This window comes from Bidens hawaiensis, unplaced genomic scaffold (genome assembly GCF_021521415.1).
Source record: "Bidens hawaiensis isolate Kalapana, Puna unplaced genomic scaffold, B.hawaiensis_p1.1 tig00031487_1, whole genome shotgun sequence".
Classification (NCBI taxonomy): Eukaryota; Viridiplantae; Streptophyta; class Magnoliopsida; order Asterales; family Asteraceae; genus Bidens; species Bidens hawaiensis.
Window position 1 is genome coordinate 90,528 of NW_027505214.1, and position 72,089 is coordinate 162,616.

General features: G+C 34.8%; 5 protein-coding genes, 1 long non-coding RNA gene and 1 pseudogene across 7 annotated transcripts; 4 read left to right on the forward strand and 3 right to left on the reverse strand.

Annotated features, from left to right (window-relative positions):
• Positions 1-3,799: 3,799 nt before the first annotated feature.
• LOC143611532 (uncharacterized) lies at positions 3,800-4,452 on the forward strand. Its single transcript, XR_013149786.1, has 3 exons — positions 3,800-4,011; positions 4,087-4,261; positions 4,349-4,452. It is a non-coding gene; the product is annotated as an uncharacterized LOC143611532 (long non-coding RNA).
• Positions 4,453-7,268: 2,816 nt separating this feature from the next.
• On the forward strand, positions 7,269-12,476 carry LOC143611537 (ethanolamine-phosphate cytidylyltransferase-like). The gene is made up of 9 exons (XM_077085738.1): positions 7,269-7,633; positions 8,720-8,955; positions 9,041-9,222; positions 9,709-9,780; positions 9,871-9,938; positions 10,960-11,080; positions 11,260-11,325; positions 11,421-11,543; positions 12,208-12,476. The coding sequence occupies exons 1-9, from the start codon at positions 7,299-7,301 to the stop codon at positions 12,277-12,279; spliced, it is 1,275 nt and encodes a 424-aa protein (XP_076941853.1). The 5' UTR covers positions 7,269-7,298; the 3' UTR covers positions 12,280-12,476.
• Positions 12,477-13,529: 1,053 nt separating this feature from the next.
• On the reverse strand, positions 13,530-19,738 carry LOC143611544 (putative serine/threonine-protein kinase PBL8). The gene is made up of 6 exons (XM_077085743.1): positions 19,515-19,738; positions 17,927-18,270; positions 17,660-17,795; positions 16,519-16,655; positions 15,662-15,785; positions 13,530-14,088 (listed from the first exon to the last, which is right to left on the reverse strand). The coding sequence occupies exons 1-6, from the start codon at positions 19,570-19,572 to the stop codon at positions 13,589-13,591; spliced, it is 1,299 nt and encodes a 432-aa protein (XP_076941858.1). The 5' UTR covers positions 19,573-19,738; the 3' UTR covers positions 13,530-13,588.
• An 8,449-nt stretch (positions 19,739-28,187) lies between these two features.
• LOC143611539 (protein LURP-one-related 8-like) lies at positions 28,188-29,970 on the forward strand. The gene is made up of 2 exons (XM_077085740.1): positions 28,188-28,590; positions 29,329-29,970. The coding sequence occupies exons 1-2, from the start codon at positions 28,309-28,311 to the stop codon at positions 29,710-29,712; spliced, it is 666 nt and encodes a 221-aa protein (XP_076941855.1). The 5' UTR covers positions 28,188-28,308; the 3' UTR covers positions 29,713-29,970.
• Positions 29,971-33,267: 3,297 nt separating this feature from the next.
• LOC143611554 (uncharacterized) lies at positions 33,268-34,200 on the reverse strand. Its single transcript, XM_077085753.1, has 2 exons — positions 33,963-34,200; positions 33,268-33,525 (listed from the first exon to the last, which is right to left on the reverse strand). The coding sequence occupies exons 1-2, from the start codon at positions 34,198-34,200 to the stop codon at positions 33,296-33,298; spliced, it is 468 nt and encodes a 155-aa protein (XP_076941868.1). The 3' UTR covers positions 33,268-33,295.
• Positions 34,201-34,598: 398 nt separating this feature from the next.
• On the reverse strand, positions 34,599-36,093 carry LOC143611555 (unknown protein 1 pseudogene; annotated as a pseudogene). The gene is made up of 2 exons (XR_013149789.1): positions 36,011-36,093; positions 34,599-35,196 (listed from the first exon to the last, which is right to left on the reverse strand). The product of XR_013149789.1 is annotated as an unknown protein 1 pseudogene (transcript).
• A 13,248-nt stretch (positions 36,094-49,341) lies between these two features.
• Positions 49,342-51,014, forward strand: LOC143611546 (calcium-binding protein CML42-like). Its single transcript, XM_077085745.1, has 2 exons — positions 49,342-49,896; positions 50,616-51,014. Exons 1-2 carry the CDS (start codon positions 49,584-49,586, stop codon positions 50,888-50,890), a joined length of 588 nt encoding a protein of 195 aa, XP_076941860.1. The 5' UTR covers positions 49,342-49,583; the 3' UTR covers positions 50,891-51,014.
• Positions 51,015-72,089: the final 21,075 nt, after the last annotated feature.

A 72,089-nucleotide genomic window follows, 5' to 3' on the forward strand; every position in this document is an offset into this window, starting at 1 on the left:
TAACACATTTATAAAAAAAGCTAACATTATTTAAAACAAAAAACAAAACTAGCGCTGAACCAAAAAAAGCTCCGTGCTTTGAGGCGGTGAACCCTTGCGAAGATTAAAAAAATGACGTTACGTCACGCGGACAAGTAAGATTCTTGTGGCATACCCATGGCTATTTATCTTGTATATAATGTTGTAGAAACAGAGACGGTTGAAAAATCCTTAAAATGGTCACTTCTAAACCGTCCATTTATTGTCTCTCATCAAAACAAAACTTAAAACCAATAGAATTTAACTATCTGTTTTTATTTGTAATGCCGACCAAACTATTTGCGAGTAACTAAATTGATCAAGTTACATGTATTCTTCCAAAATATATTTAGATGTCATGCTCACTATTTAATAAAAAAAAATAAGTAACATTATAGAGGCTGTATAGACGTTCATTCCAACTACAACTACAATTAAGTTGGATACAATTCTTCTTTATTGTCTTTATCGCTCCTCACAAATCGGCCACTACAGATAGCCTAATAGTACATGTTGGGAAAGATGGCAAATGTCATTGTGTTGTCTCTATCTGCTTTAGATAATAGGCTCCCATCACTCCACTAGACCCTTTTTTTTGACTCTTTTGTTTTATATACTTGTACCGTCACCTTTTAAATTATATTCACTTAGAAGTTAGAACTACTTTTATAAAAATATTAAAAATTTATAAAGGATAAATAGTGTTTCTTTAAATTTATTTATCAACATTAACTATTTTCATCTTCTCCACTCACAAAGACTTATAACTTCTCTAAACAATATAGAAAACTAACTCACAACATTATTGTAAATGCTCTAAGTGTTTTTATTTTTCTTTAAAGAAAGAGATGGAAAGTTAAAAATCAGGGTTTTCTCCGTGTGCACCGCCCCCTTTTGGGGAAATACCGGTCTATATACCACTTATGAACCAGTGTTTCTCCAAAAGGTGTTTTTTTTGTCTTATTATGTATGTTTTCGCTTTCTTTGTATTTTATTTTTGTTTTTGTATTTTTTTTAGTTAAAATGTCGTTAGCAATACTTGGCTCGATTTCAAAATTTTAACAAAAGAAATATATATAAAACAAGTTCTTACAAATATAACAACACTTAAAATTATTATAAATATTAGATTATGTGAACCCGGTTAAGAAAATTGGGTAGATTGAGGATGGTTAACTTTGGAGTGGGTGGCAACTGGCAAAGCCAACAATGGTTGGTTACATGTTAGTTTATGATACAATAAATGTAATTATATATTATTAAATGCACTTATAATCTAGAAGATTAAAGTTTCAATCAATTTTTACAAAATTAAAACTAAAATAGAGTAAAAAAACCAAAATTAAAGTTGAGTTCTGGACTAATCTAATAGTGTGGTATACAATACAAGTAGTAGGATATACAAAATCGCTACCGGTACTGATTGGTATCAAAATCGATATCAAATTTTTGAGTTTCAGTACCGATACTAGTACGGTACGAGACTTATATTTTCCAAATTCCTGTCTTCAATACCAGTACCGAACCTAATATTGTACCAATAATTTCCTAACAAGTAGTACACATCAGTATGGGTGTTCAAAAAAATCTGAATCCGTATTCGTATCCGAATTATCCGAAAATCTAGATATCCGAATCCCAGATATCCGGATTTTCATATTCGGATTCGGATAATGGTTTTAAAAATTTTCGGATAGTTCAGATCTGAACTATCCGAAATAGTGTTTTTTTTTATATATAAAAATATATATACATGTCAAACTCTAAAACCCTAATCTCTAATTATCTTTCACTGCTTCTCCTTCAGCTCCTCACCATCTCCCCGCCGCTCACCATCTCCAGCCACCTCCGTCGTATTCTCGTCGGAGTTTTGAACACCCCTACACACCAGTTAGGTAGAAGCTTTCAATTCACAACCACACAACAAATTGCACAATATACATTTCTCTATCTTTACCTCCTCCTCCATCTCTCTCTCTCTCTCTATATATATATATATATAGATATAGATGATGGTACGATTATAAGTAGAAGGTTGTTTTTTTCCGGTTCTGATAACTTACAACCACATGGGTATCTTAGAAACTGGAAACCCCTAACTCTCTCAGTTGTTTTAGTGGTTGGATCTTCTTATCCCATCAAGTATGAAGTTGTGTTTGTGTGGAAGGCTCTTTTGTTACAAGATCGCTATTATTTTTCTTCATCTCTTTGTTGGAATTGGTGGTCTCGGAAATCGGAAAATATATCCTTCATGATTTTTTTGGCATATGGTATGCAAGCTTATTTGTTTCTTTCAATATTAGTTACTTTGTATGCATATATTTTGTATGTGTGTATGAAATCTGGCTTTTTTCCAACTACTTTTTTAAAAAACTTGTCCCGACGAACGTGTTCGAGTAAGACAAATATAGTCGAAGTACCTAATCTATGTTCACGTATCACCGAAAATGTCTTGATGTTTAATGAAAACCCCATGTTTTACCTTCTTTATGTACATAAGTGTTTCTTTTTTACTACTTTATTTTCATAAAATGAGACAATACCGAAACAAGCCGCTCGTTCGATTAAAACCGAGTCGAAATTGACTAGAGCCATAAACCACTCACTATTTTTTTGTATATAAAGATTTATTTGAAAGTGCATGGTGGCTATTAGATGAATAATTTGGATGTGATACTTGAATGGTGGAATTGTTAAGGTTAGATAGAGTAGAAGATGAATAATTGTGTATTAAATAAGGAAAAAGAAATTAGCATAGGTGTATACAATTATTTTAGCTCTTTAAGTGCATTTATAAAACCTATATAGCCAGCAACTAAAATCATTTGACCGACACATAACAAAATTAAACCTTTTACAATAGTTAGTTAGTTAGTTGCTTATATATCGGTTGCCTAAATTCTGCTTGTAAAGGCTGGATATGACTTATCTGGGACCATGATTGAAGCCACTGACTTTATGCACGTTTTGAAACAAAAACATCGGCTTTGAAGCTACAAGTCAATGGTAGCCACTGTATTTTACACACACACTCACACTCACACTCACACTCACTATCCCTATCTCTAAGTATTAATAAATGTCTTTTCTTTTTTCATGGTGTAGGTGATTTTTGTCAAAGCCTGCCACTCTGGAAGCATGTTTCATTCTTTGCTCCCAAATGACATCAATGTATATGCACTCACCGCTGCAAATCCGTACGAGCTAAGCTATGCCATGTTCTGCCCCGAAATGGAAAACACGACTGAAATAAGGGTTGGAGTATGCTTGAGCAACGAGTTTAGCTACCACTGGATGGCGTTTGTAGAGAATTTGGATCCGAGGGTCAAGACGTTTAGATACCTCTATGCTACGGTTGTGGAAACCCCTTTTATATCTTTTATACAATTTCATTTTCTATCTTTTATTCTTAACTGATTTATAAGAATCTTTCGGCCCAACCATGTATAGGTGAAGCATTTGACCAACAGCTCCCACGTGAAAGAGTATGGGGATTTAAAGATGAAAAGTCAAACATTGGCCAAGATTTTAAGGTAAGATTTTCAGGTTCAAGACGTCTGGGAGATACAAAGCCACCGTAAACAGCAAAGTTAGCATGGACGGGTTAAAGCTCACACAATCTGATGCATATTTATCATATCTGTGGGCCAAAGTAAGTTTGTTTTTTTGGATAATTTGAAAAAAGAAAAGAAAAAAGAGAGGTTGTGTAACTTTTGTTTGTTTGTTTTTTGGATGATGAAAAAAAAGAGAGAAAAGAGGAAAGGTTGTGTAACTTTTGTTTGTTTGTATTCATAGTACCACAGGTCTAATGGACTTAAGAAGACCGAGAGTGCCAAAGATGTGAGAGACTTTTTGTTTTATAAAGAAGAATTACAGGCGGCATTTAAGATGGTGGGTCTTCTGCCCGTTGGACCAAATTATGGTGAGATCATACAAGCCCTAAGAGGATCGGAGCAGCCGTATGCAGACGACCGGCATTGTTTCGAAAGCACGGTAAGCATGACCAATTGATAGTTTGATAAGTATGTGTTTTTATATGATTCAACAGTTGTTTCTTCTTGTTTGAAGGCTGCTGCGTTTGAGCAAATATGCGAGGATCTGACCATTGAGGCACTCAATCACGTGTCCGACTATGCTGCTGTGGTTTGCGGTCTCATGGTGAAAGATGCTTTGATGATGCAACAAGTCCGGGATGCATTGGTGATCTTGTGTCCGACACGGATTTATCTGCCCCCGCCCATAGGTAAGTTACATAAATAAACTGGTACTTAAGATAGATATAGTTAAATTTGCTACTGAGTGAGTTTGGTGTTTTATGCTATGTTTTGAGGACTTTATGCTTGAACATTGAAGAGGGATTAAGAGTGACTTTAGAAGTTTTTTGGTTGGGCTCGGTGATTTTTTGTATGTAAATTGATGGACAAACATGTGGTCAAACGTAGTGGTGGATGGGTGTAGGTGGATTGTAAGGCTATGCATGGTGGAGGGGCTACAAATTGGGGCGGTTTGCGTCGTTTGGCGCCCAGTGAGCAAGGGGTGAGAATTTGTTTTTGGGGTGTAATGGTGTAGGGGCTCCAACAGTCATATAAATAAAACCTATCATGATTTCACATTATATTATATTATATCAAAAGGCTGAGTTTTGGTTTTGATAATATGTACTTGTTAAAGACACATCCTCATGTTGTTCATCAAAGAATATCTAGTGTCACTAACATGTGGACCTGAACATGCCGGTTGCAACCTATATGGAAATCACTAACATGTGGACAGTAACTCAATAATAGGAGAAAATATGTCATCCTATCACTTTTAAAATCATTTTCTTGTTTTAAAACTAATTCCCAAATAATAATACACATGTATATATATATATATATATATAATTAAACACATAACTAATCTAACACTAACATAAGATTGGCCTGATAGTCCAATACTCTTTGACCGTGAGAAGAATGTGAAGCCCAATACTGTTTGATGATTTAAGATTACGTTCGATGGGATTAATGTGGAGCTTGGCCCGACAGCTTAATACCGCCGAATTGACTGCAAGAAGAATCTGTTCGGGTATCAACTAATTTTTTTATCCCATCTCATTGCCCTTATATAACTGTTTTTAACATTCATTATAACGTCTACATCGTCACACACTATAACCTCGCCTCCAATCCATTTCTAAAATTACATATGCATTTTTTTACTTTCAGTTAATGGTATTGAACGAGTGGATCAACGGGTTTTGAAAATGAGTCATAGATAAATCAAACCGATAGATATGACATATTGGCAATGCTTCTTATGTCTATAAATTATATCCTCTAGTATCATATCTTCATCATACACAAATGACAAATGTAATGTGTAAGAATTAACTTATTCAAGATTCTAAAAACTATTATGGCAAGCTTAAAAATTCTAACCAACTCTAGTAACACACATAGATGTAGCACCCTCATTAGAACGGGTATGAGATTTCTAATATGTCCAATTATCCAATAACATAAGCCCGTTTACCCGATTAGCCCAACGTATTCTTTTACTGTTTATATATACATGTTTTTTGAAATAGTATATACACATAATTAACTAACTTTCTCTAAAACCTTGTTTCTGAATTTGTAAAATCTATATGAGAGCTTTGGTTATAAATAGGCTTCCTATGCATTCAAAAGTATTAAGTTTGCATTAAAATGTAGTAAATTTGTGAGTAATGACTTTTTAAACCTTCATTAGTTCCTACTTTCTATTACTATTTGATTGTTGATTAGTTTTTCGATCGATGCAGTTGATTAGTTAAGATTTATGAAGACCCGATAGATACCTGACGGGTTTAGGTTAGATATACCTGATGAGTATTTTTAATAAACTAACAGGTATATCCCAAACCCATGGATACTCTATGGGTAATTACCTGATAAAAACCCGATGAATTTGAGACATGACTTTGTAATCGGGTATGGGTCTGACATTACCTAAACCCGTCTCATTAGTCATTACCATCCCAATAATATACTCTACAAACACATCAAAATACTATGAAGACCAGCCCTCAAAAGGCAGAAGTCAAATGATACATAATTATTCTATAAATAATGAATAGTAGTCACCTAAGTAAACACATGTTTAAATAACCAGATTTGACTCCTTAACTCCAATAACTTTCATAGATTCACAATAAAGCTTCATGACAAGATTAATAATCATTCTTTCTATGTAGATTCAAAATTTAAACCAGACCCATCCTAGTAAATTTGTCTTGTATCACACTCCACATAAAAGAGTTTTGCCATAAAAATAACAAAAACATTTCCAAACAAAAAACATCATTTTAGGCATATTAAAAAGTTGTAGAGAATTAATATAAAATAGTAAAAGAATAAAAAGAAAAGCCAAACCACTGACCAATGATAAGCATTGTCCTTTCGTGTGTAGCGGTAGGAGGCCTGAGTTTCTTAGTGAATGTCCAAGTTCGACCACTATAGATAACACCTTAGAGAGGACATGGACGGCTTAATGAATGAAGACCGAGATCTTCGTGATCTCTGGTTCAATCCTGATGCCCCCCGGAATTTACGACCAGTGGCATTCGGCGGGTGGGTTTTCCCAGAACTGTAGCTAATTTGGAGGCACTTAAGAGCTCTGTAAAACTGAGTTGAACCAGCTAGCGATAGTCTTTTACCATTAGATCACCCCGTACGTAATAAACCGGATAACCAAACCCGACCCAAGAATCGAACTGAAACCGAGCCGGTTTTGAAACTGATTGAACCGTATGTTCAGAACCGGTTCGTAATTTTCTTCACCAAAACCGATCAAAACCCAAACTGAAATCAATCTTAACCTGGTCAAAACCGAGCAAAAACCGAAACCGAAACCAGCCAAAACCGATCAACGCCTGAATTGAAATCGATCGTAATTTGGTCTGGAAATCGATTTCAACCCTAACCGAAACCGATCAGAAATCGGTTTTGAGTTTTGTTAACCAACCCAAACTGGTATCAACCCAAACATATTTTAAGTTTTAAACCGATTTGTACACCTTCACATGTACAGAGTACTTATACAATTTTTTGTTGGTTTGCTATAAATTAATAAGAGAAAATAATATACACAAGAAAAGAATAAAACCAAAAGCCAAACCACAAACCAATAAAAAAGCAATTTAAAGAATAAATAAAGTAGTAAAAAAAAAAAAACACAATATTTGAAACAAATTCTTCCAACAATAAATTAATAATAATAATATTATTATTATTATTATTACTAACCGTACAACGATGGTTTCAGATACCGGTCTAGAAACCTCCTCCACCTCACGGCGGTTGCTGACGTCATGGTTAATCGGCGGTTTAATCGCCGGCATATCTGTGATGGCGGTAACGACGGTCGCTTGGCCGGAATACTCGCCGTTAAATATAATTGTTTCTAAGAAGAAGAAGAAGAAGAGGCCGGTACGTGTGTACATGGACGGATGCTTTGACATGATGCATTACGGACACTGTAATGCACTCCGGCAAGCACGTGCGCTTGGAGATCAATTGATTGTTGGCGTTGTTAGCGATGTGGAGATTACGGCCAATAAAGGACCTCCTGTTACACCTCTTCATGAAAGGTTGTTATTATTATTATTATTATTATTATTATTATTATTATTATGAAATTAGGTGTGGATTGGAATGATTAGGTGAAATGAAATGTTATGGTTATGAAATGATGTGTTGATTTAGAGATTGATTGATGCAAATGCAAACAGTGTTTATTACTAAATTAGGTTACATTTAGAGGTGAAAACGAGACGAGCTGCAAGAGCTCGAGGCTCGTTTCGAACTCAGTTTTTAAAGCTCGAGCTTGAGGCTCATTTTGAACTTGTTTTTTAAAGATCGAGCTTGAGGCTTGTTTTCTAAAGCTCGAGCTTGGGCTGGACTTGTTTATTGTTTTTAAATTGATTTAAATACATTTTTTAGTTATTTTTATATATTTTGAGAAAACCTTAAATGAGCGTAAACCCTAAGCTCAGCTCAAGCTTGTGTGTAGTACCTTAAATGAGCCAAAGCTCGGCTTCATCTTAGCTGTGTGGTGTGAAATTAATACATATGTCCAAAAATGTTTAAACTTATTTGAGGCTCGGGCTTAATAACTTAATGAACTTTATTTGAGGCTTGAGTTCGGCTCGAGATCGATAAGGATTGACTCATTTTGAGCTTTTTATCGATCCGATCTTGGGTAGCTCGTGAGCGGCTCGGCTTGTTTGCGCCCCTAGTTACATACCATGTTTGAAGTCAGTATCTAGTTTGTTGTAATGTAATGATGTATTTGATGCATTTGGTTTAATTGTCATTTAATCTTATAAGGCCTACTGTTTCTCTGCATAAAATCTTTCATGGAAGTTCTCATTTTTGGTGGATATGTCAAATGATGTGTTGTCATTTTAGTTCTTTCCAGCTCGAACAATGGTAGGCAGGGGTGTTACTGGTCTAAACTATGATTGGAATTTATTTATTTGGCATCAATACTTCCAATTTTGGGGCTTCATGATTTGGCAAGTACATTACTCTATATCTATACAGTTGTGATGTTTTAAAAGGGGGAAATTATGATTTGGAAGGAAAGAATATTACATACATTAATGCATAGTAAGATAAAACATTCAATTTTTATTTATCTTATATGGTTCTCATTTTGTAATGTTTAACCTTAGGATGCTTATGGTTAGTGCTGTGAAATGGGTTGATGAAGTCATTCCCGATGCACCATATGCTATAACTGAAGACTTTATGAGGAAACTGTTTGACGAGTACAATATAGATTATATCATTCATGGAGATGATCCATGCATTCTTCCGGATGGAACTGACGCATATGCCCTTGCAAAGAAAGCCGGTCGCTATAAACAAATAAAGCGAACCGAAGGAGTATCAAGCACAGACATTGTTGGTATGCACTATCCTTCATCACATATAAGAAATGGGTCCCATCGTAGACTGCAATTTTGAATTGTTTGTGAATGTGATAAATGCAGGGCGGATGCTTCTTTGTGTACGGGAGAGGACTAGTAGTGGGAGCCCTAGTCATGCTTCCTTGCAGAGACAGTTTAGTCATGGTCATAGCCAGAAACATGATGATGGTGGCTCTGGCAGTGGGACCCGTGTTTCTCATTTTCTTCCTACATCTCGTAGGATTGTCCAGTTTTCTAATGGAAAGGTTAATGTTTTTTTTAAAAAAAAAAATTCAGAAAAACTGATAATAGCGTTTTAAAAAGGCAACATTCTGATGTAAAGAAAATTAGGCTGCTTTTTTGTCATTTTATAATATTCTGGCATGTTTTGTGTGAACAAGATCGGAAACATAAATACATTTATGGGTGGTCTGTAAAGTAGTTTCAATATATGCTTGCTTAGATAAAAAAAAGTTGAATTCTTTGTTGGTTGATGCATACATACTGGATGCTTATAGGTTTATTTATGCTCTCCTTAGTTAAACGTTATAAGAAACATTTATGGTATTATATTATGCAAACTGCATTTGACATTTATTCAGTAACTATGGGGAGATTTAACTGGGATGGAGGGAGTATGTAATCCTTTTGTTAGCATTGCACAAACCTAGCCTTTGCTTTCACCGGATAATTTATATGTAAATGCTTAATATAACTCAGGTTTGTTGGTCATACTGCTGCTGTTTTTGCAGGCAGCTGATCCTAATGCCCGCATAGTTTATATAGATGGTGCGTTTGATCTGTTCCATGCTGGACATGTGGAGGTAGGATCTTAACTTCAGCTAATATTACCTTATGTCCTAATCTCATTTAATGTTTGAATTCCTGAAATCAAACACCTTGTGATTTCACAGATTTTGAGACTTGCTCGTGGGCTTGGAGATTTTTTACTTGTTGGGATTCACACAGATCAAACTGTGACGTATGACACTATGATCTCTCTCTCTATACACACACACACACAGAGTCACACACGAACGTATATATTATGTGGATCAAAGGAGAAGCTAAGTACTTGTGAGACGCATTAGTAGACTTTGATTCACTAAATTTATAACCCTGTTACAGTTTTAATATGTGAAGATCTATTCTGATCCTATTGAAATATAAAATCGTGAATCAAAGTTACAAATTTAGTGAATCAAAGTCTCCTCGTGCTACTTATGGATATTTAGATTCTCAGAGGATCTTAAGCCTATTTAACTTCTCTGTTTTATGAAGTTAACTTTTTGGGTGGGTTCACAGTATCATTATAAATGAGAAAGTCATTAGATAGCGAACAATATTTGTCAATTAGCATGATGTGTACTCTAAACTTATCAAGAAGGGAATTCAACAAGGATGTAGACAGGTTGAATATTTATGGTTTTAGGATGATATCCACATATATGTATAACTCTAGTAGGATCAATGCAATTAGTATGGAGATCGTTACCTGGCTGAAAAACAAAAAAAAAGGGCATTTGTTAAGGTGTTGCTATATTATGATTTAATGCAAAACATATATTTTCTAATTCACAAGTTGATAGCTTTTATTCAATCATATACCAACTAGAAGAAAGTAACACTTGTAGGTAGTTATAATTTTCACTAATACATTTTGTTATGATTATTACAAAATTAAATTTGAAAAGGAAATTCAAAATTTTATTCAAGATAAAATTTGCATTAAAGGAAGTAATGTCCTAGATAATATTGTTTGTGTAATCATATTCAACATTTATAACTTCCTTTTTTAAAAATGAACCAAAAGTGTGTGTTGGTCCTGTTTCGATTCGTACTAAAATTTGATTGTATCAACCTTCAACATGAGCTCTTTCACATCTTACTTCCACCGGTATTCTACCTTTAGTATCTTGTATGATATTTGGCTTGCATAAATTGTTTCATATTTTATTAGTGATCACTTCGTATATTGTTTTGTTTTTTATTTATCCATTCAGTGCCAATAGAGGAGTACACCGTCCGATCATGAATCTCCATGAACGAAGCCTAAGCGTTTTGGCTTGTCGGTATGTTGATGAAGTTATTATTGGTGCTCCATGGGAGATTTCAAAAGATATGGTGAGTTACATACATACTTTTATTTAATATCTTTTTTGTTGAATCAGCTTGTATTTGCATTTACGTATTCGTTCTTTAGCAGCAGTCTTACTAGATATGCAAAATCGATTCTTGCATACTTCAAGTCTTTAATAAGAAAATTGCAAATATAAAGTTTTCTCAATCACATAATAATGCAGATCACGACCTTTAATATCTCTTTGGTTGTCCACGGGACAGTAGCGGAAGATGATGATTTTGAAAAGGTATGCTATATATTATAGCTTGTGTAACCTTTTTAAAATATTATGTACACTCGTAGCTGTTCTGACATTATCATATTTGGTTGATGACCTCACAGGATGATCGGGATCCATACGAGGTTCCAAAAAGTATGGAGATATTTAAAGTGCTAGAAAGTCCTCTGGATATTACTACAAGCACAATTATAAAAAGGATTGTATCAAATCATGAGGCTTATCAGGTTCTAACTCAATTTTCTTTATAACTAAAAGCACTTACCCTTCTTTTTTACCTTATTTTAAAACAATCATCTACATTTCTGATTGCTAAATACTAATAAAACAAGATAATTGTTGAAAGTAAGTATGATATATATAATTTTAATATTTTGAATAAAGAATTTATGAAAAAAAATATTATAGTTTTTTTTTGAACGGAAAGCAATTTATGAAAAAAATATTATAGTTGATAAAATTATAAGATATATTTTAAACTTTTCCGTTTTGTACAAAAATGTCCCTTAACCCAGTTTTAGTACTTTAAAATCTTTGAACTTGTTTAAATTGTTTAAAGTAGGCAAACATGTGAAATTAGTTATACGTCGGTTACTAGCACAATCATCGTTTTTTGTTAACATGGATGCCATGTATACTTTTCTGTAAACATGGAATGCCTTTTCTTAAAACTTGACCGCTCTAAATTAAAATTTAAAACATCTTACAGAATAAAAAATATCCATGTTAGCATTTTCACTCAAAACACAACTTCATAAAATTTTTGGTCGATTTAAAGGGTAACAAGTTGTTTAATAGATTCAAAACACGCATCCATACAGTAAGATATAAAAGCTTAAACATATTTCTGCTAGCTATGGAAGTTTTATATTCTCTCTGTTTTTGTTTCAGAAACGCAACGAGCGGAAGGGAGAAAGTGAGAAAAGGTATTACGAGGGTAAGAGTTACATATCCGGCGATTGATTCATACGAACGCACGGGATCATATCTTATAGGGTATGCATGTAGCTGAGTAGCTAAAACTTCATCTTCACCAATACAATTTTGTATTCTTGACTTTGACCGCGTGTAGATTTATGGGGCTAAAGATTGTTTCTTTTAGACCCCAAATGTTATTGTGTTGTCTCTGTAATAATGCTAAAAGAATGAATCTATTTCTAGTTGGTTTGCTCATTTATTTTACAGATTTTTACTTGATGCAGATAAGATAAAGAGTGTTAATGGTCCGGTTCATAAAGACTGAACGGTTTGTCTTTGGATTAATTAACGGGCATTTACATATTTCTCCTTTTTAACATCATTAATATCATTAAGTACGTATTTACCCAAACCAAAAAATTCCCGTTCAACCAGACCTGATCAGTGATAATTACTTACACTACAGTTTTTTTTATGGAAATCAGTACTTGTGATTATATTATTTATACGTAGTAATGTTGTATAGTTCCTACATTTTTTTAAAAAACTCAAGTCGCATCAAAATTGGTGCTGTAAACGAACCGAACCGAACAATGTGTTGTTCATGTTTGTCCGTTGACCTTTTATATTATCGGACAAACGAATGGTTCATGAAAATCTAACCAAACGAAAAGTCGTGTTCATGTTCGTTTATGAAGGAAATGAATCATCATCATCATAATCGTAATCTCACAAATAGCAAAGCTATTATAGGGTCTGAGTAGGGTAACATGTAGACAATTTTACCTCTACCCCGTAGGAATAGAGAGGCTGCTTCCAGTGAGACCCCCCGTTCGATGGTAGTTTTGCATCAAACCTTGGACATAAGGCACATAGCACTCAATCATCGGGGCACCGCCTGATTGGTGCATGTACCCTTGTCTTTCGGCTATCTGTTTTTTAGTGTCAACATTTACATAGCTCAAATCAAACTAAGTTCGATAGGGTTGAGCAGGATTCGAGTTAAACCGAGTAACCCGAATACCCAACGTGTGAAACCGGACTGTAAGCATATTCAGGCCTTGGTCTTAATTTCTGGGGTGAATTACAGGTTCGGTCTAGTTTTAACCGGACCTACACCCCTAAAAACGATTGCGAAATTATATACAAACATCAAGTACAAAATAAAGCTAAAATATATGTAAAAATGTTAAATGCATCTCTTTTCCTAAACCATTCAACAAAACAAGACAATTTGTATTTCATGTTACTTCAGTAACCACCACCTATTGTTGTTCTAGAAATTTATGACCACCTGTCAGTTAATCTTAATCCGAGCATCCACCACCGCTACTGCCGCATGTACTCGATGTTCTTATCTAACCCGACACGCTGCCGTAGTTGCGGGAGCACAATTCATGTTTCGAGACCGACACCCACCAGCACCTCCTACTGTCCTAACAAACCGCTGACCCATTCGATACTCCGAGTAACCATCACCACCACTGCTGCCGCCACCACTGCCCGCTAGGGGAGACATTGAAGAAGACAAGGAACCATCATTTGAACCGCCATGTTGTAAAGGCTCTAAAGTCTCAACTACATCACTCATTAGTGGTCTTGCTTTCGGGTTTTGGCTTAAACAGTAATATGCCAAACTACAAGCCTTTTGAGCTGCCTTAAGTGAGTACCGGTCTTGTAGCCTCGGGTCGATAATTAGCAACATTTTTTTCTTGTCTTTGAGTTTGGGTCGGGCCCAGTCCACTAAGCTTTGTTCTTTGTTTGGTCTTGTTTTGTCAACCGCTTTTCTTCCTGTTAATAGTTCCAAAAGAACGACCCCAAAACTGTAAACGTCACTCCTTACTGTAAGATGTCCTGTTTACCATACAAGGATGTCATGTCTATGATTATAAAAATTATGTTATTTAGATATTAATCAAACTTTTTGAATAAAATGATATAGAAGGGTCAAAGGTGGTTCGGGCGTATTGAATTCTTGATTAGCGTAATCAAACTTTTTTGTTAAATCAATCTAGGAGGTTCTTAATACTTGATTACGTTATCGAAATTTTTAAACAGTTTGACATGTTTCCTTATTTAGGTTAAGTTTTTTATTTTGTTTCATTTTACAAGTTCGAATTGTTAGTGATAAAATACTAAACCGTCCCGATTCCACATGATTTTTTTTAATAGCTAATTTTTTTTCCTACTATTTTACCCTGTGTCTCAAGTGAGACTAGAAGTCTAGAACCCACAACCTTTTAGTTGAAGGTAGGTATGAGCATTTTGTCCCAAATACCAAATACCCGTACTCGTATCCGTACCGATATAGCATATTCGGTACGGGTATTGGTGCTCATTTTTGTTGAATTTCGGTACATGTACAATCGGGTACGAGTACAAGTAACGGTACTGGTACGTTTGGTATTTCGTACCTATTTGGAATATGTAGGGGTTAATTAGGATTCTTCATATTTAATATATAAAATAAATTCTCCAACCATATTATTATTGAACAAGTATCATAGGCTTCTTCAATATTAAATATTATAATAACATCGTCTAAGAGTCGAACAAATAAACATTTCACTTAAATTGGCGACCGGATTAAGGTTCTTCAATATTATCTGATCATTAAATTGGCGATCAGTTTGGTACTTGTACTAGTTTGGTACCCGTCAAGTACCTGTACTCATACTGGTACCCGGACTAATTCAGGTTGTCTGTTACCCGAACCGGTACCGGTTTCAAGATCGTCAGATATTTGGAAATAAAAAAGCAAAACGGTACAAAAACGGGTACCGTACCAAAATACCCGTACCCAGTGTTGCAAAAATCCCGACTAGGCACCGATTAATCCCTGATTAATCGCTAGTCCCCCCTTCACTGATTAATTTTGGGCTAGTCGGCCAATTAATCAGTCAACGGTCAAATTCGGCCAAAATCGACGGTTTTCGACGATATTCCGGCCAAAATCAGTGATTTCCGGCGAGATTCCAACCAAATCAACTATTTTCGGCGATATTGTAGCAAAAACTAGAGGTTTCCAGCGAGATTCCAACCAATTTCCGGTCAAAATATGTTTGTGTATGTATAAAACTGAAAATTAAAGATAAAAATGTGCGTGTGATGTATGAAATTGAAAAATATACATTAAAGTCCGATCCGATTAATCCCGATTAATCTCGACTAATCCCGATTAATCGCCAGACCCCACACCACCGCCCGACTACCGACTAGCGATTTTTGCAACACTGCCCGTACCATACCGAAAAATTCACAGAGAAGGCTATTTTATTAAGGAAAACTATTTAAATAACTGTTTTGGCATGCCTATTTTGTGTTTAGAATTACAAATTGTACAATGATGCCCACTCAAATTCTAGTTATTTGATTGATGTATTGTTTTACCGAATAAAATTCTTAATATTAATGTTGAAATACATACCAGTCATAACATATTCAGGAGCAGCATAACCATAGGTACCCATAACTCTAGTTGATACATGGGTCTCATCGCCTCGAGGTCCAGCTTTCGCGAGCCCGAAATCTGATAACTTAGCTGTATAATCCTGTATATTTGAAACACCATTAAGTTCATAAATTTTAAAAACTAATGGTTGTTGATTATTACTTGAGAAATGATATATGATTTGAGTTAACAATTAAGTTTGCGGAATCAGGTATTAATGTTATTACTTACTAGATTGTGATTTAACTAAATCCACATGTACGGGTGGAAAGGGTCAATTATGGAAGTTTACACGGGTAGAAATAAAAAGGTTTTATGTCGTTAAAAGACGACTTGTCCTGTTAAGATCATTTTGTATGCAAAAAAACCAACTTTTAAGAATGATAAATACTATATGAAATCAATAAATTTATGTATAGACTATTCTTCAGTGTTAGTGTTTACATAAAATTGGTAACTAAATCGTTTACAATAAGACCCGAACGGTAAACAAAACCATTATGTACAAAAGAGTACGACTAATTGATACTTTCCACTCCATACATGTCAATTTATTTAGAATACAACCTAATAATATAAATACACATATCCGCGTATTTAATTATTAAGATATGTGCAACTAATGCAGATTTGATATAGCAGGAATACCAGTTTTACCCTTGGTAAGTTACCGTTTGACTTGAAAAACTTAAAAGATTTTATGATAAAGGTCACTAAAAGTAAAATGAGAAAATTAGTAAATTATAACCATCCAATTATGAAAGTGTTACAATAATTGATATAAGACAGAAGAACTAAAGTAAAGGAAAACATAAACGATCATGTAAACGTACCGAATCCAGCAAAATGTTTGAAGTTTTGAAATCCCTATAAATTACGGGCCATTCAGAGTTGTGTAGAAAGGCAAGACCTTTTGCCGCTCCATGGGCAATCATCATTCTTTTTGACCATGACAATGGTACAGATGCTTCTGAAAACCCCAAAGAAAAAGCATGTTAAAGTAAAATAGATAATATTTGCCAAACAGTGTCGATAAGTACAATTAAAGCATTCAATAATAGTAACTTATCAGTACAAAACGCTAATTATGCAAGAGACATTTCATAACTCTGGAGATGAATGCTTCATGAAGATCAATGCGAGTGTTTGGTAGATACACCAAATATTCAGGATATTCAATATTTTAGTTACGTAATTTATAATGCATTAGTTTCAGCCTTCAGGCAACCCTCGATACTTCATAACTTGGAGTCTATCAATTATTGTTATTACAAGTTTTGGTGCACAAGTTTTTCCTATTTTATCTCGTAAAGTAGTTAAGAGTATACAACTAATAATTAACAGTTAGCTGCATTATGTTCAAAATCAAATGTTGAAATAGTAGAGCCTACAAGAATTGGAAACATACTTAAATAAAAGGAAGGATTAGATGACGATTAACATGTTTAACGACAAAAGGAGATTAACATGCTTAATGACAAAAGGAGATTAACATGCTAAACGACAAAAGGATTAGATGAAAAATAACACGCTTAACAACAAAAGGTTTAAATGCAGTAAATGTGCTCGGAAAAGTGACTGCTGTAGCATTTATATAAATAATATAATGTAGACAAACCTATTAGCCTATTAGGTTTTTGTTTGTCAATAAAATCATTCCAGTCATTGTCTTAAAGATTATCACTATGCATTGGAATATTTGATGTGTTGTATTATATGTATAGTAACAACTAACAAGGGCATTAGGTCAAATTTAACTAAAATATTAGTCTTAAATCATGGAATAATGAGAACCGATGCAGGTCAGACGTAACTCTCTCTCACTCATGTTATTACCATCTTTGTCACTACCACAAAAGGCACAATCACGATACTATTGTATCAAAATTACTACCGATTACCATATATTAAGTCGATTGAAAGAAAAAACAAGAACACCATTAATAGTTAGCAAGTCTAATGAAAGGCACGTACTTCTGAACAAGTGATTCTCGAGGCTTCCTCTGAACATGAACTCATAGACAAGCAGCCTATTATCATCCTCACAACAATAACCTATCAACCTCACCAAATTGGGATGCCTGAGTTGACCAAGTAAACTGACTTCCGTCTGCCATATGATCATAAACCAAGCAAAATCATTCATACATATCATCAAGCAATATAACAAAAAAGGCACAATAAGTTAGCAAAAAAGGTAAAGATTAATGTAACCGAATATAGGTGTAAACAGTAACTCACAAGCCATTCTCGGTGGCCTTGACGGCCCTCCTTATTGAGGACCTTAACAGCAACAGGCAGAGATTTGATACCAACCCTAACATTATCATCTATATAACCTTTGTAAACAGTCCCGAAACCACCTCCCCCAAGAATGTAATCAGACCTAAAGCTTCTGGTAATGGTTTCAAGCTCAAACATAGTGAAGGAACTGATAGTATTATTTAACATAGAATTCGTTCTCGATACTTCACTAATGTTCATGTCGTTACGAGGCGTAGAAGGCTCGCTCAGTCCCGAAAGTGACCCGCTACGCTTCTTCTCCAAAGCCTGACTTTTACCAGATGTCACTTGTAACTGATTAACTGCACACCAATTTCAATTCAACATACTTTAGTCTAGGGCTGTAAAAAAACCAAACGTTCGGTGAACTGTTCGGGGGTAAGTTTGTTTATGCTCGTTTGTTTAATAAATGAACGAACATGAACAAGAAATTCTGTTCAATTTACGAATTAAACGAACACAAACAGATACTATGTTTGTTCAATTGTGTTCGTGAACGTTGATAAGGTGTTTGTTTACGCACACTAGATGAATAAAAATGTCATAAAAACACACACACACAGACAACACAAATTTGGTAACCGGATCGAACTGTTGACACCGACTATAAACACCGTCAGTATTCAATCGTATCCATTCATTCATGTCCGTAATTCATTTCCTTAATTAACAATTAACCGCACACCGATTGAAATTCGAAAGTATATAATCGTATTATGTGATTAATTTATACGTAAATTAACATATGAATAATAATGTTAAAACACACACACACAACACTAATTTGGTAACCGGACCAAACCGTGGACACTGACCATAAACACCTTCAGTGTTCATTCGTATCCATTCATTCATGTCCGTAAACCGTTCACAAACAAGTTCATTTCCTTAATTAACAATTAACCACACACCGATTGCAATTCAAAAGTATATATGAGTATTATGTGTATTAATTTATACATAAATTACCATATGAATAAAAATGTTAAAACACAAAACACACAAACACACACACAACACAAATTTGGTAACCGGACCGAACCGTTGACACTGACCACAAACACCGTCAGTGTTCATTCGTATACAGTCATTCATGTCCGTAAACCGTTCACAAACAAGTTCATTTCCTAAATTAACAATTAACCACACACCGATTACAATTCAAAAGTATATATAGTATTATGTGATTAATTTATACGTAAATTACCATATGAATAAACATATTAAAAACACACACACACACAAACACCATCAGTGTTCATTCGTATCCATTCATTCGTGCTCGTAAACCGTTCACAAACAAATTCATTTCCTTAATTAACGAACACGAACCAGATGTCACAAATGCCACCTGTAACCGATTATCCGCACACCGATTGCAATTCAACTCAATTTATCCATCAATTCATCAAACACAACACAAATGTAGGTCAATAACGACCGTTCAAACTCAATTTATCATCTACAAACCCTAAGACCATTCAAAACCGATTAAAACACCAATTCACAAGCCCTAGATCTAAAATTAAACCAAAAACATCAATACCTTGTCCGTTAGCATCAGAATTAGTTGCCGATTCCTCTCGCGTGCCGCAATTGCCCATCGATATCAACTGCAGTCTAATTACACATATAAATATAATAAATAATAATTGATGTACGGATTATTATCGCATTATACGAACAGAGGTTATGAGATTCGATCGGTGAAGTGAATTTGACGGTTGACGAATATTCCGTCCGGTGAGATTAACGCCGGCCGGTCAGTTAGTGTGTGTTTAGTCCACACTTGACTTGACTCTTATCTCAGAAGCTTTTTATACTAGAAGAAGAAAGAGAGTAGACTTTGTTGGACTAAAAATTTTAGTGACGTCATTATGACCACTTTAATATGCTGAAAATAAAATGGTTGTTAGATAAAAACAAATAATTAAATAGTGGTGAAAATATTTATCAAACTTTAAGTTTTATTTTCGGAGGTGAAGTGATGCGAATATTGACGGTATCGGTTATGTCTGTTGTACTGGCATCAAGTTGAGCTTTGTTACGTTAATGATATTAAGGGGTGTTTGGGTGAGCTTTTGAAAAATGTTAATTTATTTGTTTTTCTAAAAGCAAAAGCCGTTTGATGAATAGGATTTATTCAAAATAAAGCTTTGTCAAACTGCTTTTGTTTTTCAGAAAATAATAAGTATTTTTTTAGAAGCTCACCCAAACACTCCTAAGTTTAAAATATAAATTAGTAAATGCGAGAATATTATTAGCATATGTACAGCTTATAGGTTTGTTATTGTACTGACGCTAAACCCAAAAATTAAATATGTAAATGTCTAGAATAGTAATGACATTCGTATAACGTATGATACAACGGGCGTTGCATCGATGTGTGGACGTGTATTCAGTTGATATTGAGTATGTTCGTTATGCTTTCGGAACTAAACCTAAAAAATGATTTTGTCAAATGAACATTTTTTAAAAAATACAATAAAAAAAGTATATTAAAGTAATGACAAAATCAGTCACGCCATAATGACAACCTAAGATCACATGAAAAATTGTTAAAAATAAAACAAGTGATAACGTATAAAGCCATAAAGGGTAAGATATTATTAATCCTTTATAAATTGTGTAATGAATAAAGTAGGGATATGCTTAGTTAGAAAAATTAGTGAATATTATTAGTTTATAACAATAGATGTACATATAGTAATTTTAGAGTTATGACTAATAATTTTGGTATATAGAGTAATAGGTAGGGGTGTGCACGGTTCGGTTCGGTTATTAGCATTAACCCAACCTAACCGATCGGTTATCGGTTCGGTTCCGTTAATTTCGGTTAATAACCAATATCAAACTTGTGCTAAAATTTTGCTTAAAAATACATGAAATGAATGTTTAAATGCATGAAATGAATGCATAACTACATGAAATGAAGGTATAAATATATGAAATTGAGATATTAGTATATAAAATGGAGATATAAACACATAAAAATGATAGTATTAAATTATTAATACATATAATACATGAAATAGAGGGAAAAAGGCTAGAAAATATTAAAAAATGAAGAGTTCGGTTCGGTTCGGTTAATTTCGGTTAATTCGGTTTTCAGTTATATCGCTTCGGTTTCGTCGGTTTTCGGTTCGATTTCGGTTAACGATTCGGTTATTGCTCACCCCTAGTAATAGGTATAAGATTATTCAGGTTTTAACAAAATGCATAGATTAGTAAAAGAATCATTGTTGAATCGTAATTTGTGGATTTATTTAATTGATTTTGGTTGAATTTTAAATTATTTGAATAAATATTTGGATAATTACTAAATATGTTACAAATGTATAATATGTTATGATGTAAAATGATACATTACAATATAATATGATTTAATATGCTATATTGTGATATAATATAATGTGATATAATATAATATATGTATAATACAATATTAAATTATATGTAAGTTGTTTTATGTGAAATCATTAATAGAATCAAAGTATTTTTTTCTTCTTTTTTCCCTTTTAATCAAACTACAATTAAGAAATTTGAATTTTAACATTAAAGCATAATTTTGCATACACCATTTATATAACCAAACTCGAGTGTCATCATTTATATTAAACTTGTAACTCTCAAGAAATATAATCTAATATTTACTAATTATGAAACCGGTGCATGTAAAAAGTAAAATTATATCATTGCTTATATCAAAACTTGTAACGCTCTTAAAATAAAAGTTAATATGTACTAATTATGAAACTGGTGTATCTAATATTATGATCCTCGTTTATATTAAAACTTGTAACGCTCTTAAAATGTATATATTTAAATCGTTTTTTTAATTTCGTTAATATAACCCAATTACAATTTAATAAATTACACTAATAATGGTCTTTGAGGCTAACAGCCTAAGAGGCTGTTTGTTTACATCTGAATAGAACCATTCAGATGTAATATCTGATTCATTCAGACTTCAGACTGTTTGGTTGCAAACAGAAAAACATCTGAATGGTTAAAATTAGGTCTGAATCATTCATACTTACTGTTATTGTTGAATGGGACAGGTGCTCATTCATATCTGACTCATTCAGATCTGAATGAACCAAACAGCCCCTAACATTGTTCGTTTAAAAGACTTCAAAATAAATTGTTGGTCACTTCACTTGGTCACGTTAGAACTGATGGCCTTGTTCAAGCCCATATAAAGGTAAACATAAGACACCTACGGCCTAAAGCCCTAAATTATATAACATTAATCTAAAAGCCCAAATTATAAAAATAATATAAGAAAGCCCACTTTTCAGGCCATCTTCATTTTGCGTAAGCCCATAACTACAAGTCTACAAGACTACAACTACATCTTCATATCTTTTTCATGGTCGTTTGACCATCTCATTATTCACCTTTGACTTTTATCCAACCGTTCAATTATATGGTGTCGTCTTTGTATCTATGTTATTATGTCTCTCGATTTCGGGTTGATTTGTCAAGCCACATAGCTCAAGCTGTATAGGATCCGACTCCAGGCTCACGATTATATACGACTCTTATACTATAACTTTTCTTACACATTTGTTTTTCTGATCAAGCCAATTAAGGGTATTATATTTTTAACAACCTAGCAACTTATTTAAATGGTCCGGGCTCACGACAATGTTGTATTCTTCAGTATTAGGTTAGGCGTTTGTTATATCAATTATGTCCATGATAAATATTTCGTTTAACTATGTCTTTGTAAGCCTTTAATGAAAAGGAGGCATGCAGTTTATGTTTGACAGATCACAAAAATTGCCTAAAACGTTACCTATGTTTTTCTCTTGTTTCTTAGGAGATTAGTCATCTCGAATCATTTCCTATTAGAAACCTAAAATGAAAATTATAGGTTTGGTCATTTTATAAATATTTACTATCAATTAAAATAAACCAACATAAATATATATTTTTTAGAAATTTGTAACGTTTTTAAATTTGATCTTATAACAAAATCTGAAATTGTAAAACTAGGCTATTATCCATAACCATTTAACTTTCTTTCACTAATATTAGGTATTGGTGCAAGTCGACTCGATATTTTTTTATTAAAATTAAATGAAAAGTGAGTAACCACTTACTCGAAGCTGACATTTTCTTTTATTTTTTTAGTATTTGATTTGGTTAATTGGTTTGGTGGGAAAAGCACTCAGGGTAGACTTTTTACAAAGTCAAGCAAACAATGTATTTTAAAAGCAATCATAAACAGATTCTTATTAACAATACGTTAACAATAATGTAATGCAGATTTTATATCTATAGTTACAAAACTATATATAAATTTCAGTAGACTATTTTAATTTCATGAACCGTTAGAACCAAGTTATGCTTCATAACTCATTTTTATGAGGGCACACGATTCAAGGGCTTAACCATAATTTTAAAGGAACAGTCGGGACTTTTGTGTATAAATAACACTATTTTTCTAAGGGGAGTGAATGCCCTCATACATTACATATTGATACAAAATATATTTTCTTTTTGTAAATATATACTTAAAAATTAAAATCATAAAAGTTAAATGGAATCAAATATGCTTTTTAGCTTTTTTAAACAGCAAACATACAATGTAATTATGTCATGAAATAAATCTTGTAATATTCCAACATCATTTCGTATTTAACTAAAAGAGATACAGTTTGATTGATATTTTATATTATCATTCATTTCTTCTTTATTAAGGGTATCAATACTTGATGAATAATAAAAAAGATTTTTCCAATATTGCATCAAGTCTATTAACAGTGATGGATTCATAGTTTTCATGAATATAATCTGTGAATTAGATAAAAACAATTTGGTTGAATTGAAGTTTTTTCTAAACTATACTAATAAAATTACATAAACCTATAACTATAATCATTTGACAAAATCAACATTTTTTTGTTCCCAACCAAGGTTGAGTGAAGCCTTCCCAAACACGCCCCTCTTACATGGCTTTAGGTATGCCGTCCACTCCAAATAGGGGTGTAAACTAGTCGAGACGAGACACCGGTCGGCACATTTAACTTACAAAAGCTCAAGCCCAGCTGTTCCATACTTTATTGAAAACCTCATGTACAAACTATGAAAAAAATTTCAAGCACGGACTCGACTTGTTCCTAGTTTTTTTTTATTTAATTATTAGTTAAATATATAAATATATTAGCTTAAAAGTGTGCCTATGCGCAAGGTTCACTCAAAACGAGAGAGGCGTCGCTTCTGACGGGTCAGGTGACACAAGTATAGAGGTGTGCCTCTTGTACACTGGGAAATGTTGTGCATTAATATATCAAATGAAATATCTTATAAATTAGTAACTAATGTTTAAAAATGTTTTAATTATGTCACTCATGCATGTTTTTTTCAAATCAGGCTACTAAATCTTCAATTAAACTCTTACAGATTTTTTTGTGCGTCAAGAAAGAATTGGAGGATAAGATGTGAGGGTCGGAATTTGCAATATATGTAGTTAAATTTAACAGACTTTAAAAAAACGTTAATTATATTAAAATTCACGTCGCCACTCAACTTTAGCATAAAAAAATAGAAAGAAAGATTTCCTATGTGAAACAAAAAAAAAAGCTAAAACATGTTAAAATATTTAATTTAATAAAATATGAAAGTTGAGTGACTTAATTGAAATACTTTTTAAAATTGAGTGACCTAATTGAAATAATTTTAAAACTTAATCACTATATTAAATTGTATATAGATGTTATAATACCGTAATTTAAGGTATGTGATGATAGAAACCTATCAAAAAATATATGTAATACTTTGGGTCCCTATTATCATACGCGTCTCAGGTTTTTTAAATCAATATATACGTGTGTAAGTGTATATGTCCATGTATATATGTACATGTACATGTGATATGTATGTATATATTCTTAGAGTTCATTAGATATTCATGCACATATAAATATCACATGTATGTATATATTCTTAGAGTTCATTAGATATTCATGCACATATAAATATTCTTCTCTTTCTTTTTAGAAACCAAAAAGAGAAGGATTGGATTCTTGTGTAATTAGAGGTTGAGACTAGAGAGACATACTTTCAAATACTTGATTCTTTTGCTTTTAGTGGGCAATATGTATTGGTCTGTCCCTCACACCGAAAGTTTGTGAATATATCCTTTGCTTGTTTTCATAATAATATATTAATGACCGTACACATCATTTTCGTTCAATGGGCTTGACAAAACTGCTTTTCATTAAAATAAAATGCAAGAAATTAGTGTTTTTCTAATAATGTGATAATGGAATTAATATATCATGTTATTACAAAGGCACCACGAATAAAATCACTTATACATGAAAAATACGTAGTTATAAAATTTTAAATGATTTTTTTTTCTGAATAATTAATTTATTTATTTTGAATCTTCTCTCTTTTCTCGTAAGAAGTTTCGTGCACATGTGTATGTCATGTAACTATAGTCAAAGTGTCAGACTCAATGGTATGTCTCTTCATATATAGCATAGGCATATATCCATATCTTAGATGTAACTACACTCGTCCATTGTTAGTTTATTTGACGCCATCAGGATGACGTGAAACGTTTCCTGGAGAAAACCGACTAGCTCGTAAAACCCTTTACCTGCTTTCCAGGAGAAATTCGCCGACAACAAGGTTAAGAGTTTAAGATCGAGAAACTGGGATGCCGTTGGACCAGAAGGTCTTTGGCCCTTGGGCAAATTAATGGACCTACAGATAGAGTCAACGATATCCCCATAGGAGATCAGACGATAATATTCTCCCAACATAAAGTAAAATATACATCTCTTGATAAATATAAATGTATATAACAAAATATTTTATATGTTAACGTTATCAATTATGGGGTTGTTTCCTATAAAAACTTCGAAAAAATTAAGAATTTTGAGAGCTCTTAACAACCACATATTTTTAAAAATTCTTTTTTATATATTAAAATTATTTTAGAGTAGTTTTATCATATTTTTAAAATATATTTTTCATTACATGTATAAATCACATGTTTACACATCTGTAACATTTAGGTAATAACAAATTTACATACGTGTAAAACAAAACATAGATATGTGTAAAAACTAATTTTTATTATTGCAATCGCAAATATAGATATAAAAAGTTATAAAACTGCAGTCAAGTAATATTAGCAAGCAAAAAGTTCTTAAAATCTTTAAAATTCCTAAATAGTTTAAGATTTTTGTAATGAAACTCATACCATTAGTTATGAATTTGAATACTATGACTACATCTTATTATTATTGTTATCAATGTATTATCTTCATCATTAAACATAAGAAGAAGTTTTAAATAATACTAAGTTGATAACTACATATTATGATATTCTAATGCATCATGAATTGGGTGATCCAGTGGGTACGGACAGTGAAATGCATGTTTAGGTATTGTAAAAGCAAAGGTAAACAAAGTCATTGGTAAATGATGTGGGCGCATGAAGATAGAGATGCAATAATGCATGCTATGGTAAGTGGCTATCAACATCGTGAAAGGAATAACCTTAAATATATATGAACACACTTATCACCAACTTGTGGACATACATATATGAAACCACTAAAAAGTAACTCGACATGGGATTGGTTAGATTGGCTTAAATAATAAACAAGCTAACTAACTTTTTTATTTTTTTAACTGCAAAGGATTTTTAATATTAAACCAATCTAACAAATATATCTAAAATTATGTAACACCTTCCTAGATTTGTAAGTACATTAAACAAAGTATTGGTGATCAAAATTGGTCGTAAATTACCTAGCGAATAGCGATCAAAATCAGTTGTAAATTTATTGACGTATTTATGACCTAATTTAGAACCAAAATTAAATTTATGACTAATTTTGTTATAGAATTATTTTGATATTATCCATTGCAAATACGTAGTGGAAAAAAAACTTAAAAGTAATTTTTTAACTGAAAATAGAAAAAACTAGGAAGTTATGACTAGGGGCCTGATTAGTTGTTTAATATTATCCTCACCCTATGCTATATAATTCTCAACGGGAAAATAATATAATATATTATTCATGTAAGAGTAATGTTGTCTTTTTAAATTTGAAATATTAATAAAATACTCTTTTAAACTTTAAAATTTTGATTTTGCACTTAGTCACATAGATTTTGTACAAATTTTCTCTTAGTTAAAATGTACAACTCTAACCATGCCATAACGACTATATAAGGTAAACCAAATCCAAAGTATACGATGAGCGTTAACTCAAATCCAAAGTATATGATGAGCAAATTTACTCGATTACAATTTGGGTTAATCAGTTAAAACAGAATAAAATATCAAGAACTTAATAACTAAAAATCATTAATCATCATTAATCCGAGTTCCTTAATTAAATTTTAGATATTTCTAACATCTAACAAACGGTAAAATAATAAGAAAATTAGGTCAAACAAATGTATAACGTAGCCGCCCATGAAAGGTCATATTCTACTTGGAGGCTTGGGCCCACTTCTTCACCGCAAACTCATTCTCAGCCATTAATTTCCATTTTCTTAATATTCTGTCACAATACAAAACAACAAACATATACAAATGTTAAATGTCTCTAATATTATTAATTTATAAGTAAAATAAATAAAATGTTTTTTTGAATAACATTTACCTTTTATTAATAATATAAACCAGTAAACCTGTTCACATCGTTGTGGAGTTTTACATCGACCGAAAACTATAATACAGATCTAAGGTTATTATTTATATTCTTAAAGTAAAAAAAATGGTAATATACTAATATATACTCACATTTAATCATGTTTTGTATTATAAACGTTCATCTACTACATATGTAGGCTAAGGGTTATCGACTATTGCTCCATGTCATACATATCAGTAGATTTATGAGTAGCTTAAGCGTGTGAGTTAATTATTACAGATAAAATGTACGTGATAACGACACAAAATTTATTTATATTTTTCCCAACTTAAAAATATCAATAAAATTTCGATCATTTTCTAACTTTAGAAATATAATATTTAAAAACAATTTATTTTATTATCTGGTATAGTCGTTTACAACTTTTTATTTTCACTGGTTAACTTCATTAAAAACATTTAACAAATAGTACCTTTTTATATTGCTATGGTGACCTTATTACCCCTACCTTTTTCTCTAAACTACAAAAACATCATTCTCAGTCTCCACATACAACTAAGGGTATTACTGTCATCTTAAAACATGCTAAACCTAGTATAAAACCACCTCTTCACCACTTCTAACATAAACTCACAAACCAAAGTACCAAACACAAGAAACCTAAATCCTCTCATATTCTCTCATAACATAATAATAACAATTTCAGTTATGACAAAAGTGTACCCTAAAACTGTTATTCCCGCCCTAAATTCTAACAATAAACAACGGTTATTTACCGAACCTTCAACCACCGGTCGGAATAATAATAATAATAGTCCGGCAGTGCTTACCGTGTGGAAGAAGTCGTTGCTCTTCAATTGCGATGGATTCACCGTCTTCGATTCGAAAGGAAATCTTGTCTTTCGAGTTGATAATTATGCCGCGGGTAATAAGGCGGAGATTGTTCTCATGGATGCATCCGGCAGTTCTCTCCTCACCATCCGCAAGAAGGTATGCATATATATTTAGCTCGAGTCTTGTATGAAAAGATCGTTTAAGCTTGTCGAGTCTTAAGAAACTTAATGTATTTTTGATGTTTTAATTCCTTTGCACTTTCTACTTATCAATTTCACATTGCACACCCGAGCTTGAGCCAAGCCCTGGCTCGTTTAAGGTACTACACACAAGCACGGGTTAAGCTTAGCTTCGTTGAAGGTTTTTCTTGACAAACAAAATAACTAAAAAGATATATATAAATGAATTAATAAATAATAAAAGAGCCATACTCGACCTCAGACTCTCATAAGTTAAAACGAGCCAAGCTTAGGCTCATTTAAGATTTTTCTCAATGTTTTATAAAAATAATAAAAAGTTATATAAATGAATTAATTAATAAATAATAAACGGACTCAAGCTCAATAACTCATAAGTCAAAATGAGCCGAGCTCTAACTCGTTTAAGGTATTACACAAGAGCTCGCGCCGAGCTTAGGCTTCTTTATGTTTTTTCTCGAATATAAAGATAATTAAAAATATATGTAAATAAATTACTAAATAATAAATGAGTCGAACTTGAACTCGAGCTCCCATAGGTCGGAACTAGTCAAGGCTCAAGCCTATTGGAGCTCAACTCACACTCATAATATATGAATTTATCAATTCAATGTGCCCTAGGTGATGTTTTCTTCTTAATTTTGAATTTTGGATCCAATTTAGGTCTGATTAAATGTTTAATTTGTCAATTGAACAGAGATTAAGCCTAACGGAGAGTTGGCTGGTGTACGATGGAGAAACAACAACGAATCCTCGTTTTTCAGTGACGAAACACGTGAATATCCTAAACGCTAAATCGTTGGCATATGTTAGCACCATGGGGTCACCAAAAAACAGGAGCAAAAAGAACGTGGCGTATGAGATTGAAGGCTCTCACTCACAACGATGTTGTGTCGTGTATGATGACAAACGACGTCACATTGCTGAGCTCAAGCGTAAGGAAGCTGTAAGAGGAGTTGCGTTCGGTGGAGATGTTTTCCGTCTAGTTGTACAATCAGAGATTGATTCGACGGTTGCGATGGCTCTCGTTGTTCTTCTAGATCAGATGTTTGGTGGTTCGTCCCGAAGGTTATTGTCTTAAATTCAATAGTAGCGGTTTTTGTCTCTTAGTGGGAGGTCCTGGGTTATAACCATGCAAGAAAGGCGTCAAAGGAGTATTGTAAATTTGTCGTTAAAAATATATATAAAAAATTGGCATACTGAGATCCATTAGGGTACATAGATTGCATTTAGATCATGATATTTTCATTATGAGTCATAGAAGAAATAAAGATTCATGAATATAAGGCTCTAAATGGGATCTTGCTTACGAAAAATAGTAATTGGGATTGAATTAGTTGGTTAGTATTTGTATATTTTGCTTTATAGCTAGGTAGTTCTTTATTTGATCAATAATGCGTACGTATAAATATATTATACGATTTTATATACGCTTTTCGTGTATTGAGGGATTGATTTTTTTGGATGTATATGAAGGAGTATCTTATAAATATACAATGTTAATTTGTGTTGATGATGTGGTTCTTTTATTTGTTATGGTATTTTATAAGTCGAATTGTATTTATGTATTGTCCTGTCTAGTTTTTTACTATACAATTATTTTTGTTTTGTTTTGTTTTTTTTTTCTTTTATCATATTGGTGGCATTGTTAAAAAAGTTGCTAAAGGCCAACATGAAAATGCAACTTTTTTTTTATATTTTTACTATTATATAATTCTAAATAGGTTAATTTTGATATGTCAATAACTGGTTACTAATATAATATCTAATTTTCAAAGATTTGAACACTTTTCTAATAACTATATAGGCGTTGGCTTGTCATTCTTTGTTGAAAATCAATATAAGCCGATGGTTAGTCGTCTATAAGCAGTCTACCTTCGACAACTAAAATCTTGAGCGGGATCAACTTTTAGTTATCAATGGATTTCTGTCATAGATAACACTTTTTCTTTTTTTATCAGATGAGCAATACCATAGCGGTACCCTGATGATTTTCTTGAAGAGATGCCATTGGTTCAAGCCGTGTCATGCGCGAGCCTGGCATTTTTGTTTTCCTTGGAATTGGTGGCGGGTCGGGGTCATCAGCTTTGTCTGCGATGACGGGTGTGTGTGGCCTTTTCCAATTGGGTGTACATGCGGCTTTGATTGTCGTTACAATAAATAAATAAAATAAAAAAGATGATATTTTTTAAAGTGGTGTATACATTGTTTAATACTGATTTACTAGACATTTTCAATTAGTAATACGAAGTATAAAAATAATAAAAAAAATCAATCCACAAAACAAATATTCATTCACCATCTTCATACAATAATTGATTAAAAAAATATAACATACATAAAAAACAAGAACAATTTGACATCACTCATGTCACATATAAACATAAAAAAACATAGAACATGCATACATATATTGTATACCTATAACATATGTATGTAACAATGTATCACTATAATTTGTTCTTGTAATGGCAGTCCTGATTCACAATCTTTCTATTTAACACATCAATCTGTAGATGACACGTGGACGTAGAGCTGACGTGGATATTAAACATATGAAGTACACGAATTTTACCAGAGATTTTAGTATGAGTAGATAAGGGAAAGTTACCACTGATCACATCACGGTAGACGTTAATATCCGCTAACAATCGATCGGCGAATACAGTTAGCGTCAGGTTCATTTGTTTGGCATCGCCCGAGCCAATCTTCCCACCGGGGATAGGGACGCTACCGATATCATGACCTTTGTATATGAGAGCAGCCGAGCTGTTTCGATACGTGACACCGACTTTATTAGGGTTTTTAACGGAAATCGTTATGTGGAGCGAGATGTTAACGGAAACCGTTAGTGGAATGAGGTTTACGGAGGCGTTTACGTTGTTGATGGCGACCGAGTTGACGGTTGTGATAGGTTTTTTGGATTTGAAGACGGTGAGAGCAAGAATTAGAATGAGGAGACCGATGGCGAGTATAGCGAGAATTACCGATAATAATATGCATCTCCGGCGTTTGGAATTTTTGGGATTCTCGGGGACAGCCCTGGCTGCGACGTTCTCTTCATCTTGTTCACCATTTTGGTATTTTGGTTTAGCATGCATTTTGCTAAGGTTTAGTTAACACTAATTGCATGCTCTTTATATATTTACATAATAAGATGAGAGATATACTATTAATCTAAATGGTCTACATCATATGTTGATTATAAGTTATAAGTTAAAATCTCAACAAGGATATATAACTAATAAATTGACTAATATAAAAGGTTAAAAATATAAAAATGAGTATAAACACGCTCATCGGTATTAGCAACGTGGAAACCAAAGTACAGAGTCGTTTATGATAATGCAGGGATCCACGCGTAAAATAAATTGGCCCTGATAGAAACTTAAAATTTTGTAATTATTAATATAAAGATAACTAGATAAGTGTGATAAACATTCAAAATACTAAAACACTTACGCTAAATATTCAAAGCATCTTCAAATGCGTTTATAAATTAATATATCAGAGAAAAAGTTAATAAACCTGGGCCTCGGGTTAGCGGCCACTGTGCATCTACACACCCTGCACATGATACCGACACGCCCAGCCTGAGCATTTTCTACTGTTTTAGTAATAACTCATGACGATACCAGGTTAATGTATGTTCAAGTTTTTAACACAAGCTTTTTTTTTAATAGTTTTTTTAGGGTTTATATTTTTAAATCAAATACAAATCTTTGTGATTCAAATACCATATTATATTTAAACATGCACATATAATGAATTAATGACCCTTATTGATAACATATTTTTTTAAGACAAAACATTATAATAAAATAAAAAAGTGGGAAAATGGAACATCAATGAAGTTTTACAAGTAAACATCGAAAGAAACCGTTTATTGCATGCGTACAAGGTTTCTCCAAATTTGAAAACGCCATGATTGACCAAATTTCATGTCATTTATATAAAAAATCATTTTGTAAATTGTAATACTATTTATATAGCGCCATATTGTGGTGGCACAGCGACACTCAAATGGCAGTTGACGATATGGTTTCTCGGGGGTACGTCTAAGACAACATAGTCAGACCAAATTGAGGGCAACCAGACTCTCCAAATTTAAGGAGTACAGTGGCCTAACAGACGAGAAAGTCGTCATTCCAAAAAAATAAATGAAACTTGCGAAAAGTTGGCAAGTAAACGAACCGAACAGTCATGAACAAGCAATGTTCGTGTTCGTTTGTTTAACTGTAACCAAATAATCAATCAAACACAAGAGTTTTAACGAACGGGATTTTCTCGTTTGTCCTTGTTCGTTAAGAAAATGAGTGTTTATGTTTGTTTATATTCGTTTGCTAGCAGTATAAGACTATAGATGAATGGTTTACGAACATAAATGAACAAAGATGAACAGACATAGATGAAACACAACACTAATTAAAAGTGAACATGAATTTATTAGACCTAAAAAGTTTAAAAAAACTAGACAAAAAAAATCAAGCAGTGATAATTTAATTTCATACTAGACTATATTATTATAATTAGCCTATAAACTTCTAATGGCTAAATAATAGAGAGAAGTTAAGTAAACATAACTGAACGAACATAAATAGATGCAGACGAATGAACATAAACAAATGATCAAAACTTAGGCCCTTACGTTTTGAGTTTTACTGCTACTCATTGTCGAAGTCTATGAACATTCTATATGCATCTCGATCTGAAGAATAATAAGCCTTAACCAGAGTGTCGATTTGAAAACCAAGTTTCTTGTATAGATTGACTGCTGAACTTCTTGCAGGATCCACATGAAGTGATATCCGGTTTATGCGTTTGCTCCTGCATTTTTCTATTGCTGCTTTCATCAGTGCCTCTCCATGCCCTTGTCTCCTATACTTCTCCTTTACTATTTCAAAATATATTTACAAACAATACAAATAAAATAAAATAATCAGAACTACAACTTTGTGTGATTTTCCAATATCCATCAGTTATGTGTAAGATATATATAGTTCATATTTTGGCTAAAAACATTATTTGACCCGTATTTGAAATAAAACACGACCCAAAACGACCAGTTCATAAGTAAATGGGTCGAAATTCCCATTTTTCGACCCATTAATTAGTGGCCGTTATGATATATATATATAACCCACACCAAAACGACCCATTCATTTGGACCCCCCCCCCCCCCAATGATAAAATAAACCCCCTTTTGTTCAGGAACAGTTCGATTGATAGGGTTTAAACGAAAACCGAGCTGAATAAATTATGGTTCGATGAATTTCGATTAGGGGTAAAAAGCAGCAATGAAATGAAATGAAATGAAATGAAATTAATTACCTGCAAGTTTGGTGATGGAGGAAGAGAGTGAGGAAAGTGATGAATACATGACATAGCCACCAATCTCACCGCCCTCGATTTCCAAGTAGATCAAACCGCTATTCTTCTTCTTTAACTCATCATCGAAAGATCGTGCCAGTGACTCGTGTTTCGGGAATATCTTCTTCTCTAGCTTCACTATTTCATCCACTGCTTTACCCCAACTGCTTGACTTTCGCTGCAGCTCAATCAACTCCATCACCACTGCTCTGCTTTCCGCTTACGCTTGGTTCACAGCTCTCAAGACACTAACATAACAATATTATAAATAGCCTATAAACTTCTAATAGATATACATAAGAGACAAGTAAGTAAACATAACTTAACGTAGACGAATGAACATAAACAAACGATCATAAAGGAGTTTAAATGAATGTTCGTCAACGAACATAAATGAATGCACGACACATGCACTCACATTCTTTTATCTAACCACATGAACAAAAAGTTTTGTTCGCAAACTAACAAACATAGACAAGCATCCCATCGATTGGTTCATTAAACGTTCATTTTGTTTAAATGTCTCACGAAAATCATAAAAATAATAATTAAGCTTGCACAAGTAAAAAGATATAAACAAATGTGATTACACATAAACTTTGCAGTCCTAAAAATCGTCGTGTCAAATTAAAATTACTAAATTCACCAATCAAGAACCAAAATCAAGCTTTCGACACAAATTCGCATCCACAATCCTCTTGTTTTCGACTCGCTTCGGCTTCAAAGGTGCACCAGGGCACACTGCTAGTCCAGTGACTCGAGCAGGCGGAGTCCTGAGCACATCATGGCTCGAGTCAGCTTCAGAAGTCAAAATATCTGCAAAGACATCCTCTGCTTCTTTGCGTATAATATCTTCCAACACTGATACCATTAATGAATCATTATTAAGCTTGACGGAATCATTCAAACCATAATCAAGTTTCCTTAAAGCAGACTTTCCAGACTGTTTCTTTTGAATAGGGCCCGGTGCACACACATCGAAAACATCTTCCATTGGGGTTGAACTTGACGGGCTATCATTCGATGTAAACTTGACTTTTACTTCGGCCAAACTCGGGGTTATGGGATGCATAGGAGCACCAACATTATTGGTCTTGGTTTCCATGAGAGTGGAATTTTTATCGGATTTCTTAACGGATTCAGTTGATGTGTTTCCGAACTCAATAGCATCCATTTTATTCAAACTCATTATTTTCTAGAAAAATAAACATATATTAAATATGATATTTTACAAAATCTGCATGTAATTCAATTTCAGGCTAAAACTGAAACAAAAACCGAAGCGTCGGTTTTTAAGTTTTCGAAAACCGTTCGGTTTTGTTTCATTATCGGGTTTTTCAGTTTTGCTATCTAGGCTTGAACTTTTAATCCGAAACAAAAAAAAAAAAAAAAAAAAAAAAAGTTAACCAAAAATATCAAACTTGGGCCTAAATTTTTTTGTTAGTTAATAGCTAATTAAATTTTATAAATTTGGATTGAACTATTATAAATCACTTAAAATTTTAGAATAAAAAATAAAATTCTATAAATTCATTTAGGTTTGGTTTTTTGCGAAGTAGTGTAAATTTACCTGTTTTCGCGCGAAATTTATCTTTCCCGTTTTCGACTGAAAATTTGAGCCCCCCCCCCCCCTATGATACGCTAAACCGAAACTGAACCTAAAGTTCTTGCTTTTTGTTTGGATCGGTTTTTTCTGTTTCAAATTCGAGGTTTCCGAGAAGTTTTTCGGTATCATGCACACTCCTAACTAACATCAATTTGCAACTAATTTCATAAACTATGATTTGCCCTAAAATATCACAAACTCACATAAACCCTAACCATAGACCACCAACAACAAACAAATTAATGAAACTAAATCAATTAAATTAAACTAACATCAGTTAATCAAATCAGGTTAATGACATCAATCGAACATCAAATTCATAACATAATTAACAAAAAATCGATTTTAAAAAACTTTAAAGCCTAATAATGAAGAATATGAATACATAGAAAAGATAACTTACCGGAAATTGATAAGCCGGAGATGGGTGTCTGTTGATTGAATCAGTATCCGGCGGATTGGGTTATTATTATTTATTATTATTATTGTGATTATTATTTTATTATATATATAGAGGAGGAAATTAATAATAGATTGCATGGTGTTATTTGACGTTTTGTTTGATCAATTTGACCGTTGAGGTAATTAAACTGGTTTGGACTTTGGCCCATGAATGGAACTTTTACACTTGTTTTGATTAGAGATGGTAATGGGTTGGGTTTGAGTCGGGTTTAGGTATTTCCAAACTCATACTTGATTATTAAAGTCCGTCCCAAACCTGTCATAAACCTTTCAGGTTCGGGTTTTGATAAAATACCCGTCATGTACACCCGACTCAAAACTCGTCGGGTTTCTACCGGATTTTGACAAAATATAACTGATCGATTACAAAGATGGTTACCATATAGATAAAATATCTCAAATAATTGATATAAACAAGTTTCGACAAATAATATATTTGGAATACAGTATATATATAATATAATAAGTTATATCGGGTGCATCGTGTATATAATCGGGTAAATGGGTCTATGTTATCGGGTAATCGGATATATTAGAAATTCCAAATCCGTCCCAAACCCGAGAAAAACTTCAAAACTAATCTCAAACCCTCAAGGTTGCAAAAGTCGCTAGGCGGACCCTAGACGGCCGACTGAGGAGTTGAGAGTACTCGGCCTTAGTCGGAGAGTACTCGGGGATGGCTCACCGAGAACTCGGCCTAGGCGGGGATTACTCGTTGAGTACTCGGCGCTTAGGCGCGATTTTTACAACCATGCAAACCCTAATGGGCCGGGTATTACCCGCCCCATTTATGTTGAGTTTTGGGTTTTCCTATCGAGTTTAGATTTCATTGTCATCCCTAATTTTAATGGGGTAGATTAGAATTGAAAATATTGTACAAAATTTTAAAAAGTATTTAGATTCATGTAAATATGAAATATTATTGGTTATGAATGCCGCTTCGGTATAGATTTGCAATAAATTTATATTTAAACATAGATTTACATCTTTAACTCACGGTCGGCCCATGGGTCAACGAAACTAAGCAAAGGCTTTAGGCCCACTCTTTTTTTTAAAGGCAAATTTCTTAATCCCTTGTTATAAGTGGGACTTGAACCCACAACCTCCACAAACCTTAGGTGTTTTTAGAGCTTTGCCTCTACCATTGGACCACCACCCCAATGGCATATATAAATATATTATAATAGACAAAGTAGGGTAAAGTTAAAATACAAAGGACAACAAAAATGAGAAATGTGAGAAGGAATCCAATCCATTGATCTTATATTTGAATAACTGAGATTAGTTTAATAAATAAAAATTGATAGAAAGGGCATGAAGGTAATAACCCATCTTTGTTGACTTTCTCTCTCCACATGCAAGGCACATGTCAATTCTCACATCATTTTAAAATGTCCATAACTTTTTCATACGGCATTATATTTTTTAAAAAGTCACCATAATAATAAGCGTTTTTTTATCTTTAATATGAGTATCATATATTATATAAAAATAAAAAAAAATTAATGGGTTTTGTAATTGTGTGTTTTTTGTTGTTCATTGTGTCATTGTGTAATATGTTCATTGTGTCTTACGTTTCAAGTCATTGTGTTATATATATTCAACATTGTGTCTTACGTTTTAGGCCATTATGTTATACGTATTAATCATTGTGTCTTACGTTTTAGGTCATTGTGTTATACGTATTCACCAATGTGTTTTACGTTTCAAGTTATTGTGTAACATGTATTAATCATTGTGTTTTATGTATTAGATAATTTGTTGTTATTTTATCATTATTTTTACATATTATTATTACACAATGGTGTTATTAGTATTTAAAAAAACATAATGATGAGTTAAAAGACACAATGACGAAAAAAACACAATAATAAGCGAAAAGACACAATAGTGTACGAAAAGACACAATGTTGTGCGAAAAAAGACACAATGGTGTGCGAAAAGACACAATGACGAAAAAAGACACGATAATAAGCGAAAAGACACAATGATAAGCGAAAAGACACAATGGTGTGCGAAATGACACAATGACGAAAAAAGACACAATGATAAGCGAAAAGACACAATGGTGTGCGAAAAGACACAATGACGAAAAAAAACATAATGATAAGCGAAAAAACACAATGGTGTGCAAAAAGACACAATGACAAAAAAAACACAATGGTAAGCGAAAATACACAATGACGAAAAAAGACACAATTATAAGCGAAAAGACACAGTGGTGTGCAAAAAGACACAATGATAAGCGAAAAGACACACTGGTATGCAAAAAGACACAATGGTATGCGAAAATACACAATGACGTGATTTTTGTTTTAAATTTTATATAACAAAAATCATACTCATATTAAAGATAAAAAAACGCTTGTTATTATGATGAATTTTTTAAAAAAAAAAACTATCATACGAAAAAGTTATAAACGTTTTTAAAATGATGGGGGTATTAACATATGTCTTGCATGTGGAGAGAGAAAATGTGTATAATTACCTTTATACCCTTTTTCCTTTGGTCCTCACTTGACACATGTCAATTATTTATGGTTTTTCACACTTCTCATTTTTATTACCCTTTGTAGAATAACTTGACCCGACAAAGTAAACTTAAAATTGTGTATTGGTTACAGTGGTAAACTTAGTTGTTGTTAAGTTGTAGATCATGATGAGTTTAAGACTTGTATTATGTTAAAAAAAGTATTTCTGAAGAGGTAGGTCCCAGCAGAGCCCAGTTGGACCCGCAAGACTCACCTTGAAAAGGGACGTCTGCGCAGTTGAACCCGCAAGACTCCTTAACGGACGTCTGCGCGGTTGAACCCGCAAGACTTAACTTAAAGGGACGTTTGCGCCGAGACCAACTGGATCCTCAGGACCCACCATGCTCAGAGACGTGACGTCCTTACGCGCAGTACGCAAGCTGTTCCCGCAGGAAAAGCCTCCCAATGGTGAAGTACTCTGCCTGTTCCCGCAGCTGCGGATACAAGCCATCAAGGAAGGCTACCTGCGCAGCAAAGCTACACGCACAAGGCACTTAACTCTCATAATAATTCAGTAGTCACCTAAAGAAGGAATGAGCAAAGCCGGGAATACTCCCGCACAAAGCCGGGAATACTCCCGCCCAAATGAGCCAGTCCGTACGATACTGGAGGATCTTTTGTACTGTACCTGACGAGGTATGGACAAAAGATCTGACCAAAGATACGACAGCTCACTGACAACAGTATGACGAGCAACACGCTCTTGTACTGTATGTCACTATTAGCCGCTGCCTACTCACCAACCTGTCGGAGGACGTGCATAGCCTGCAGTTGGTGGAACAGGAATAGTACACAGCCGGTCTGGTCACTATCAGCCGCTGCCTACCCACCAATCACCAGCATGGCATGTGCGTAGCCCACAGTTGGCAGAACAGGAACACTATTCAGCCGGCTGTACCTTCTTGGAAACCTACATTCGGCTATAAATACTCCAACACCTTGGAATGGTATGATCATCTTGTATCTTATCTCATATCTCATATATTGATATATTACCTGATATCTGCTCTAGTCATTCTCTTAATATACACTTATATTCAAGAGCAATCTAGTCTGATTCTCACGCCGGAGGGTGGTCACAAGGAGGTACCCCCCCTTCTCAGTGACGAGCTCACGGTGTCTGTTTTGCAGGTTATCAGAAGAACCATCTTTGCCGGATCTAACCCCTCGTGGGAAACATCTGTTTAACCCCCAGATTATCCGTAATCTGCCCGGGGTCGATTAGTGTTTCTTTATTGGCGCCATCCGTGCATAAAAGCTAGAACTTAATTCTCTCAGTTTTCTCAAAACTTTTGGAAAGATGGTTAAAGAAACTCCGGTAACCACAACCCCAGCTACTGGGGGGAATACCGGCGACTATACAGTTTTTACGAACACTACCCCGGTTACCCAAACCGGGGCAAGTACAGTAAAATTTACGAACACTACCCCAGTTACCCGAGCTGGGGCAAGTGCAGTAAATAATCTCTCACTGGGATTCACCGATACCCAGTTAGAGAGACAACGAACGAGGCTCCCCCGCCAAACACTCGATGAAGTTAAAGCGTGGGCGGAAGCACGTCAAAAAGAATTCCAAGCTGAGTTGGATGAACGCTTACGTTCACTCCAACAGGCTGATGAATTCGGAGAGTACTTGGACGATGATTCGGAGGAATCCGATAGTGACGTAAACCCTCGTCAGAGGGCGAAAGGGAAGCGTAAGGAAACGGGCTCCCAACCGAGAAGGCATTTTGGAGAAACCTTCAAACCAAAAAACGCGGGTGGAAACCCACGTGACTTCTCCAAAACTTTTACACCAACTGCTGCAAAGGCGGGAACGTCCAAATTTGCAAGGGACATTGCGGAGGCAATCGCCCCGAAAAGTGCCAAACAGATGTCCAACATCGGCACTTACGATGGTATATCTGATCCAGACGATCATTTGAACAGGTTCATAGTGGGGGCAACCGTCAGTAGTTGGACGGAACCTACGTGGTGTTACATGTTCCAATTGACGCTTGTTGGGGCAGCTAGAGCGTGGTTCGATCGTCTACCGGTCCACCACATCTACGATTGGGCAGACTTCCAGCAGAAGTTTAGCCAACACTTCAGCCAACAAAGAAAGTATACCGAAGAGCAACGGACAATCCTCAATTGCATTCGAGAGGAAGATGAATCTTTGCCAGACTTCATCACTCGCTTCAACTCAAAGAAGCTAAGTCTGGGTAATATTAGCGAAGATCTTGTTCGCGCTGCTTTCATCCAGGGCGCGAATGACCCAGAGCTCATCCGCACCTTAACGGGTAAAGATGGCATGCCATCCACATGGATGCCATCATGACAGCAGCTAAACGCTTTGCGGAAACGGAGAAGCAACTGGGTAGAGATCTCCCCCAGAGCACAAACCTCTACACCCAGAAAACAAGAGAAGACAACGTCCTTACCGCCCGACTAAACAAAAAGCGGAAGCTAGGCATTTGGCAGTCAAGGGTAAACTTTGACACCTCATCCGGCTTGCAACATCGGTTAGGCGGAAGGGATAACGTACAGTCGAACCATAACTCCAGATGGACGCCACTCACCAAAAGCGTCACCGAGATATTCGCCACTGAGAAGCTCCCATGGCCAAAGGCTCCAATAATCCGACATCGCCACAATGCTGATCGGAGCAAATACTGTGACTTTCACAGGACAAAAGGCCACAACACTGAAGAATGTACAGACGTGAAGGACATCGTCGAAGCATTTGTCAGAGATGGGACGCTCGCGCACCTCGTGGCGTAACGAACGCTGAGCAGGCTGATGCGTGTAGAACCCCAGTTGGGGAAAACACGAATAAAATTGCAGCTTCAATGTTGGAGACTACATACTGCGTAAACAACGAGATCCCGAACCAGGTGCATATCGGCTCGATGGCACCCCCATCCCAACAACATGGAAGGGAGCTCAATTACACAGTTTGCATGTAGATCAATTCCAAACTTGTAAAGAAAAGGCCCAGAGCCACTTCTAATGGAAATGATTCTCCTAAGAACATTGATGCTGAAAATATTACATTTATACTTATGAACTTTCCACACTGATATGCCGGTCTTCACCGCATACATAAGTGGGGAAGTCGTTGCTTGTGGAAGGCGGCAAAACCCGCATAAACACAAAAAACGGCAAACCTTCACGCAGGTCAGTCATAGGTAAAGTTTGGTGATCCCACTAAATGAAAGTGCCGGTCCTAACCGCACAAATCATGATAGAGGAAACCGAACTAACCTATTGACAACCGCGCGTCGAACGGTTAATTTATTCAAAACACTGATGCCGGTTTTCACCACATAAATAAGTGTAAAGAAATCGTTGCGTGGGGACGACGGCAAAACCAGCATAAACACAAAAAACGGCAAACCTTCACGCAGGTCAGTCATAGGTAAAGTTTGGTGATCCCACTAAATGAAAGTGCCGGTCCTAACCGCACAAATCATGATAGAAGAAACCGAACTAACCTATTGACAACCACGCGTCGAACGGTTAACCTATTCAAAATACTTAGAAAATTTCTAACGAAAAGATGAGGAAAACCTCCACGCAGGTCAGATATAGGTGAAGTTTAGCCATCCTACCAAGTGCAAGTGACGGTTTTACCCGCACAATCACGAAGGAGGAAGCAAAACTTCAACCTATTATCTACCACGTTCAAAGGTTAACTTATTCTAAACACTTAGAAAATTTCTAACGAAAAGATGAGGAAAACCTCCATGCAGGTCAGATATAGGTAAAGTTTAGCCATCCTACTAAGTGCAAGTGACGGTCTTACCCGCACAATCACGAAGGAGGAAGCAAAACTTCAACCTATTATCTACCACGTTCAAAGGTTAACTTATTCTAAACACTTGGAAAGTTGCTAATTTAAACTAAAGTATGCATGAGCAAGTCATATAACGTTTATAAAGCAAGTCATCCAGTGAAAGTAGCGGTCTTACCCGCACAAAGATTTATATTTCATAATAATTCATTACAAGAATGGCCGGGTAACTACCCGCCTACAAGAATATAAATCTATACAATGTAAACCTATCCTAACAGTGAGAAGGGATCTTAAGGTTCAAGCTTCAGGACCACTCCCTCCAAACCCACTTGTACCCGCACCATCAGTTGGCTGTGGCGGTTCAAGGAAGGTCTTTATAATGGTTAGCCCATCATCAGCAGCAGCAACTTCGTTCACCTTCTCCACCACCGGATGCGGGAAGGCGGCATACTGGTTCACTGCTTGGTCATATACAGCTTCAGTATCCACATCATATAAAGGGAAGTTGGAAAGCGGGATGCCTTTCTCAACGAACCCTAGACCAAGCAGGAAGCCGGCCTTTTCCCCATCCTCATGAGAAGCGTTGAGGGCTGAGCTCATGGCATCGTCGTATGATGTGTCCGTGAAGACTCGATGCACAACCTACAAGAAAAATACAAGTATCAAAACCTTTTCTATTTACAAAGAAAAGCGTAAAGATATTATGAAATTACGCATACCTGAGACAACGCTTCTCGAAGAAGCCATTCCTTGGCAACCAGAGCCTCCTGGAGGGCAGCTTGAGCTTGGTTACGGGCGCGTTCGGCTTCACTTTTGTTAAGGTTGGCGAGCAACACTTCCTTAGCAGCAGCCTCTTCAACGCCCTTTAGCTTCCGCTCAGTGTGGTCAAGCACGCCCCTCTGGTCCAAGATCTCTAGGAGCTTCTTGGCGTCTTCCATAGCCAAGGAATCATGAGCCTGCTGGAGCCTCTCTAGCTTGGCTTTAAGCTCCTCGTTTTCAATGCGTTGAGGCTCAGCAACAGCTTCAGCCTTGGTGGCCCTCTCAGTTGCGTTCCGTGCAGTTTCCTTAGCCAGCCGAAGCTGTTCGTTAACAGCTTGGGCAGCCTTGGAACGGGCCTCGAGACGGGCCTGAACTTCAACTTCAAGGGCCTGGAAGGCCTTCTCCTTTTCCGCAGCCACTGCGGCAAGCCTCTTGTTCTCCTCCCGGATGGCCCGCGCCTGAGCCACTTCCAGGCTACGCGCTGTCTTTAACTTGTCGTTTTCACGACAAAGTAACTCGACGCGCGGCTGCATCCGGGCAAGGAGAATCCGCAATTCATTCGACAGCCTACCCTCCTGGTAGCTGGACATGGCTTCCCCCAGCGCACCGGCGGGGGCGGCGTGGCGCGCCCATTCGACGCATTCTACAGGCGTCTGAAGGGTTGTTCCTCGGCGGATGTTCCATCGTGGAACATACACTTCATTGGAATCCGACACTGCAAAAGCAAAACGCAGTTAGGAAAAGATGATAAAAAAATATATATATATAAAATAAAGGCCAAAATAACCCTACGCACCTGTAGGGTCGACGACAGGCCTGTAGCCGCCAAACCCATCACCCGAACCTAACGGATATCCATCCAAGAGGTCAGGCAGATGGGAAGGAGGCAGAGATTGGCTTGACGCCCCAACCCCGGACATACCTGAAGGACCGGCCATAGTCGCCGGCGCCGGAGGAGGCATAGCGGAGGCCGCCGTGGTAGAAACCGGCGGAGGTGAACTCACCAGAGGTTAACTCACAACCGCGGCCGTGGCTGCGGAAGAATCCACAGAAACATTCACCGCCGGCTCAGTGAAAGAATCAGTGAATATGGCACTGACAGCCGGCGGAGATGTCGTCACAGTTGGAACAGTTGGCTCAACTGGGCGAGCAACTGAACCAAATGAAGCAGGCGCAGCCGCCTGGGTCATCGCCTCAGGTAGGTTGACCAAGCCTACCGTCATGGGTCCGGAGGTGCTCCTCCCCGCTCCACCCTGGAATGCGGTAGCATCCACGCCTGTACAAAGAAGATATAAGTATAATGGCGGAAAGATATGAAGTTAAAAGTAAAGGAAGTTTGTACTTACGGGTTTTCTTGAGCCTAAAGGTGCGAACAGGCGGGGACGAACCCGATGGAGCCGGCCTCTTCACGCCGCTCACCGTCGTCGTCCTGGGCTGCTCGGAGGTGACAGTCGTCTCAGCCTCCGGAGCAGTGGTCTTATCACCACCAGGGTTCCCCGCCACCTCCTCGCTTTCGGTCTCTGAATCAGACCGATTCACCGGATCGGCAGTGGAGGCAACCTTCGCCTTCCCCTTCCCGCCGGCAGCCTTCTTCTTCCTCGCCAATAAAGGACCATCTGCGGATTCCTCATCAGAAGATGACAAAATTTGAGGAATTTCCGCAGAGGTTTGAGCATTGATAGGGCGAGGGTCAAAAAGTTCTTTACCTAGCCGCCTGGCGCTCAGGATCTCGTGGCCTGGCGGGTAGACCTCCAAGGTGTACCACCCCTGGATACACCTCCAGGAGTAGAAGGTCAGATCTTCAACCCCTTGATCCGATTGACCAAGGTGTACCACCCCTGGATACACCTCCAGGAGTAGAAGGTCATCAACCGATCTACGTGGGGCTCCACGCCCAGAATGAGGCACACCCACTCAAAGTGGCGGATCTTGGCGATTGCCATCGGGTGTACCTCCGTCAGATGCACACCGTGCCTCTCCAAGACACGGTATACAAACTTCGTCAATGGGAACCTGAGATTCCAATAAACGAAGAATGCAGCGTACACCCCTATCTTGCCCTTGGGGGCATCGTACACCGTCTGGTGTGGCTCCGGAAACTCAGGCTCGAACGGCTCGAGCATGAACTTCCGGACGACGTACTGATAGAGGTCGGCCGGAAGAGCACACTGGCACTCGCCAGCAGTGCTCTTGTCGTCCTTTTCGGACGTCGACGTCGGGTTCTCGACGAACAACTCAGACTCCTCGGCAGTGGCCTCAAAATCACGGGTAGAAGACATGTTTCGGATGTACAGAAAAACGATTTCAGAAGAATGCTCGACGGAATAGTGAGTATTCGCCGGAAATCGTTTAGAAGATGAAGAGAGAAGTGAAAGTGTGGACTAAGGTGCACCCTCTCGCCCTTTATATACTCATCGCAATTAATGCGATGAATTTAATGCGGAAGAGAGAGAAATCGCATGTGCAATGAAACTATGACACATGGCAAAGAGCAAGCTGGCAACAGCTGTTGAAAGGACGCGTGCCATTAATTTCGCGGCCACGCGCCCGAAAAATCACGCCCACGCGCCTGGAAAAGCGCCTGGAATGACCATATACTGTCACGTCGCCATAACTTCCTGCACGTCCTGACACTGTCAGAAGAAACCGTCGGACGAGGTTTCAACAGTTTGGACTGTTCTTATCCTTTCACCAACTCTTCGAATTTCAAAAAGATTCAAAAGTAAGCGGGAAAATACCCCTTACCTTGGCAACCAAGAAACTATAAGACAGGTGCGAGTACAGTGTTAAGGCAAAACCCTTCACATACTTAGCACCTGCAGGGAATTGAAGCCAAGAACACCTCGGCAACCAAGTAACCATAAAACGGGTGCGAGTACAGTGTCAAGGCAAATCCCTTCACATACTTAGCACCCGTAGGGAATTGAAGCCAGGAATACCTTGGAAGTAAAGTAACTATAAGACGAGTGCGGGTACAGTGTCAAGGCAAAACCCTTCACATACCTAGCACTCCGCAGGGAATTGAAACCAAGAAGGATCTTCTGGGCAGTGCTTGCGGAAACGGGAATAACATCCCCGCATAGCGGGAACGTCGAGAACTAGATTGTTTGAACCTCCAAGATGGAATTGGTTGTTTAAACATAATTGATCACTATGTTCAAAACTACCAAAACCTCATGGAGAATCTACACAAGTGGAACTCAACGCCCCTGACTTGCGAGGAGGTTACAGACCTACCCGCATCATACCCAAAGATCAAGCAGAAAAGTCGGGAATTTCTGCACGTGACATTAGGACTTCCGCGGGAAAAATCCCCATGGAAAACCTTAAAACTAAAACCTTTTCAAACCCCCTTGTTTAAGCCCAAAAGTTCACCTCACTTATTAAACAATTCATGAGAAGAACATTGGACTGGGGGGACTTGAAGAGGTAGGTCCCAGCAGAGCCCAGTTGGACCCGCAAGACTCACCTTGAAAAGGGACGTCTGCGCAGTTGAACCCGCAAGACTCCTTAACGGACGTCTGCGCGGTTGAACCCGCAAGACTTAACTTAAAGGGACGTCTGCGCCGAGACCTACTGGATCCGCAGGACCCACCATGCTCAGAGACGTGACGTCCTTACGTGCAGTACGCAAGCTGTTCCCGCAGGAAAAGCCTCCCAATGGTGAAGTACTCTGCCTGTTCCCGCAACTGCGGATACAAGCCATCAGGGAAGGCTACCTGCGCAGCAAAGCTACACGCACAAGGCACTTAACTCTCATAATAATTCAGTAGTCACCTGAAGAAGGAATGAGCAAAGCCGGGAATACTCCCGCACAAAGCCGAGAATACTCCCGCCCAAATGAGCCAGTCCGTACGGTACTGGAGGATCTTTTGTACTGTACCTGACGAGGTATGGACAAAAGATCTGACCAAAGATACGACAGCTCACTGACAACAGCATGACGAGCAGCACGCTCTTGTACTGTATGTCACTATTAGCCGTTGCATACTCACCAACCTGTCGGAGGACGTGCATAGCCTGCAGTTGGTGGAACAGGAATAGTACACAGCTGGTCTGGTCACTATCAGCCGCTGCCTACCCACCAACCACCAGCATGGCATGTGCGTAGCCCACAGTTGGTAGAACAGGAACACTATTCAGCCGGCTGTACCTTCTTGGAAACCTACCTTCGGCTATAAATACTCCAACACCTTGGAATGGTATGATCATCTTGTATCTTATCTCATATCTCATATCTTGATATATTACCTGATATCTGCTCTAGTCATTCTCTTAATATACACTTATATTCAAGAGCAATCTAGTCTGATTCTCACGCCGGAGGGTGGTCACAAGGAGGTACCCCCCCTTCTCAGTGACGAGCTCACGGTGTCTGTTTTGCAGGTTATCAGAAGAACCATCTTTGCCGGATCTAACCCCTCGTGGGAAACATCTATTTAACCCCCAGATTATCCGTAATCTGCCCGGGGTCGATTAGTGTTTCTTCAATTTCACAAATATCATGAAAGCGCTACAAATCACCTTCGGTTTAACTAATAAATGAACATTTAAATAAAAGAAATACAATTATCGTGCATGAAGTAACAAATATATGTTAGGGTGTAGAATTGCGACCACCCTCCCACACGAGAATAAATAACTATATTTTGAGGCTCCCACGTGAAAATAAATAACTATATTTTTTGAGGAGTGAACTGAGTAATGAAATCGGGTGAGGCCTCGTTACAATTGACTTGCATGGGTATAGATACCCATTTGGTCGAGGCGAACCTTTGATGGTCTCATTCCGAACCAATCGCTATCATATTTTGTCATGAGTGGGCCCATTTGGAGAATATTGTGCCATGATGACCACACACAAATCAAGAAATTGTCCAAAATAGATGTGGTGTAATTCGAGTGGGCTAGGTTTGACGTTGAACATAAATAAATAAACTCCACACTAATAATAACACAAGTCCATAAGTCACACCTTGTAAAGATGCAAGTAACCTCTTCATAAACTAGAGCATCCACGACAACAAACATTCACAAATTATCACATCATCACCACATCAAATTCCAAACTTTTTAAAAAACCCTACATTTTTCCATAACAACATACCTCTATTAACAAATTAAAAAATTATTATAAGTTATATGCACATAGTGTGTGTGTGTGTGTCTTGTCTTGAGTTTATCGTTTCACATAAATCTGGACTTACGAAGATGAAGCCGGTTTTGGATGGTCAATAGAACTAAACCAATAAACCTAATACCAGCGTGTCACAATGTCACCTTTATTGTTAGTGGAAATATTTGCATGTTTTCCACATGCAATATCAATAATGTATCATACAACTAGCCTAGCGAGTAGTGGAATATCGTGTGTCAATAATGGTTAATAACTTAATATACTCCCACACTGATTAAATATCATGTGTAACATAATTTAATAACTTACCGTGAATCACGGTCTCATGATTAACATACTCTTTTAGGTTATATGATATGGTTGAGTTTCCTTGTTCTCTGTCATTCGTCATATCAGCTTTTTATTATCACTCAACCATATCATTTAATCCATGTTCTCTAAATTCTATTTATATATATTTTATTTAAAAATAAAAAATAATAATAAAAGGGGATTTGGCAAAAAGAAGAGGACTCCGAGAGTCACGTGAGGGTCCTCATCCTCATCACGTCACGCATGAAATGATGGTGTCCGGGTGGTGTTGAGTGAGATCATTCTCATCATTTTGTCCACATAGGATATCATTCGTCATCCTTCCTTAACCACACCCTATAGCTACTATTGTAGATATCACTAGTCGCTAGTAAGACGGTGTAGTAGGAACTAGCGATTAATCGAATCGGATTTTAATGTACAATTTTCACTTTTATATATACACACACACATTTTTTTATGTAATTTTCAATTTTATATGTTTACATATACATTTTGGCCTCTGGCCCGAAATTGGTCGAAATCTCATTGGAAACCGCTGAATTTGGTCGGAATCTTGTCAGAAACCGCCAATTCTGACCAGAACATCGCCAAAAACACCGACTAAGTCCGATTAATCACAATTTTGACCGGATTTGACCATTGGCGGACTAACCCAAAATTAATCAATAAGATGAGACTAACAATTAATCAACGTATAGTCGGGATTTTTACACACACCGACACCATCATATCCTTACAAACTCCCACACGGATAAAATATCATGTGTAATGGAAGTTACCTTAAATCATGCACAACCATTGGATCCAGATCCTGCCAGCCAAATCAAATTATTAACCCATAATAATAATAATTTCACGATCTCGATCTCAAACTGCCAACACCACACCTTTATATTCACAACAATAAAATTCCCATTCATTTCAAATCAAATCAAATTCCTCATAATATTATTATTATTTTCACATACTTTGACTCGAAGGCGGATCAACCATCATGGAACCGCCTTCAACCACCGTCAACCAACTCAAATCATCCTCCTTCCGCCTCCGATCACCCTCGTTAAACTCCGTTCGCCTTCGTCGAATATTCGACTTGTTTGATACGAACAATGATGAACTCATTACCGTTGACGAGCTTTGCCGCGCCTTGATCCTTTTAGGTCTTGATACCAACATGAATGAATTGGATTCGATAATCAGGACGTTTATTCAGGATGGAAACTCCGGTCTCACGTTCGATGATTTTACGAATTTGCATAGGGAGATCGATGATTTGTTCTTCCGGTTAGATGATGGCGACGGATTAGGTAGTTGTTTGTGTTCGTTTATTTAACATTAGACGGACATGAACACCTGATCAGACAAATATCGGTGTTCATGTTCGTTGAAAAATGAACATGTTCGTGTTCATTCATTTAACTTTAAATGAACACGAACATGTTCACTTAATCGGACAAATATTTGTGTTCATGTCGGTTTGCTTAAAAATGAACATGTTCACTTAATCGGACAAAAATTTGTGTTCATGTCGGTTTGCTTAAAAATGAACATGTTCGTATTCGTTTATGTTTATATTTAAAATATAAACGAAACAGTTCACGAACATAAATGAACGAACGAAACATCTAGTTTGCTTTATTTAATTAAATATACACAAATTTTTGTTCAAGTTCGTTCATGTAGTAAATCATTTATTAAATAAATGAACAAATGAAGCATCTATTTTGGTTTATTTAATTGAACACAATTTTTTTTGTTCACGTCTGTTCAATTATTAAATAAATGAACAAACATAAATGAACGAACGAAACATCTGTTTTGGTTTATTTAATTAAATGAACACTAATTTTCTGTTCACGTTTGTTCATTTATTAAATAAATAAATAAATGAACGAACGAAGCATCTGTTTTGTTTTATTAAATTAAATGACCACAATTATTTTGTTCACCTATGTTAATAAATGAACAAATATAAACGAACTTCTCGTCAAAAGATTCACGAGAAGTTACTTGTTTACATGTTTAGCTAATGATAATGAGGATGAAAATGATGACGTTGCCGATAGTGGTAAACAAAAGGAGGCGGATTTGACGGAGGCGTTTAAGGTGTTCGACGAGGACGGGGATGGACACATTTCGGCAACGGAGTTACAAACGGTTTTGGTGAAATTAGGGTTTGCGGAAGGGAACGAAATCGGTAGAGTGAAGATGATGATCTCGTCCGTTGATCAGAACCATGACGGACTTGTTGATTATATGGAGTTTAAAGACATGATGCGTAATGTCATTGTTCTTCAGTAACGGGTTATGATATGTTGTGCACGTTTGTAAAATTGTTATTGACAATTAATTACATACTTGGAATTTAAGTTTAAGACATTTGATACAAATCAAATGTTTATAATTGTTATATTATTAAGTTTTTTTAGTTTAAACAATTATGTTGTCTTAACCGAGGCCAAGCTGGCTTCAGAGTTTGGCTTGGGGAGTTTTCTCGTGAAACAATACCGTCGGCTGCCACTTGACAGTAAATGTGTCGTCACAATGGCAGAACTCTTTGACGTAACACATGGTGAGACGAAAACCCGGATGAGGTCAGATTTTGAACTGACAACCTCACAAAACCTAGCTCAAATCTTTCATAGGCTATATATCCATTAAAGCGACACAAGTGGGGATTGAACTTGGGTCTTCAGTTGTTACAATTAAAATTATCATATTCCATTGACGGATATAATTTATTGGTTGGCATATAATCTCATTTTCGGGTTAATCAATTTTGCACGTTCTTTATATTTTAACACGCCAGTTAGACATGATGGGAAGGAGTACTCCTTCCTTGCCAAACTTCGCCGTACCTCAGAATCTTCGTTGGATTGATGTTCCTAGAAATATGGGTGAGGCTTCTCTAGGGCCTGGGGTTCCCGTCCCTCTCCGTTTTTCTCTCAGTAGTGTAATCATTTCCGTTTTCATCTAAAAATTTTTATACGTAGTGTATATTTACCCATTTTTGTCATAAAATTTAAGTCTAGCCCCCTCCGTTTATGAAAATTTCGGCCACCTCAGCGTTTTGATCGAAGCTTCGCCAGTGCCTTGAAACCACATTATCATACTTCGACTCCAGTGACAAACTTAAATGAGGTATACCATGCTTGTGTAGAAAACATGTACTTCATGTATAGTGGCGAGCTTGGACAAAGATGTTGAGGAGGCCGAACGAAAATACTCATTAAAAAAAACCGTAAACGAAGGGGGCCATGATCAAATTTTCGGTTGATAACGGGTAAATTTACACTACGTATAAAAAATGTCCGACGAAAATGGGTAGATTTACACTACTGCACAAAAAAACGGAGGGGGCCGAGGCCACCTGTAACATTACGTAAAATTCGAACCAAAAATGTCAAGTTTCCATAGTCAAGGGACCATTTCTACCAATTTCCAAACTCCTGGGACTAAAATGAAAAATCTGTTTTCTTGTCCAATCGCGCTACACGACAGGTCAAGAGAGACACCCATCGCGTACCGCGATGGGGTGTCTGACAGATTGTGACACGTGTGCCACGTGGCACACGGTGGCAACGGTTGCCGCACACGTGGCAACACGTCCGCCACGTGGACTCAGCCCCTGCCACGTGTCAACACGTGGCAGGTCTATTGTCTGACACAGCAGGCCTATATCGCGGTACGCGATAGGCCTTCCAAGTGACCCATCGCGTACCGCGATGGGGTTCAAAAGTGGCTATAAATAGGAAGGTTGCGAGTTCATTCCAAATCACACCAAATCTCACATAGTTACTCTCTCACTACTCTCTCACTACACCTCGTAAAACGTGCCCTCGATCCATCTCGATAAACGTATCCCGAAACCTCGTTTTTCGTATCTCGATATTCGTGCCACGTCCCGACGATACCCCAAAGAAGGTGCTGTCCCGACGTCCTGACGATTACCTCGAAGTGCATGCCAAAGGGTGTTGGTGTCTCGAAAAACGTGCCAAGTGAGAAGCAAGAGTTTACAAAGAAAGAGTGTTGATCAAGCGGTGTCGAAGTGCATCCCAAGTGAGAAGGATATTTTAAGCCAATCAAGGTAGGCATAATGCCCGACCAAAATAATAATAAAATATTGAATGGGCTTAATACCCTAAGTCGAAAGTATTCTCGATAAACAAAGAAAGATAACAAAGAAAATAAAGAAAAGAAAGATAATATATATATATATATATATATATATATATAAGATTATTTTTTTGTTATGAAATATATTATTTAAGTATAATGAGTATACTTAAATAATAAAGAAAATAATACGTTTCTTAAAGAAGAAGAAACGTCGGGTTTTATGAATAAACTAAATGTTTATGAATTACTATTAAAACTAAAGGTTTTAAAGTAAAAAGAGATTATGAACTAAAGGTTCATCGAGATAAATAAGACTAAAGGTCTTAAGCCGGATCGTGTATCCGACTAACAAAAGTTATACTCGTACTATAGGTGCGAGATAGCAAGAGAAGAACACACGGACGGTGTTGGAAACCGATTCCTATCAAAAGGTGAAAACGCCCCACTTTTACAAACTTGTTTTCAAATAAACAAACGTGTTATGTGTAAAACTTTACATGAGGCTACGTGTCTCTAAAAACATTGTAAATAAGAGTATACGCCTAGCCCTCAGGCTGTGGTATACGTTTGTCTGGATCCTTACATATGTGGTATGCGGTGGGCACATCGCACCACGCCTGGTCACAACCTCCAGCCACGATAGGCCGAACCAAAGTATGTTCGAGTAAGAATGTCATTGTGTATATTTATGGTACCTAAGTTATGTAGAGACGTTGCGGTGTCTTGCTGAGGTGACCTAGTGTAGAGACTCGAATTTATGATGATTGTTTAACTTGATTATTCCTAAGCCAAGATGGGCCGAGGCTTACGTGGTCTCGAGGGGTAATTAAGTAAAGAAAATATTTTTAGCGTCAGCATATTCATCAGCATTCGTTGCTGACGTATTTTAATAACATTTTGCAGGTAACCAAGACTAGAGCTTGAAGGACGAAGAAGCTCAAGAATCTGATGGCTCGGATAATTTTGTGTAAATATTAAAACATGGTAGTTTTGTAAAACTTATAAAACAAGTAAAAACTAAACGAGACTTTCGTCTTGTCTTTTGTATTGTAAATACTTATAAATATGATCCTTATGTTTTTATAAAGACTTCCGCTTTAATCCGCTACTCTGATTTATTTACAAATGTGATACCAACTATGGTTCATACTCCTAGGCCTAGATTGGGGGTATGACACGACCCTTGACCCCAACTATCTTTCGCCAATGTTCATGTATCATGTATGGGAATTATACATGTGTGTTCGGGATTTACCATGCCTACATGAGATCGTTGTAGTTTGTTTTTTTCGTGTTTTATTTTAACTTTTTGCCTCACTAGCGAAGTCAAGCGGACACACTTGAACGTTACATGTATGTCATGTCTTCAAGTAGACTAAGAATAGACAAACATAACATGCTTGTTGCAATCCTGTTAAAAGTGTCATAATATACAATCATACTTTGTGACACGCTAGTTAATAATCAAACAAAGATTGTTAAATGTAACTCTATGTATAAACCAAATATAAAATCAAGTTTGAAGTATTTTCAAAATTTTAATCTTTTGCTAAAGATATTGTATAAAATTATCTCCTATCACTTGATTGTCACGCTTGAAAAGGGGCATAACATTATCTCACACATAAAAAAAATAAATTAAATTAAATTAAACGTCAATAACACATGCCTGACATGTCATGTTTTCATAAGCTTATATCTTAGAACTAAATGATTTTTTTTAATGATAAACGAATAAAGCCAGCTATATGGGGTAATGCAATGGCAAAAGGCGATCACATACGTCAACAATCATAGACGATGTTGGGTAGTCAAGCCCACAATCTTCTATACCAAGAAAAAACTTACAGGCCAAAGACATTGCGATAAATTCTTGTTGGAATCGAATTCGAACTTTAGACTTTGCGTCCCCTGTCTAAATCTTCCTTTCCTTCCAATATTAGCTGAGCTAAAGCCTAGCACTATACAACTAAATATTAATTGTCAGTTTCAACACTTAGAAACAAAATGAAGAGTATTTATAAAATATTTACACATCAATTTACTATTAATATATTATACGATGACAAATATCAATTTTTCTCCTTAAAATTCTCATATAATCATAAGAAATAATAAAGATTCCTCACACAAATCATACATTAATCAATAATCTTATAGTTGAAATAAATATTAATATTTTTGTTTTATAGTATTATAAATAATAACATTTAGAGAAAGGTCGGGTTGGAAGGTTGCATCTATTTGGGGATATTTGTTCATTTTCTGATTAATTTACATTTATTTAAATGTTTTTATCTACCATCCAAAAATTTAAATATTATAAATCATAATAAATTTATTATCTACCGGGTTTTTATATATGCGTCATCAAGGAAATACAAATTGTCTGTTGCATTATTTAAATATATAGTATTTCTTTTCCCAAGACAAAAATATTGTTTTTTTCATTATCAATAACCATATTACTAATATGACATTCCATTCAAATACATTATTTCCTTGAACACTAAAATGAACTTGTTTATTAAGTTCGTTATATGACATGATATATTTAACACGATTAAGTGTAAGTAGAAAGCAACATAAATAAAACGACATGACACACTTAATATGATCACATATAAACAACTTAATAACATCAATCGTATCAAAATTTTTAAGTGGTAACTGATATGACCCGCATAACACGGTTAAAATAAATGTTACAAAAGTAACAATTCATAGTAAATTATAATATGCTAAATTATTTATAAACCTACATCGTTTTGATAAACAAATCATTAACTTGTCATGACAATCTATTAAGCTATTTAACATGATAAGTTAACACTGATTTATCATAGACGGGTTAATCATGCTTTCACTCGCGGCATTAACATGTCAATATGTTTATGGCACGTACCCGCTAGTCCAAACACTAATCAATTTAACTTAGGGGTTGTTTGGTTAATTCAGATCTGAATGAGTCAGATCTGAATGAGCCTCTGTCTCATTCAGCAACAACAATGAGTCTGAATGATTCAGACCTAATTTGAACCATTCAGATGTTTCTCTGTTTAGAACTAAACAGTCTGAATGAATCAGATGTTTACATCTGAATTCAGATATAAACAAACAGCCCCTTAATGTCAAGTAATGTTTTGTAATCGGTTCATATTATAAATTGTCGGCTATAGTCCTTAATAAGACTAGCTATACTTTAAAAATAAATCCTTTTATATAAATACAAATATATTATTCTAATACTGAAAGCCCATTGCATTCAACAAGCATATAAAGCTAGAATTGGTGTCACAATTCGGGTTGAACAAACATGAAACACTTGCAAGATCAAGAAAGCTTTTCCTTCTCCACATCTTCGAAAAACGGTCTATTCTCCGATGACGAAGATGGTGAATCCGACGCTCACAATCATACCAAAGGCCGTATTTCAGGGCATCACCAAAGCGACTATTTTGAAATAACTCTACCACCACCTCCACCATCACCATCTGCCACCAAAACCAATAATAATGACGCAAAAGAAGAGGAATTCGAATTTTGTTTCTCTTTTAACTCTTCCTCAACCCTTGTCGATTTTACAACCACCCCCATTTCCGCCAACTCCAACCACCCGTTCCACCACCACGAGTGTCACAAGCCACCTATGACCACTTCTACTTTTGCAACATCTCAATTGGTCAATATTGTCGATAAAAAACATAACCAACGTAACAAAATCAAGAGTTCAATGAGCTACAAGCGCATATTAAACACGAGTAGCCCACGATGTCATCAGGGCATAATCTCACCGTATAAATTTCCACCTTCTTGGCTGCGAACGTTGGATGAAACCCAACGGGGCCTCGTAAAAAATCGTTAAATTTATTTTTGTCACAATTTTATTTTTTTTACACATAATATATATTTATATAATATTTGCCGTCTTGTTAACCTAGTTTGATTAGGCCAAGTGCATGTTAATATGTTATATGTTATTGTCTTATTGTTTTGTTTTCTCGTACCGACAAGACATATTCCATTTACGTATTGGTTTTTTAATTTAGATTTCATTAACTTTCACGTTTTTATTAATCATTTAATCCGTGTAAAATTTGCTATAACAAAACTTTAATTTACTATCATGTGATTTAGTTGACACGTCTTGAACCAAAAGAGGTACAACATTTGGCACGTAACGATAGGAGTAAACGTGGTAACACATATTTAATCGCGTCACAGTGAGAAGATATATTATCTCTTTAAGTCGCTTAAGAATAAATTTATCGATATAGAGAGTATAATTGCGTAAACTGTAGAGTTTAGGGTTAGATGACATAACCTACGTGGAAAAGATGAGTATTTATACTCATTCTAGGTTATTGTTCCCTATGAAGCGGAATAATTTGTCAAGGCTTGTTATTGGTTCAGAGGCTCTTGTCATATATCGTGCGGGGCACACAATGTACGAGTTGTCATGGTTGGGGCCCTACATGCTCGCGTTACTACCCTGATTGCCGTTTTGTCGTGGTTGTACACTCTAGATTTTGTGCAACGCGGGAGTGTTGAACTTGCTCCAGGGTTGCATTTCTTCGGAGCTTGAGCTTGAGCTCTTGATAATTCATGCCCCCTACGAGTACTTAGCTTCGGGTGCTATGTAACTCTAAACAAATGTTTTACATATGATACTCTTTATATTCATATACTTAATGTTACATCAAAGTCTTATCGTAAGATTCTGACCATGACAAGATTATCAATGTGATACATATACAATCTTTTCTGGTCATCAAGGCTAGGCGAGTAGACGTTGTACCTCTTTTTTTCAAAACATTAACTTGTTTTTTTTTTAATTTTTAACTTTAATGGCCAAGTGTTAATAAACTAAAAGGTTAGTTACATCAAAAGATTGTCATTATATATAACAACAAAATTAACAAAATTGTACAAAAAAAATATATTTTATTTTAGTATGATAATAAACTACAATTAAAAATATTTTCTTGATTGCTACACACATTATTAATATAAATTTGTTTTCTTATTCACTCTTAAAAGGAATTCAACTAGGTTGGGAGGCATAAGGAAATTCATGATCAAACTAAGATCAATCAAAAGCATGTTATGGTCGTCGTTAAATGCTTCCCGACGACTGCAACCGCCGACAAAAGTCAAAGTCAACAAGAAGAACAAGAGAACTTCTATTGACTACAAGCAAAGAGATTGTAGTCATATGACCAACAAAAGCCACAATTACAACAATGTTGCAAATACTTATAGTCAAAAGCAAATTTTGGAAGAAGAAAAATCTTTGAAAAAAATAAATTTGTATAGTTTTAGTAAAATGTTTGATGTTATTAAGAAGAGTATTAGAACGACTCGAAGATAAAAACATGCATATAGTAAAAGTTGTCCAGTCTCGATTAAGTCCTCCCCAATGCACGATATTGATGTTGGGAATTCTAGTGATGAAAGAAGGAATTCGTTTTACTCGAGAGATCATTCCATTCAAGCCGCGATCGCACATTGCAAGAAATCGTTTGGAAAATAATATTTGGCTTTTTTGTGTTTTAAATTTTTAATGATATTGTTAATGCTAGTATACTTGTATTTTTAATGTATGTATTGTGTTTAAAAATATAGTTTTCTTTATGTAATTAGCTTTTACATTTTATAATGTTTAAAAAAGGCAAGGTACATCAATATATACTATATAGTCAATCTAAAGCTTTGAAGCAAAGCAAGACAAGTTTTGTTTTTCATTTTTTTTTTTGACAATAATATAATACGGTCTAATCTCCAAGCATTTCATCTGTCAACGACTTCTTTCATGGTGTTTAGTATTTAAATCAGACTTAAAAAACATGAAACATGAATTGAAGCATCAAGTTAACACTCAATTTTCAACCACTTCGAATTCGCAATTATAATACTTGATCGATTCGAATACTCAAATTCAAAATATAGACACAAGGTTTTAGTTAATAACATATATTGCAATTTGCAACTACTTCATAATTCATATTATAGACATGCACAAACCGGTTAACCGTTTATTCGAAAACCAGTTAGTGGTCAACGGTTAATTAACCGGTTAGACCGATTAATCGGGTCTGGTACTAACCATCTTTTCAAGCACGAACCAATTGAAACAAAAAAAACGGTTTAAAAAAATTAACTAAAAATCGGTTTTGGTTAACCGGTTTCTGAGCCAAAAAGTATAACCGGTTACTAACCGTCGATTTTTTTCCATGTAGAAACCGGTTAGAGAATCGGTTAGAAACCGGTCACTAACCGGTTTGGATGTGCACCTCTAAATTGTAGAATGTATATTCTCTACAACCGTCCACCCCGGGGCCCTGGTTGATCTATTTAAAGCCCAATGGGTACAAGGCCCCACTAAAAACTGAGCTAGATGTACAAAGTTTCATATAAACTTAGGCCTCTTCTTAATCTATAAAGGTCTCCCAGGCCCTAGCTATCAGAAGCCCAAATCCTAATCCAGCTTTCCATCTCTTTCATTCAGTAACTTCTAAAGTAAAGGTGCACAAAATACGCGGTTCTGGACCTAACCCATAACCGGTTCCTACATGTACCTGATCCGCGGGTACGACTAAAGGTAGATTATTAAAAACTTAGTTAAAGGATTTATTAGAGAAAAGAATACGAGTAATCTTTAGATAATAACTCGTTTAGTTGGAACAACGAACAAGTTCTATACCCTTCCTTTTTCGGAAAAAGAAAACATCTTACACGAGTAATTCTCATGATCACACTATTAGAAACTATACTTTTACTGTTGTATGTAAAAAAAATTTACGGTCTAGAAAATTACATTCATAAGAGACCATGTGTCATGTCGTTATGAACTGCAATTTATAAAAAAGTAAACGAGAGTTACTATGCAACATTTTAATCTTTTTCTTCAAGGATGTATGAAAAGTTTTCGATGGTGTTATTAGACGTATTTATTTAGTTTGGTTAATTCTGTATTTGGTTTGGTTTAGACTTGAACATATTTTGTTTTTGATGGTGTTATTAGACGTATTTATTTAGTTTGTATTTGGTTGGTGTTGATCTTAACGTCATATTTATTTAGTTTAGCTTGATTGTTGCATATAATTTTTATTATTACAGGTAAACTCGAGCCAAATCGACGAACCGTGCCGGCTCGATTTAAAACCGAGCCGAGCTTGAGCTCAAATTTTTAGCTCGATTAAGAGCTCGGGCTCGGCTCGATTTAAACCGAGCCGAGCTTGAGCTCAAATTTTTAGCTCGATTAAGAGCTCGAGCTCGAGCCGAGCCAGCTCGATTGATTATCAAGCCGAGCTTGAGCTTGCCTTAGCTCGGGCTCGACTTGGCTCGTGAACAGGCCTAATGAAAACAGGGACCGTAATCAACCACGTTTCAAACTTAAACCCAAAAAATAAAAAAGTAAAAAAGGTTAACAGAAATAATCAACATGGTGTCCATAATTGATAATTGTTTAGTTTGAAATATATATTTCATACAACATTTATTCAATAACAAAGAGACAAAACAATATAAAACATGAATTATTATTATCATTAGCTACGTACAACTTTTCTTTAATCGGGATTGTTTGGTACAATTATTTGATAATTTCTTCTTGTATAACACTTGGTGTACAAACAAGAATAAGAATATTTTTCTATGGATCCTTGTTAAAAAAATTAGAAAACTAGTAAATGATTAAACATAGGTCATAATCACTTTTAAGTATATTTTAGAAACATGTATTATATTTATGTTTATTGCTTGGCATATATTAATAAAAGTTAGAAAGGTGATGGAGTAAACATTAATAAAACTGCTTTATCATTAATCATAGTTAAAACAAAGTGTATAAAAGTGCATAAGTATTTTATATGTCAATATATAGTGGTCCGAATTTGATTAATTGCTTATAAAATAGATCGTGATTTGATCAATTGCTTTTTGAGTTGACTCAGACCAATAATTGCGGGTAGCGGCAATGATTGAGGTTTGCTTCAAGTGTTTCAAATCATGGTAAACCTAGATGTTTTAATGGCTTTAGCATGGTGTTAATCCTTTTTGTTTATTTCGAAATAGCTTTACATTAAACTTATGTATAAATGTTCATATCGTATCGATCTTATATTATATGTTATGTATGATTTGTTATGTTAATTTGAAATTGTTGTTCATCGTGAACGGGGAAGTAGAGACTGGTGAAACTTTCCTATTAATACGAACATCTAGTAATGTCATTTAAAATAGTCTTACTCTTACCCAAAATTTATGACGGTGTGGTCGATGCAAATGCGAAAAGTTTATGGCCCTTAAAGAGTTATCTTTCCTCGCTAATCTTCATAAATAACATGTATTTAGATCAGTGAAGTTGAAACAATTCTCTTTCGTTCCTCACTTATTCACGAATCACGAACAACATCGTTTTGTTATTATTTGTTCGTATGATGTTACAACTGATAATTTTATAAAGACATTAATGCAATTACCACTTAATAGGCTAAAAAAACATCAGAAGTTTGTTCATGCGGAGCACGTGTTTGTGCTACCACTACTCGACTTGGCTTGTGAGGGATACCCCGTACGTTGTAGCAGTAATTGTCCCCACAACACATGTAGCGGGGTATAAAATATCACATGTATACCAAGGCTTTAGGACCACATGCCATCTTACCATTCCAAAACATCATTTGTTACAAACAAGAAAATTTGGTTAATGCTTCTTAGTTGGTTTACGTTACTTGTGCATGTATAAAAGCTAGAAATGATGTTGTTTAACCTGCGCGCTACGATGGGGACGCACGATAATTCAGTCGTTATAGATTTAGTTTGTTTAGTTAGTTGGTTAGTTAAATATGTTAGTTAACTAGGATAAATATAAACAAATAAAAATTATAATGAAGTTTTTTTGTCAATGAATCAATGAGGTTGAGGTAGTTAGTATTCACCCCAACTTCTAACAGTTATAATGAAAATATTTAATATGAAATATTCCTATAGTCAGCATAGTATTTTCGGTCCCTAAGACCCAAAGTTTTGTTTTAACTAGTACTGATTTTGTTATCCAAATGGGGGTTATCGTGCAAATTCTTGCCCGTTTATCTACCAATTTATTGCAGTCGTTGATATTTAACTTTATTAACGTAACAATTTTTTAATAGCGTTTGAAACTACCTCTAATACTCGAGTAGTTTTCTCAAGACGGATGCCAACCGTTAATATTAGCATTTCTTAATCTTTTGTTCTTATATTTTTACTGAAGTCAATGTTAGTGAAGAACACAAAGAATGAAAGTTGAAGGACTAAAATAGTAGTTATGTCAAACAAATTGTGTATTCCTAGGTTCAATAATAAGATTGCATTTAATAGAGGGGTTCATTTGTGCGTTATATAATTTTGACAGTGACAAGACGTCATGAGTCTCATGACACGACCCGACCTGACCCGTTTTTGAAATTGATCAATTTGTCTTAACTTCCACACGTAAATTTTTTTTATTACTTTTTTAAATGTAAATATTTTTGTGTGTTAAGTTACGGCACTCTCTAATTTTGAGAGTCCCGTTGTCTTATTATTTAACCGAGCTTATGCTAGCTTTAGAGTTTAGCTTAGGTATTCACCCAAATATCATACAACCAACTGCCATTTCAAAATCGTTTTATCACCACAATAGCATAATTCTCTAGCGTAATACATGGTTATGCTAAAACCGGATAAACTTAGGATTTTAACTGAACCACTAAATCTTTGATGGTCATCATTTTAATTTTGCAGAACAAAAGATGTTTAACAAATAACTTATTTTGTGAAGTTAAAACTCAAATTATTTTTAGCATTACATGGATTTTCTACAAAATATTTAAGTAAAACTATATTATTTTTAGTTATTATTCAATTTATGTTTAGTGGACGGTCCTAACTTCTTTATGTCTCTTGACGAGATTTTTTTTGTCTTCAGCTAAATATTTTAACGAGTGATGAAATTTTGTTGGTTAAAAATATTGTTGATGATGATATTGACTCGGCAAACTCACTAGATTTGGAATGAACATTTGGGGTAAAAGTTGGTTAAAATATATTTTGTTTACTTTGGTCGGTAAAATGGTCATTTTGGTCATTTTTTTTCATTTTATTTTGAATAGCACCTTGTAAGTGATGAGTAAGTCAGGTTAGCATGAAAAATAAACATTTTGACCCGTGCATGTTTCGAATGAGAACTGGGCAGCAATAGATTAAGATAGAAGTTGATAAGTTCTTAAGTTACACATATGTAACTTGTATGAGCTACGTATACGTAAGACTAGGGCTGAGCACGGTTCGGTTCGGTTCGGTTTTTAGGTGAAACCGAAACCGAAACCGAAACCGAAAATTCGGTTTTTTCATATATAAAAACCGTTCGGTTTCGGTTTTTTGGTTTTTCGGTTTCGGTTCGGTTATATTCGTTTTTTTTTATTTTTTCTTGTTTTGTTTTTTTCGTTCTATTAATTGTTTTATGCAACTAGTTCCTATGTACAAAAATAAATATTAACATTTATTATTCTTTTCACAAACTCTAATTTCTCTTACAAATCTATTGAACCAACAAACTCCTAATTTGTTTCGGTTGTTGTCACATATGGCTTAGTATAAATATATTTTACAATCATTTAAATTATTTATTTTAATATACCAAGTTAATCGGTTCGGCTCGGTTTTTTCGGTATTTTTGAAATGGGTAACCAAACCGAAACCGAAAATTCGGTTTTCCAAAAAAACAAAAAAAAAAACGTCGGTTAATGCTTCGGTTCGGTTTTTCGGTTAATTCGGTTTCGGTTCGGTATTTTCGGTTTTCTGCTCACCCCTACGTAAGACTATGAAGAAGTTAGATGTGGGTGTCCCGTGTATACGAGACTAAAACCCAATCACTTTAAGGAGAAACACTTTATCCTAACCCTTGGTACCGTTACATGCATCTTGTGCGAGTATTACCACCTCTACATCTTGATTGATCAAATTGTACTTTTGAAGTTTACACTAAAAAATCATCATTATCATACTCAGTAAATCTCATTAATAGCAAATATATGGTATGGTCTGAGAAGGATAAGATATAAACAGACTTACCTCTACCCTGTAGGAATAGAGAGGGCTGAGAGGCTGTTTCCGATGAAACTCTGGGTCTGTAAATTAATTAAACAATGGTTGAAGAATATATATTGCTATTTACTTTAAACAAACGACAAATGGCATTGAGATGTTTTACAAGGCCCCACATCATCATGTATCTATCATTGCTACACTTGTCCCTGTCAACTGTTGATGTGTTACTTCTTTATTTTATAAACTAGTCTTATAATCTCTTCACTTTATTCGTTAGGATACGATTACATATAAAAAACTATATATGTTTTGGTTACCCTTCTCACATGAAAAACACTTAATTTTTTTTCTCTCCTCTTTCTTTCACATGATATGTACCAATCACATCCACGCTATAACATTTGACACAAATAATTATATATGCTTGTGATTAATATAATATCATTGTTTTTTACTAAGTTTGTGTTTTACTATGTGAGAGTTTCATAATAAATTAGACCGTGTACTGAACAGAGTTAAAATAAATAAGATATCGATGTCTGAAATTATGTATTTATAGTTTACAAAGTTGTGAAAGTTGGAAGAGAACAAAATGGAATGAGTGGGAATTGTTCCACATAGGAGGTGTGATAAGCGATGAAGTGATTATTAACATGTACACTCTTTAATCTTTGATTCTTAACTATGTTTGTAACGAGCGCTTTGATGACACACTTTGCACAACTGCATCATCGTGAGCTACTTGGGAGTCAGGCCCGATCCAGTTTGACATTGTCGCGCAACAACTAATGAATTAATAACCGGCTCTCACTGTTGGTGTTGTGTTCTAGGTCCGGTCCGTTTTATAGCTGCTACTCATTTAGTCAGTTCCCTCTACTAGTGAGTGGTTATTATGATGGTTTTCTCATAACAACATGGAATTGAAACAAAAACAAGTTAAGTAAGGCATTAAAAATATCTAATACGTTTGAAACTGAAACAAAAAAACATATTAGATTGTATTAACGACGGTGTTTAATTTAATACGTGAGTATAATTGTGAAGAGTTTCTAGTTGTTTCAACTATATAACTAAGGTGTCACCATAGTTATGAGAGTATAGATGCAAGATGAACCGATAATTTGAGAGACTTTATATTCTCTCAAGAATGCCCAAGCACAACACTTTTCCAGCAACATAATGATTAACTTATGGATCGGAGATTAATGTCGGCATCGCAAGCTACTTTTCGTTGTTCAGCCCTGGCAAAGAATACGAATATGTTTTAAAACTGTGTAAACAACGAACCTCAACATTCTATCTCTACTTATTCTGATGTAATTAAATTTCAACTCTTATCGCATTGTATGAGTAAAATTAAAATAATATCCATACAATGAATTTAAAACCCAACAAAATAAGGGTTAAAGATGCACATATGTACTCTAGAAATACACATATTCTTGTAGTAGTAAATATTGCAACCCGTTATTGATTTTTTAAAATGTATTGGTTACTTGGTTTAATAACCTACCTATAATATTACAGTAAAACAATTATTTCACATGTCATTTAACTATAGTAACTAACTAGGATGTTAACTAGTACTATTATAATTTATAGAATTACTATCAAAGTTACAAATGTAACTTTAAATGTTAAATTAAAGAGTAAAGTGCCATTTTAGTTCTTGTGGTTTGACAAATAATACGAATTTAGTCCAAAAAGTTTATTTTTTGCATATGAACCCTCCACGTTTCTCAGTTCTTGCCAATTACATCCAAATCACTAACCCCGTTAAATTTTATCGTTAAGCCAAGGGTAGACATGTCTTTTCATTATTTCTTTATTATAATACTTATTTAAGTAAACTGCGATTTTCATCCCTCTGGTTTCTCAAAATCTGCAGTTTTTGTCTAGTAGTTTCAAATTTCCAATTTTCTTCTTTATGGTTTCATTTCACTTGCAATTAAACCCGGATTTATTAGCCTTGTTAAGTCTTGTCGTTAACCCATTTGCGTGCCCCTCATGTGACGATCAATTTCGTCTTTTTTTCTCTCCAAATAAACCTCAACCCTAATTCGCAACCCCCTCACGTGAGGGGCTGGGGTGTATTTGGGGAAAAAGGGAAATAAATAAGGAACAAAATTGTCTCTCACGTGAAGGACACACTAATGGGTTTAACAACCAAACTTAACGAGATTAGGGAATTCGAGTTTAATTGCAATTGAAATGGAACCATAGGAAAAACAATTGCAAACTTAAGACTGTTGGATTAAAACTGCAGAATTGGACAAACCACAAGGACGAAAACCGCAGTTCACTGAAATAAGTATTATAATAAAGAAATAGTGAAAAGACATGTCTACCCCTGACTTAACGATAAAATTTAATGGGGTTAGTGATTTGGATGTAATTGGCAAGAACTGGAAAACGTGGAGGGTCCAAATGCAAAAAATAAACTTTTTGGACTAAATTCGCATTACTTACCAAACCACAAGGATTAAAATGACACTTTACTCTAAATTAAATGTTTATTAATTATAAAATTTTATTTATATCATTATCTATATCTTATGAATTCATAAGGTATCTGATTACATATATTATTAAATTTAATTTTTCTGTTTTATTTTTAATCGCATGTGTATTACACGTGCTATATTAGTACTTAATAATTCATGTATGCAAATGACATGTCATAAGTTATGTCGACCACTTATAGTTTGATTTTTTTTTTATTTCTTTTCTTTTAATATTCATTTTACATGTAATTTAGTTTTCCTAATTATATATACATAATATAATCAAAAATATATACTATTCTAGTTTCTAAATGATGCACTTTCTATGAAAACATGAGGTTCAAGGCCCACTTACAATCCTTTCATATAGTTTCTTCAAACTAACGTGAATAAGACTAAAGATGCTAATCATTTCACCGGTTTTCAGGAGTCTATGGTGTATCCTTAGCAATTACACTTTGTATTCTTTATAAATTTTCTTCACTAATATTATTTTAACCTATCACATCATATTCTTCATCTACGTCTGTATCTTACTCTAGCGGTTTCCTAGTCACTTTCTCTAGAGAAAGTTGCCGATTGGCCGAAGTCTCTCGTTAGGTGAGCAGCTAGGGATTTTATCGCAACGAGTCTTCGAGCGATATGTTTCCCCTGAAATTAGTGGTGGACTTGGTCATCGGCGCTATATATCTGCAATCCTGAGCATATATGTCCTTTTTGCTAATAGGTATACATGGATAACCGGAATCTAAGATCTTTATAGAATGTAAATCTGACTAAATTTGAAAGATTAAATATAGTTGTTGCCTTATTGGTTACATTTTTCTTTAGAACAATGACTTTCTTGTGTTTAGGTTATCGCACTCTTAAATAGAGTCACGCTGTCCCATTCTAGTAAGACAACGTTGTCTTAAGCAGGTCCACACTAACTTTAGAGTTTTGTTTTGGCGTTCCTCCGGGGAAACCCTACCGCCACAAGGGCATAAGTAGTTTTTGGGGAACGGGTAGTATGATATATATGTGTGTATTTTGAGATCACACATAAACATTTCAACATCGAACCCGTAGAAAACTTATACTTAAGTGATAGACAATCGGTCGTTCGTCCCTCGAAACTTTCCAAACTTGTAGGAAAAAATTCCTCGCTACGCCGTTGTATCGTCAGCTGCCACTTGACAGTCGTTGTGGTGCCACAAGAGCAAAACTTTATGGCGTAATACACGGTGGGACAAAAACCTAGAAAGGCTTCGGATTCGAACTGACTACATCTCAATGCCTAGCTAAAATTCTTTATTATCATATCCACCAGAGTGACAAAAATGAAAATCAAACTTAAGTTTACATTAAAGAATCCAATCTTTTCCGCCGTTAGGTCACAAGTGACGGATGTCATATTTACCCAAGCCTTATTCAGTTATTCATCACCTAAAAGGTAGGAGTGTGTATGGGTCGGTTTGGGGCGGATTTAAGCCAAACTCATAACCATAACCAACATGTTGGTTAATGGATAATCATAACCATAACCGACCCATTATGGTGGTTTCGGTTAATTGGTTTTGAAGGTTATAGCGGGTCAGTTATGGGTCGGTTAACCATAACCAAAACAATGTAATTGGGCATAAAATTTGGGCACACATTATTACAACACAACAACATGACATAATACACAAAGTATATAATCCATAATATTAATACCAAATAATCAAAAAAGAGAATGACATTATATAATCCAACAATGAAATTCAACTTAATTTTATAACAAACGTAGAACCAAAATCATCAAAATTATATAATCCAACAATATGTAGGTGGAAGTTAATTCCAAACATATTGTTGGTTAAATAAATGGGTCGGTTCGGTTATGGTGGTTTTGGAATTATCTTTAATCAAAATCGACCCGTATTTGACGATTTTTAAAAATTTATTAAACCAACATATCAGTTATGATGGTTATCGGCTAAATTTGATTCGGTCATGTCGGTTATGGTTCGGTTAACGATTACGACCGTTAACTTGTACACAGGATTTTCCAATTTATTTGAATTAAACTATATTATATATTTATTTATTTATGTTGTAGAAACATCTAACGTGTGATGGATCACAAATGACAGTGTCAGAGAATATAGATGATGGCCACGTGGCAGCATATGAAGCATCATCAATTTGCAGAGTTCGTACTGTTTAACGTAGTTATGACACATCTTGGTTCTTTTTATCAAGTTTCAGTTATACCCCCGAAACTTATGCTAAACATCAAAGTCACCCCTCAATTTACAACACCAAATCACCAAAACCTTACTTTTTGCTATTGATTTTATTTCTTATTTATACAGTTTTTACTGCATGTTATATATTTAGTTTTCTTTTTATAAAATATTAGTAAAACTAATAGATTTTATGTAGTTTGTCGGTTCAAATTAAACATTGATATTTCATTTATCTTAGCTTATTGTTAGACGCGTTAGTTCTTTAAGCACCGCAAACAACAATTATTTATATAAATAATAATTATGTTATTACTTGTGTTTAGAAAACATATATAACTATACTATTAAAGCAATAGGCTTTAAGTCCATTCCCCCCTTCCTATTGGTTGGTTACTATATTTTACATGTATATCAATGGTTTATCTATTTTTCATCTTAATAAAATAAATCAATAATATATTTAAATAAGATTTATCAATGCTATTAATGTTTTTCTTTGAACTAGACATTAATGTTTAATTTTGAATTTAGATTACTTTATAATTATGTTTGAACTTAATAATTCTAACTATAATTATGTTAACTAAATTTGTTTTATTGTTTTTGATTGATTTCATTCACAACCTTTTTTTCTTCACATTAGGTTTAATGTTTTTTATATAATAGATAATATATAATATATGGATTTAATATATAAGAGATTACGGATTTAATATATAATATATAATTTAGAGAATTACTTGATATTTCATGAATAGAAGAGATTACCGATTTAATATAGAGATTGATGATTTTAAATATTCTAATTGATTATATTGGATTTAAATCAAATAATATACAATAATTGATTATATTAAGTATAGTAAAACTTAATGATGGTTAATCATAACAAATATACGTAACAAATAATCAAATCAAATAATATAGAGATTAGTGATTTTACCTATTGACTGATTTAAATAATTGGTGATTTAAAATATTCTAATTGATTATATTAGATTTGATTATTAGTGTTCAATTGTATTCAAATTCTATTAATGTTAATAAATAAAAAGAAAATTAGTAACTTTTATTTTCACACCTTATATGAATTACATTACATAATATATGGTGTTATAATTGATGTTTAAACATAGTCAACATTTAGATTAAATAATATTACATTTATACTAATCAAATTTTGTAAGATTGGATTTTAGTAAATTCAAAATTTGAAAATCCATTAATTACGATTTCCATTATATTCGTTCTTACTATAAGTTTTTTGAAAATTTTTGAAATTTCATAAATTTTTGTTTCTAATCAATTACCTGTATACCTTCCTAGATTAAAAAGTCTCCCATAATTCGTCTCAATTGATTAAATATTTGATTAACCATTATTAAGATTTACTATAAATACAAATGTTGACCTATTGACTGATTTAAATAATTGATGATTTAAATGCAAATGTTGACCTATTGACTGATTTAAATAATTGATGATTTTAAATATTCTAATATTAGATTTGATAATTAGTGTTCAATTGTATTCAAATTCTATTAATGTTAATAGAAAAACAAAATTAGTAACTTTTATTTTCACACCTTATATGAATTACATTACATAATACATGGTGTTATAATTGATGTTTAAATACATCAACATTTGAATTAAATAATATTACATTTATACTAATCTAATTTTGTAAGATTAGATTTTAGTAAATTCAAAATTTGAAAATCCTATAATTACGATTTCCCTTTCTTACTATAAGTTTTTTTGAAAGTTTTTGAAATTTCCTAAATTTTAGTTTCTAATCAATTACCTGTATACATTCCTTCTATAATTGAGTCTCCTAAATTCATTTCTTATAAATACGTAACTTTGATAGGGTAATTCTTACACCATCAACCCTCTTTAGCAAAAACGATTAGCCTTGTGCCAAAGGTTTTTATTTTATGTTGTTTTTATATCGTCTATTTTTGTATTCATATTTTGGCTTAAAAGTGTTATTGTTCCTAAATGATTTTTTGGTTTTTTAAAATTTTTCACCACTAGCAAGATGGAGCCAACAAATATCATCATGTTGAACCAATTGGACGTTCTTAACAGTGAGTGTATCTTAAATGTGTGTATTTTGAAACTTTGGCGGCTGAAGGACAATTCAAAGCCCAGGGAAGATTGGTCGATCGAAATGATCGTGCAAGACGAAATGGTATTGTTAACACATTCATTAATTTACTATATTATTCATACAACTTTGTACTAATCTTAATAATAATGTGGCAGAGCAACAAAATGCAAGCCCATGTAAGGAAGCAGCTCGTCGATGTTGTTGACTGTGAAAGATGAGTACTAATCTTAATGGACTTGATCGTATACTTAGGCGTGGATCATTGTTACAATCATATAGTGTTAGCTGAAAATTTATATTTTCAAGAATCAAGTAATGATTCACCATGAAAATGAATACAATCATATAGTGTTAGCTGAAAATTTATATTTTCAAGAATCAAGTAATGATTCACCATGCATTTCATTCTCTTTGTTTTCTATTTAAACTGTTATTTCAATATGTTATATAAAAAAATTATGTCTTCTGATTCAAGATGATCATACATTAAGAAAGTGGTATAAATGTAATAGTTATTGTGTGTCACTCATCTCTTCTAAAATAAAAAAAAAGGAAAAAGAAAATGAACAAAATAGTTTGGTTGTTCGTTATTAATACACATGAATATGTAAATGATACAAAACCCAAGCAAGCATGAACAAATTAGTTTGTTAGTTTTTGATGTACGTGTGACATCCATGTGTAGCTTGCGATTCTAATGGAGTTTGCCAAATTAATGTTTGTAGCTCAATTCAAACTCATTTATTAAATAAACTCTAATTTTTATTCTAGATCTGTCCGGAATAAATTGATAAGAAAAGAAGCAATATATGGTGTGAAAACAATATAAAAGAAAAAGAAAATCATCTATGTCAATATATGCAATTTTGCACTAATATTTTGCAAAATATATATTTTTGTATTAGTGATTTTTTTGCGCAACTTCCAATTATAATACTATTGTTAAATTGTATAATTTTTTTCTTAAAAAAAGTTAATTTTCTTGGCCCTTTTTGTGTGGCAAACGGTCTTTATGTCTTACAAGTTACACCTTACAAGTATATTATTTATTTATGTTTGGTCATTTTCTTATAAACAATACAAAATAACAATTGTTTCTAGAATGAAACATCTTAAAACACAACTAATGTTGCATGTTGTAACATATGACATTATGGCAATCGTACCAATCAATACCTTTCATTTTACTCACTAGGAGCCCATGATTTTTTATTTATGTATTTACTTTTTTGTTACATGAATGAAGACTTCACATGAGGTCATTTGTATCATTCGTGTCTCATCCAAAGAAAATGCAATTGGAACGCATTAATGCATAGTATACGAGACAACATTTTTTATGGACACGGATCTTATTGTTAAATGATATATATATATGAAGTTTACCCCAAGTTCCTAGGCTAAAGATATTGATGAATTAGTTCCTGTATCTACCATTATAATAAACAAAAACCATTGTTATGCCATATGATATCTAA

Coding starts and splice junctions, on each gene's coding strand:
- LOC143611546 (XM_077085745.1), top strand. CDS start 49,584: ATGGAACCGCCTTCAACCACCGTCAACCAACTCAAATCATCCTCCTTC. Junction 49,897..50,615: donor AGATGATGGCGACGGATTAG/GTAGTTGTTTGT, acceptor TTACATGTTTAG/CTAATGATAATGAGGATGAA.
- LOC143611554 (XM_077085753.1), bottom strand. CDS start 34,200: ATGGAGTTGATTGAGCTGCAGCGAAAGTCAAGCAGTTGGGGTAAAGCA. Junction 33,526..33,962: donor CTCCATCACCAAACTTGCAG/GTAATTAATTTC, acceptor ATTTTGAAATAG/TAAAGGAGAAGTATAGGAGA.
- LOC143611537 (XM_077085738.1), top strand. CDS start 7,299: ATGGTTTCAGATACCGGTCTAGAAACCTCCTCCACCTCACGGCGGTTG. Junction 7,634..8,719: donor GTTACACCTCTTCATGAAAG/GTTGTTATTATT, acceptor GTTTAACCTTAG/GATGCTTATGGTTAGTGCTG. Junction 8,956..9,040: donor ATCAAGCACAGACATTGTTG/GTATGCACTATC, acceptor TGATAAATGCAG/GGCGGATGCTTCTTTGTGTA.
- LOC143611544 (XM_077085743.1), bottom strand. CDS start 19,572: ATGGGCAATTGCGGCACGCGAGAGGAATCGGCAACTAATTCTGATGCT. Junction 15,786..16,518: donor CAAACATTTTGCTGGATTCG/GTACGTTTACAT, acceptor TCAAATATACAG/GATTATACAGCTAAGTTATC. Junction 14,089..15,661: donor TCCTGAATATGTTATGACTG/GTATGTATTTCA, acceptor TATGGTAAACAG/GACATCTTACAGTAAGGAGT.
- LOC143611539 (XM_077085740.1), top strand. CDS start 28,309: ATGACAAAAGTGTACCCTAAAACTGTTATTCCCGCCCTAAATTCTAAC. Junction 28,591..29,328: donor TCCTCACCATCCGCAAGAAG/GTATGCATATAT, acceptor TCAATTGAACAG/AGATTAAGCCTAACGGAGAG.